At 38.0% G+C, this 60,948-nt stretch overlaps 2 protein-coding genes across 6 annotated transcripts; one reads left to right on the top strand and one right to left on the bottom strand.

The window, feature by feature from the left end:
* Positions 1–637: 637 nt before the first annotated feature.
* ZNF518B (zinc finger protein 518B) lies at positions 638–12,280 on the top strand. 5 transcript variants are annotated; one of them, XM_085545737.1, is made up of 3 exons: positions 638–700; positions 3,963–4,177; positions 7,015–12,280. In XM_085545737.1, exon 3 carries the CDS (start codon positions 7,212–7,214, stop codon positions 10,464–10,466), a length of 3,255 nt encoding a protein of 1,084 aa, XP_085401863.1. In that variant the 5' UTR covers positions 638–700; positions 3,963–4,177; positions 7,015–7,211; the 3' UTR covers positions 10,467–12,280. The 5 variants fall into 5 exon arrangements, with proteins under 5 accessions (XP_085401863.1, XP_015718311.2, XP_015718308.2 ...); XM_015862824.3 differs by lacking the exon at positions 638–700 and adding an exon at positions 1,233–1,328; XM_015862825.3 differs by lacking the exon at positions 3,963–4,177 and having other exon boundaries at positions 638–685.
* Positions 11,080–46,010, bottom strand: CLNK (cytokine dependent hematopoietic cell linker). Its single transcript, XM_085547746.1, has 13 exons — positions 45,955–46,010; positions 40,701–40,794; positions 37,658–37,820; positions 32,107–32,126; positions 30,661–30,818; positions 27,594–27,621; positions 25,543–25,561; positions 24,298–24,367; positions 23,278–23,318; positions 21,416–21,549; positions 20,972–21,049; positions 17,928–18,083; positions 11,080–13,606 (listed from the first exon to the last, which is right to left on the bottom strand). Exons 1-13 carry the CDS (start codon positions 46,008–46,010, stop codon positions 13,460–13,462), a joined length of 1,164 nt encoding a protein of 387 aa, XP_085403872.1. The 3' UTR covers positions 11,080–13,459.
* Positions 46,011–60,948: the final 14,938 nt, after the last annotated feature.

Here is a 60,948-nt window from a genome sequence, read left to right as displayed (position 1 = left end):
GAGAACTATGACTCACTGAAATAAGGTATGCTGTCTCCAGCCCTCAGCCTAGTTCAGCTACTAGAGAGAATTGTTGCCTTTATCACCTCCTTTCTCTCCTTTCCTTTGCCATCTACCAGTCTTCCTTGATGATGCCTGAATTCCTACTCCTGCAAAGTCCTTCCTTCTCTGTTTGTCCTTTGATTCCCTGACTCTCCACATAGCAGCAGTGTTATTCACTTGTGGACAGCCACATAGAAGACCCAAAAGCAAGAGGCATTTATTAGTAATTGCAAGTGTACCTTATTTGCTTTTGCTACAGGCAATTGCCTTTCCAACCTCAGAGCAAACCACATATATCTAAGGAAGAAAGCTGAAAGGACTCTGGATCCCGTGTTTAAGCACAGTAAATAGATACTGTTGTGGTTTTAGAAGGACCCTACTGAGCCCAACACCGCCCTTGGGCTGCTTTGCTATCAATCACACCTCGCAGTGCCGCTATCTCCCCACGGGGGTCCCCACCACGCCGGACCGGGGCGCACAACGCGCCTGCGCCACCGCCACCTCTCGTAGATGGCAGCTGTAGAGCTCTACACGGCGGGAGCAGCAGCGCAGCGCTGACCAATGGGCGCCCGGCCGGCGCTGAGGTCAGTTCCGCCGCCTGGTGCTGAGCACCGCCGAGGTTGCGGCAGAGACGGGGGCGTGGGTGAGTCCTTGCGGGGTAAGTAGCGCAGGGATGTGCGGCCAAGAGTAGGGGGAGAGGGAGGTGAGAGTGCGGCTGGAGACAAGGGGTGCGTGGCCGGCAGGCAGGTCGGCAGGGTCTTCCCGGCGTCACTTTGTGGGACAGCGCTTGTCTCGTTCTCCGAGCCAGGTAACGCTCCCCCAGCCCACCGAGCGAACCGAGCCGCCGTCCCGCCTGCCGGCAGCGGGACTAACCGGGGCTCCCCGCGGCGAGCGTGGGCCGTGGCGTTGCTCAGCGCTGCCCCCTGCTGGCCGCAGCCGGCACTGCGCCGGAACGCGGGCGGAGCCGCCTCCCCGCCGGGCGAACGTCTGCGCGGAGTGCGGAGGGATCCGCCGAGCTGCGCGCCGCCCCGATGGGCAACTGTTTAACATCTCTTCGTGGAGATACACGCTGAGCTGGGCCGGCCCCGCGTCCTTTAAGGGTCGGAAGCGCTGCCGCGTGGGTGGGCGAACTGCCCCAAAAAAATGGGATTATTTTTTTTGGCGTTGTGTGGCGGATGCTGCCGGCTCGCGGGCGCCATGAGGCTGCGGTGGAGGCGGCTGGAGTGCAAGGCTGTTGTGTAGGATTGGAGTCCTGGCTGCTCGTCCTGGAGAAGAACAGCTTTCGGGTTAGTGTTACTGAGCAGAACGGCTTTCTGTGCTGTGGGTGTGTACGTTTAATGCTTTATACTATTCGGATGGAAGATTCTCTTGGTTTAAATCCCGTGTTTAGTTTTGTTGCTGGAGAATCTTAGCATAAAAACGTACGGCATTGGTCACTTAGGGCAATTTTTGTGTATAAAAGGACTTAAATTCTTTTTAAAAAATAAATCTGTGTTAGCATGGAGGTAGTCTAAGTGCCTTGATGCACGCTTTTAATACAAATAAGTCTGGTTTTTCTTAAGAAGACTAGTGGTATTCCATAGGGATTGCTAGTGTTCTATTCTGCATTGTTACTACAATGCAAGGCTGTGGTCAAGGCCCTTTTTCCTGCAGATCCTTATGTAAGTGGCCAATTTGATCAGGAATTAAACACGGAGATGATTTTTCCTATCTCCATTAGTGTTTGGAAGACTGGGCATGGAGGAATATGTGCTTTCATGGAGCTCTTTAGCCCTTCCTCTGTTATTATCTGTGGTGCCATGTTTCCTTGCTTTGTTGCTTACAGGCCTTAAAGCTTGGAGCGAGGCAATGCAAATGCAACTCAATCCTTGGGATATACAGAAAGATTTTTAAAGAAATGGCTGTGAATTCTTTGAAACGGGGGAATGTGCAGCATAAATTTATAGGTTGATTGTATATTACATCTGATACTCCTGATATAGTGATTATACATCAGGGTGCTTTGCTTGCTGTACTGCAGTAAGACCATCAAGCAATTGGATTATATGCCGGGGTCTTTTATATGTCAGATACAGTTAGGCCCCTCTGGCCCAGAGCCTTAGAAAAGCAGACCTCGGTTTCAGTAGAGTACTGCATAATGCATTTAATATGCACTTGCCTTCTACAGATGCTTGCAATGTTAATTAGACTTTTTTTTTTTTTTGCCTGCGCATTAGGTAAAGAGTTATTTTTAATCAATATTGTGCATAACTTCGTGCTGTAAGTATATTAAAAGTTCTGAATGTAATTATTTTTTATGAACAGTGAAATAACTGTATCTTTTGTAATAAACGTGAGCTCTAAAAACCTGGTACATGGTGTTTGCTCTTCTCCACTCCCTACATTGACACGCCTTATTCATTTTGATGGAAAAGCTTCATGTGAGTTTCAGATACAAAAGGCGCCGTGTGTGATTAGCTGTCATTTTGAAACAAAATGCGTGTTTTTTTCTTAAGAAGGATTACAGTTAAATATACTTGGTGTATTTAACTGTATTTTAATACAAACTCAGTTATTTTGGTTAGTGTAATGTGTAATACATGAGTCAAGCACTTTGGAGTTTACCTAGCCATTAGGCCTAAGGCTGTGACTGATTATGACATGGTTGGGTCAGCAGGACAGTTAACTGCGTAACAGACAGCCAACCGATGCTGAATGGGCTGCATATGGCATAGTATACAACTGCGCAATGCAGATGAGATAGGCTTTGATGGCGATTTTAGTTCTTCCATAGAGATTCACATTTTACACACACTGTCTTCTTGATACAGTGTTGCACAGTGCCTTCCAATTCTTTATAAATCTTTCTATAAAAAAAAAATAATAATAAAATGACTTGCATGGCTTTTCAGTACCAAGGCAGGCCTTGATCGTTGAGTGCAGGCTTAGGATATGAGAAGTTTATGCTTTGCTGATGAAATTTGATCACATATGATAAAAGCACGTTGCTTGTCGCATCCATTTTGTTGATAGCAGTGTATGCTTTGAGCAACTGCTTGGTGGGAGTGAATAAGAAAGTTTGATTTATCTTCTTTCTATTGTCTTCCCCCCCAATAAAAAAATAAAATTAAGGTATTTTGAGGCATTTTCATACAGTCATTTTTCCAAATCCATTGTTGTAGAGGCAGTGATTGGAATTTTTGACACTTCTAGTATCATTTGCTTTGTTCTTCATCTGTCCCATTCCTGCAGTAGCAATTCAGAATCCTTGTGGACTTTCAAATCTTATTTCACTGCTATCTTTGGTTTGGTGTGCGTGCCCTGGATTTGGTTGTAACTTGAAGAATACAGTACGTATCATTTCATTAAATCTTCTGGAGCGTGTCTGTGCTAATACTTTTAATTACCTCACACATTCTTCAGGGTAGTCCTCAGGCCTCTCCCCCTCAACCATTCTTGCTGATATGAAGTGGCTGGATGTTGGATTATTACAATACCTTTCTGTGTGTATGTTGTTGGTTTTGTTTCTCTGAAGTAACCAGAAAAAGCAAATAAATTTCAGTCTAGTAAAAAAAAAAAAAAAGAAAAAAAAGGCAAATTTATTTCAGTGTAGTAAAAGACATTTTACAATATACTTCGGTTTAGCCAAAACAACAGTGAAACTGAATGCTTTGCCTCCAGGCTCTCCCGAGTACTGAATAGTTAATAAGAAAAGATAGGTTGGGCAAAACTGGGGAGACAACAGTGGATGTCATTTCAGCAGCAGCTGGTTATTCTGTTCTTCTTTACCTTGTGCTGGGTCTGGTTGAGATGAAGTTAAAGTTTTTCAGAGCAGTGTGTTTGAAGTTGTGACTAAAACAACACTGATAATATACCACTGTTTTGGCAGTTGTTGAACAGCGTTTGCATAACATTAAGGCTTGCCCTTTTTCTCCTTGCAGCCCTCCCCCACCTCACAGTAAGTTAGGAGTGAGCGAAGGACTGGGAAGGCACAGTACTGAGACAGCTGGCTCAGATCGGTCAGAGGGGCGGTCCATACTATACAACGTCATGCTCTGCAGGAACAACTAGAAATAAAGGATAGAGGAGAGGAGAGGGGATTTGGCTTCCAAGGTGGTTGTAGACTGGCTGGGCATCGATCTGCCTGTGGGAGATTGTGAGTGATTTTCGTTACATCACTGCCTTCCCAACCCCCAGCCTCTTTCCTTTATTGAATGTCTTTGTCTTGACCCATGAGTTTTCTTGCTTTTGTCCACAAGTTCGCCCTCCTTCCTGCGCAGGGAGGGGTGGGAAGTGAGCAAGCAGCTGTTTGGATACTGGTTGGGTTTAACCCACCGCACATCTGAAATGCATTTACAGTACTCAGCATTGAAAACCTGCTTTCTAACAACTGCATTAGAACAGTATTACAATATACCATTTTTCATGGATCTAAATGAAAGCTTAAGTTTAGTGTAACGCTCATTTGCTTTTGTCCCTAAATGTCGAGGTATTTGGGTTAGGAAAGGTTTGAAAGATTACAAGCTTGTTCTTTGAATTACCTCTGTTCAATTCTTTTAGTCCTCTCATAGGCTGGGCAATCCAGATCTGCACAGTCAGTTGAAGCATTTGTCAAGTGTTTGATAATTTCTGTTACTTTCTTGTTTTTAAATGGTAATGGATCTTTTCTCATGTCGTCTTGCAAGGTGAAATTTACAGTGTTAATTAAAAAAAAAAAACAACACTTTTTTTTTGTTACGTCTGTAGCAAAAAGTGATCTATGCTTATCTATTGGTCAGTTGATGTAGGTAGTAGTTTCAATATGAGTAAGAAGAGCAAAAAAAACCCAAAGACAATCTAATTTCACTGATCCTTCCCCAAAACAATTTTAATTACTTTTTAAAGCTGTAGAAATCCTTGAAGTGTTCTTGGTCTGGACACAACACTAAAGCTTACCAAGAGCTCATAGCATCTTGCTCTTGAACTAAAGCAATAGATCTCCTGAACATAGACCTGCCATCAGTCTTTTATACGAGCAAGATTCATCTGAAGTTTTAAAAGTGGTATTTGCAGGTGAGGGGAGCAGTCCTTCCAAGATTATCAGAATTATTTATTTTACTCTTCATGCAGTCCCAGGAGCTACTGATGAGTTTTACAGCTTTGCAGCCATTCGTATGCTAGAGACTGAAAATAGAATTGTCTTGTCTTTAACCAGTTTTCCAACTTCTTACTGTTGTTTGAGATTACTTCAATATACTTGCTTCTTGTAGAGTCCCATCTCTAGGGCACCATTCTCATAGCAGTTAGGAATATTAGCAGATAGGGCACAGATAGATGTAAGAAAAACTTATAGGATCAGATGCTTACCTATTTTTCGGCACTTAGAATATGTTCTACAGTATAATGTTCTCATTCTGTTAGTATTACGGTAATGGGATGCTACTATGTGATCTCAGCTTTGTGAGAGGTCTTTGGAAACCAAATCAAGTCTGTCCCCAAATAGATGTGGAGAGTGAGGAGTTAGATTCCAGGAGCAGAAATGCCCATCTTTTGTAAGGGGTATTAATATGCAACAAATTTGTGTAACGGTATGTCAGTAAGTCTGAAGGTTTGAATAAGAAAGGTATTGAACTGAGTAGTTTTTGTTGTTAGCTTTGGATTTTATCTTATTTATGTCTCAAAAGCATATTTCATTTTTCTGTTCTCCAAGTGTCAGTGGGCTTATAGTTCTGGCAAAGGCTTTTGAAGCAGAGATCTGGTTCATGTTAAGTATAGAAAAGAGACAGTAAGTTCTAGAAGCTTTGGGGCCAAACATGCTTGGAAGTTAACAGTGGCTTTACACTGATATTACTGTTTTACCTCTGCCTTCTGTTTCTTTGCTTGTTTTATTTGATGGACACATTTTTTATTATCAGGTTGGAGTGAATTATTTATATGCTTGTTGCCGTATGTAGAAGTGATTGTACTGTGTTATTAATAGTGAAAGTAATTACTTTTTGCAGCCGCTGATTGTTTTAACTTAATCATGTTGTTGTAACTTATTATATTGAGAATATGTGAAGTAGAAAATGCATATGATTATGTATTAGCAAGACTGGAGCTGAAACATTGTTATTGTTCTTTTCTAAAGTATTTCTACCCATACTTGAAGAATTTTTATGTTAACTTAAAAATCCTTCATTTTAAAAACAATGTTATAGTTGTCTGTTTCTAGTAACCCTTGTGGTCACTTTAGTCTTGCCTCCTGGGATTCACAAATGGGTGGTACCTGTAATGTTTTATAATGCCTTTTCTATATTGCCAGTATATTTTTGGATCAGATGCTTACTCATTTTCGAGCATTGTAAAGGTGTTTTTTAGTTTGAAGTTCTTAGTCTGGTATTGCTGTAGTACTTAGATGCTGCTGTGTGATCTCATATGAGAACTGTCTTTGACTGTATATAGAACTGAAAGCAAATTCCATTGCTGAGTTCTGTTGTCAAGTGTCCTTGCTAGGCTTAAATACATTTTCTTAAATGTCAAGTTCTTACGACATGGAAGAAATAGCATATGCTCTGCAGGTTTTGATAAATATCAGATCATCTTGTAATAGTAATAGTCTCGTGCGGGTTGGAAGGGACCTTAGAGATCATCGAGTCCAACCCCCGGGATTCGAGCCTTTGTGCTGCAGAGCGGCACTTCTACCACTTGCGCCACAGGGGGAGTTGAACACCCGGGCTCCGGTGTTGCAACGCGGCATTCCTACCACTGCGCCACCGGGGCAGTAAATTTATGAATGCTGAATTTATGAATGCTGAATATGAGTAAATTTATGAATGCTGAATATGAGCAAATACTAAAGTATTATTTAACTGATTATGTTTTGCTTAGGGTTAATGATTCTTTGTGCACAGTAGAACCAACTTAATATATTAACAGATTTGCATGCTGTAATTTGGCTGTAGTTTGCTAGTAGTTGACTAGTTCAATGATTAGTAAACCATAACTGACTTTCTTCTGTTCTCTATTCTTTAGTGCAGCAAGTTGATTGAATAAAGCGCGGAGTATAATATGGATGCGAGTGCTTGATCACCATTTCTTCCAAAAAGGATATTTTGTGGATTGGTGGACTAAATGAGTAACTGAGAAGCCACACATACACCAGACTAACTTCAAGAAAACATTCTGTTGCTGCTGTTTGATGAAGCTGGTGCAGGTTTGCATCTTCTGAAATGCAGCTGAAAAAAATGAGGGAAATTCTACCAAGATTGTACCCTGGCCAAGTCAATGATAAAAATAATTCCTTAACTACATCCCCAAAGCAATCGTTTGAAGATAAAACAAATCCATCGAATGGTGATGATGATCAGAACTACTGTTACCAAGGGACAGAGGCTGAGAATAATAAGCTGTCACTGATAAGCTGTATGAAATGCAGAAATATTCAGAAAGTTTCAAAGCAAGATTTAGAAAAGCATAAGAAACTTGGGTGGACTGAAGACAAAAACTTCATCTGCAAGATGTGCAGTCATATCACACCGCCTGTTTTCCATTTTGTCCCTGAAGGTGCCAATGCTGTAGACTGTGAAAAACATGAGAAAACTTATCCAAGAAAAAAACAGAAAGCATTTAAAGTTAAAAACTTTTTGCCCGGTAAATACTACTGTGATAAATGTAGATTTTCAACAAAGGATCCTTTGCAGTATAAAAAGCATGTACGTCAACATGAAGAAATTAAATTTATTTGTTCCTATTGTAATAATATATCCTACACCAAAGGTGGATTCCAGAGACATTTGGTGAAGCACACTGGAATTTTTCCGTATCAGTGTGAATACTGTGAATATGGTGCTGTTAGGAATGACTATATAGTGAAACATACAAGAAGAGTGCATGAAGCGCCCAAAAAACAGCTGTCAAATACTGGCCTAAAACGTCAGCAAAAGAAGTCTGGCTTGCCAAGTCAAAGCACTTTATTTGAAAAGCAGAAATATGAAGAAATTGCTTTTCAGAATGAACTTTCAAATTCATCTTCGAGTATCACTTGTGAGATTCTAGACAAAGCAACTAAAATAGTCTCTTCACCTCACGATATAGAACGTAGCATCAATGCAGCATTAATCCAGAATGAAACAGTATTGGAGCCATCTGAAATAAGCATGTGTGAGAATCAGAGTGTGGAAGTTGAGGTTTATTCTCCAAAAATGGAGCCTTTACAACCTGGAATGCCTTTAACTGTAATTGCACCATCTGAACTTGTAGTTCCTTCTAACTGTTTAGCTCAGATAGTAGAAATTAAAATAGTGAACGGAGCTCAACAGCTGGTTCTTAAACTAATTCCTATGAAAGAAGCAGCTTGCAGGCCTGTGAACCGTGCTGAATTGGGACTTGAGAATCAAGGTACAGAGCGAACTGCAGAAGGAAAAAAAACATCTTTATCTTCAAATGAGTTACTAACCATGGAAGTGAATGTAGACAAGTTATCCAGTATTAGTAACCAGCTTATTTTAGATAGTAATTATGACAAGAATTCTGAATGCCTTTATTCATCTGATTCTCAGTACTCAGACTGCAACTCTGCATCAGTACAGAAAGAAGACTCGTCAAAATTATGCCTTCATTTGGTGAAAGGTATTGATGTTCATTCAGGTGTTATAGAACTTTGTTCTCAGTCTTTGGTGACTCATAGTACTGAAAAAAAATGTGATCTTAAATCACCCAAGAGGGGAGTGGATGTAAAAAATAAGTTACGTTATGGTTTGTATTGTTATGAAGAAGGTGTAGATACATCTTGTCCAAAGTATGCCACTGTTTCTGAAGATAAAAGTTCCAGGAACAATTCAGTAAAGGCTACTCGGGAGAGCAAAAATTTCTACTCTTCTGCTGTCCTTAAACAAAAAGATATGTTTCCGCTAAAGAGGGATGACAAAGAATGTAGGAGTCCGATAGTCAACTCTGCAGAAACACATTTAGCTGCTAAGGGTTTTGATAGAAAATCTGTTGCGTGTTCTGAAGCAGAAAAAAACTTTCATGTTACTAAATCCTCACCTTGGGAGGACATGACTTTTAGCTTTAGCAAAGTAAAGAAAGCTGAGACTGTAAGTCAACAAAATAATCTTCTTCTGGAATCACTAGAACTACAGAAAATGGAGAATAAAAACAAGCCTTTTGAGGGACCTGTTATTTCATCTGTATTTTCTCTTAGCTCTGGGGCTGAAAATGTTCCAGAGGGCATCAAATGGGATGATACAGCTCGCAATAAAAAGTCAACAACACTGCTGTGTAGAAAAATTGCTCAGCTCATGTCTGCCGCTGAATCTAACATGAAATCTATGCCTTTGAGATGCCAAGCTTCTAGTAAAAAAATGCATTTCTCTCAGGAAAATTCGGCAAGCTGTGTGAGAGCTGCTTCTGCCTCTGAATTGGAGCAAGCTATGTCTTTCCCTCAAGTGCATGGTGGAAATAATGTAATGGGTAGTGAGGAACAAAGTAATGAGCAGCTACTTACATTTGCAAGAACATCTAAAAGCAGGCTGTCTAAAAATTCCAATGTTGCTTCTCCAGTGTTTATCCCCAAAGGGACAGTGCTGAGAGTGCTCAATGCTGCTAGCAGTCAGAACTCTAGAGGAATGGAAAAGATGAGTGAAGCGTCAGCTCCTTCTGTGTACTGCAATGAGATGCTTCTGCCTCGTCCAGTTCCTGTCAGTGTTTCTGAGAAACTTAGCAGTAATTTGCCATGTTTGCCTAATCAGAGTGATCCAAATACTCAGTCCCGAAATATATCACTCAGGCAAAGACCAAAGCGAGAGATGAATGCTAAGACTAGTAGCAAGCAAACTGTTGTACCATATCAGAAAAATGGTTACATTAGCAAGCAAAGCAAACCCTATTCAAAAAGTCAACAAGGACCCAAAAATAAGATAAAACAAGCAGGTTTCAGGGAACTTCCAAAAAGAAAAACAAGAACACAGTCAGAAACCAGTTCAGGTTCTGACATGTCATATCTGTTGACAGCAAGACGTCTTCGGCTTGTCCCTCTGAGAATGAATCAGTTGATTAAGTGCCCTCGTCGTAACCAGCCAGTTGTGGTACTAAACCATCCTGATGTCGACACGCCTGAGATAATCAATGTAATGAAGACTATCAACAAGTATAAAGGTCATGTCCTGAAAGTGGTTCTGTCAGAAAGGACAAGTAGTTGTCTTGGTGTCAAACGTTACCGAAAGCGTCTTACTCTTCAGAATGCTGAGACAGGAAGCCAAGGAAAAAAGCAGAGTATGCTAAAAATGAAACTGAAAAAAACGCATAAAAACAACTACCAGGTGGTGGAAGCCTCACCAGCTGAAGCACTAAAGTGTATGTTTAAGTGCTGGTTTTGTGGAAGAGTATATGCAGACCAAGAAGAATGGATAAGTCATGGACAGAGGCACTTGATAGAGGCAACCAAGGGTTGGGATGTTCTTTCACTCCCAGTAACAAAGCATTAATTGAGAGACTAGTTTTGTCTGTTTGTTTTCAATCTTAATTTTAATGAGTGCCATTAATTTCCTTGGAAAGCAAGTTAGGAAAAACTGCTTTACTTTGCAAAGGAATCTCTATTGTTAGCAAAGCAGAAAGGAGAGCAGAGTTATTAAGATACTGAGAAACTTATACTGAGAACTAAGCACTACTTTGCACTCCCGTGTTTGAAATTTTTATTGGAGGTCAGCTTCATCTCTTCTGTAAGACAAATTTGAAGAGAATTTGCTATGCAAACATTTTTCTTGTTGCCATTATCTGTTCTAGGATGCTGTGCTGTACCTGGTTTCTGCTGGGTCTGTACAAATAAAATCCTAGACTATGATATCTGTCTAACATGGTTTAATTTGTTTTATTAAAACATAATGTTTCAGAGATTAGGCATACATGTAGTAAACAGCACCTTCAAATCCTCTATAGGCTGCAAGTGTACATCACCGTTTTTAGTGGCAATTCAGGCACAAGCTATAGGAAGTAAAACTTAAATTCAAACACCGACTTTAGAGGAATACAAGGGTGTAAGTAAGAAATCTGTGAGATGAGAGTTAATCCCACTAGGTCAAATAGCACTAAAATACTTAATTTTTTTCTAGTATTTAGTTTTTATTTAGCTTGTATTGCATAGATAATTAGAAAAAGAGCACAACCATGCCAGCCCTTTGTACTGCTTTTGCTGAGCAAGCAGGGTTGGTTGGAGGACGTGTTAAACTTGGACTGAGAGGGGAGAGAAACTTTTTTGTGTGGTCTGAGACTTCAGAACTCTAATGCTGGATGTGTATTGCAAGTTTGAACCGGAACTACTGTTTTGAAACACTGGTAGTTCCTAGCTCTTCATTTTCACTGTTGGTGCATTTTTGTAAACAGTTTAACTAAGCTGGGAATATTTTTCTATATACTCTGGCGGATAATTCATTGTTTTGATAAAGTATGTATGGTATCTGTATTGAAATGTAAATATTTTAAGACTTCAAAGTACAACAAAGCTAAACAGTTAAAAGGTTGCTTTCCAATAATTTTGCAATACTCTTAAAGTTGTTCAGAGACTTGGTGCTTTAAGTGAGACCTTCTTCATCAAACATTGGAAAAGTTTTGTATCATTTGTACCATAGACTAACGTATTCCACAGAACAAACTTCCTTTTCTCTGTTTTGTCAGTAATAATGAAAGGACAGTTCTCATTTTTGTATTCAAATGGAATTATATTTTTTTAGATGGGTACACTAGAGGGTTTTTTCACTTCATGTACTTTTATGCCAAACCTGACAGTACTATTTACATTTTTTTTATTCTGAAAATAGATTCCATTTTAAAACTCTGGCATATCACATACAATAAATACTAGAACTGTTAACACAACAAAAATATGGTTAAAATCCCTCCTTTGTTAAGCTCTTTCAGTCCAGGTTACTGTCCGTATTAATTTTGTTTCTGTAGAAGCTACAAAATAAATGGCTTTGAATTTGCTTCTCAAGAGTTGTTGCTGGCAAAATAAGAACATTCTTTATGAAAGATGTACTCTGTGTGTGTGTGTGGAAAAATGTTGCTGTTCGGCATTATAAAGTAGGTGGTTTAAGTATACTAATAATGCGTGTCTTTAGTAAGCAAGTTTTCTGTTTTGGCGAGCATCTATAAATCTTTGTGTGTCTCTGACATTGTCTGCTGTCTAAATTGTTAAACTGTTCTTTTTTATTGTGGGTTTAAATTAGAAAAAAGAATACTTCTAATGTAAAATCCTTTCGTAAGTTAAATTGTGTGGTGACTATAAAAGTCTGAAAGTAGATTATGTCATGCCTCTTTTCCTTTTTGAGTTCTGCCAAACTTAGCAGAATCCCAGTGATTAGGTGGTGTTGTGTCAAAATAGTTTCCTTTGAGTTTAATAGTCTCAGCAGTTTGAGAGAAGTAAATACAATGAATGAACTTTTGTGTTACTGTCTGGTGTAGGGAAATGAAAAGGTTGTAGGGAAGTCAATAACCAACTGCTCAAATTCGTTCAGTCAGTTTGTGCCATTGCACAGCACTGCATCATAACCTGGGTTGGAATTTCATGGTCTGGGCTTTAATGTTTTGATTCTTCCAGTTACCCACTCAAAGTGAGAAAAGATTCTCACTGTTGCTTATAGACAGTGCTAAAGCTTTCCTTTCACATTCATTACAAAACTTCCCAAAACTTAAATTGTATGAATAAATACTGCATTTTTTGCTGGAAAAATACTTCGCCATTTCATCTGCTTTGATACACGCTGGAACATTTTTAGGTGAGTTTGAAACTTTTCTACTGTTTATGCTGATGGTTTTTATCTGTATCCTTGGACGTGGTAAGACATGTGTGTGCTTGAACGTTCAAAAGTGAGGTATGAGTGCTTGCTGCTTAAGCTAGAGGTTATGCGTTAGTTAAACAATAGTCCTTTTATCATTAAAGGTGATTTGCTCCAATACTTACGAGCATTGACTGATGCCCACTGATTTCAGTGGCTACTGAGCAGGGAATTTTATTGTGCAGATACACACACAGAATTAAAGTGTTAAACAGTGAATACTCAGATAGTGTTTTATGTGTATTTTTAAAGGAAAAAATAAAATTTTTTGATACAGAATCTTTTATTAGGTTTTGCTACTGAATGAGCTTCAGTGACATTCAAGTAAGCAAGGCTGAATTTGGTTTTCATCTTGTGTTGTGTACAATGCAAGATAAGCAAATTGCTCAACCACTGTCAGAGTATCGGGAGTCAGTCTCTTAATGCTTTTCTGTGAGTTAATACAGTGACATGTACTTTACCTATATCCTCAATTTTGTTACATCTACCAGATACAAATAGATTGCAAGAATCCAAGTTGGAGAGAAGATTTTAGTGGAACATACAGAATTCTTCATAATACAGGGAGCTGATCACTCAAAGGTTGACCTGACTTTTCACACATTTAAATAATAGAACTATCTATATTTATTCAAAAGTTGGTGATGTTAAGGTAGGATACGTCTTTTGTGCAGCTTTAATGGATGTGTAAGGTAGCATTGTACTCTCTGGATTCCCGTTTTATCCTTTCCATCGATGAGTGTGATGGGAACGTATTTGTAGAAGTCAATTATATCTTTCACGGAATTGAACTTCTGAGGGGAAAAAAGGAAAAAAAAAATCTAAAAAAATAAAATTAGTGGTTGAAAAAATTAAGTGATAAATATCTTTATCTATAAAATCAAAATAATTGCAAATTAATGTGTTGGAAATAGGCAGTATTTTGAATAAAGTTAAAATGAGACAATCTATCGTAAGACAAAAAGCAGCAGAATTTAACTCTCATTTATTGCTGGAATTTTGTGTGATTAAAGACCAGAAGGCTGCTTGGAGCAAAAAGGGAGAATGTCTAACCCTGGGAATGCAATGTCACTTGTGAAAGGTTGTAGTGGCAGGTGCAATGACAATTTCTTGGTATTTTCGTTAAGATTTTACCTTGTCAGAAATAACAGTAGCACATGAAACATTGCTAGTTTCTCTGTCCTTTGATTTTTATTCATTTATTTATTTATTTTCCCAATGCTCAGTTTACTAGGTCAGTATAAAATCCCTTTAAAGCACAGTTTTAGTTGTATTCATTTCTACTGGAAACAATGACATCCTTTAATTCTGTTCTTAAAATGAAGGCTTTGTTCAAGGTCCTTAAACTGACTGAAACTGGAACTGAAATCTGCCCTCACCTGTCCTACTGGAGAGAGTCCATCCTTGATTCTGCCATTCTGATGGTTAGCGATCCTCTACTTCTCTACTTTTCAGTCAGTGTTGTAGTCATCACCCTGTGTCTCAGATTAACTAGTACACCTCCCTGTGTATACCTTCTAAGCTTTTGCAGGTGAAACAGATTTGACTTCTAATTTTAAATTTCTAGGTAAGTGATTGATTTTTTTTTCCTTTCACCATTACAAAATTCATCTTGAATCTATGGATTCGTTGTTATCAGATTGCTACAACTGTACACAGAAATGTAAGTATACTGTTACTTTAGAACTTTGGAAGAAATGCATGGCTTGTTATATCAAATTTACTCAATGTGCAGTCATATTGTATGTGTGATGATGTCTCATGGAAATCACTGTCAGTTCCACCTCATCCGCCCAGTTTAGAACAAGAGGATTGGGTGTAATCTGTCATTTGGTGTAACTACTCTTGTAGTATTTCCTGATGGAAGTTATTCTATTTCAACGAAAATTAGCTAATTTAAAATTTTTTTCATGATTTTTTTTAGTTTTTTTTTCATCTTTGCTAAAAATCATGTGTTTTCTTTCTGGTAGGTTGTTTTGCAGAGTAATTGTCTTTGGTCATGAAGAGTCTTTAACATGAGCAAAGGTTTGAGTTGTTTAGGTCTTTCATAGGAACTGTGTACATGAAGAGCAGTAGTGTTACAGCTATTTGCGGATCTTTAATAGAGAAAAACAAAAACTGGCTGGAGTGGGGAAATACGAGTAAATGGTGTTTAGAACAATTTTGAATGTAAATTCTTAAATTTCATATTAAATGTCCCATTTGTTGATCTGATCTTCGCAGCTTTTTGTGATTTGATCTGAAGCCAGTTTAGTACAATGTAAGAAATCTGGCTAAATTGCTAGTAAAAGATGCTAACAGAATGAAAATTGGTTTTTGTCTTTGCTTGTATTCATTCTAGCTTGATATTATTTTATCTGCAAGGAACTTCAGTAAATTGTTTCTGATAACCATTAAATTAGCACAGAAGTAAAAACTTTCTAAGATAAAAATCTGATAATCAGATATTTTCTACCTTATAGGTCCCTTATAAAGGGCTATAAGAACAGAAGGGCATAAGAGCTAGTGATGCTCTTCTGGAAGGTGAATTCAGTGTGTTTTAAAAAACAATATATATATATATATATATATATTCATGCTACAAAGCATAACCTGTATGCAAAGAATCAAGAGTTAGGGAAAAACTTGAATATTTATATTCAATATCTACAAAATTTCAGTGAGTAGAAGTAGATTAAACATGCTGCAGAATAGCAGTAAGACTGAACCTTCTTCACTATAAGAGCACTGAGGCACTGGCACAGGTTGCCTTGAGAAGCTATGGGTGCTCCATCCCTGGAGGTGTTCGTGGCCATGTTGGATGGGGCCCTGAGGAGCCTCATTTAGTGGCTGGCAACCCTGCCCACAGCAGAGGGTTGGAACCGAATGTCCCTTCCAACCCCTTCCAGCCATTCTATGATTAACTGTATACTTCAAATCCTTGTTTTCGAATTGCAGCTTTCCAATTTTAGTTTCAGTTCAGACCCACTGTTCAAGATGCACTTTCTGTGTATAAGATGAAACAACAGAGTCATTTGTTATGGTATTTCCTGAGATGGTAAGATTGTGCTCTGCTTCCTTTTAGCATAGTAAAAATCCCTTCCCCCTGGTTGGTTTTCATGTTCATGTAATTTTGAAGTTCCCTTAATTGTCAAGTCTGCTCAAATGACAGATTGTGTTTTTATCTTTATTCTGTAGTATTTCAATTTCATTCAGGTTCTTAAATCTCTTGTTTCTAATCTGAGCCTTTTTCATCTGGTCAGTTACAGGAAGACTGAACAGCATAAGAATCACAGAAAGCTAAACTCTTCGTCTCTTTAGTTTATAATAAAACCCAAGAAAATTATCTTGGAGGTTCAGTTCAGAAACGCAGGCAGTATTTTACAGAAGACTGCACTACAGTAGTGCCACAGTAATGGTACCAGCAGTACGATTTATTCTAACCTATTGCTTCCCAAGCCGTTTGTGTGCAGTGAATATTTTGGTTTACTATTAATTATTAAACCAAAAAGTTTATTTAATAAACCTGCTAGTTAACTTGTGTCTCATATGCCTGAAAGCTTGTGATTCCTCCCGTGATTAACATGAAGAGTTGAACTGTAAGTCTCTGACCTGTTAAATTAATCAGATTAGTTTGTGTAGGTTTTGATTTCAGATTTTTGTTAGCTTTTGACTTGTCTGGACATGCCCAGTGAGGATGGAGTTAATTTCTTTCGTAGCAGAGTAGTGCAGTGTTTTTGGATAACACAAGGATGTTTTAACTGCTGCTGGCCAGTAGATAGCGTCGAGGCTTTGTGTTTCTCACTCCACCCCTCCGACCCCCCCCACACAATGAATAGATCAGTGGGTGAGCAAGGCGCTGATGGAGGACGCAACCTGGCACATGACCTGGGCTAACCAAAGGGGATATTCTGCGCTGTGTTGAATATTGCATATTCAGCAATAAAAAGGGAGAGGATGGGGTTTAAGGAGCTGAGCCATCTTTTCCTCAGCTCGCCCATGGGAGGTGATGATTGCTTTTGCATCACTTCCTTTGTTGATTTTTTTTTTTTTTTCCCCTCTTCCGCTTCTTTGTTTATTAAAGGACTTTTATCTTGACACTCGGCTTGTCTTGCTTTTACTCTTCCTTTCCTTTTCCCCCCATGCCACTTGGGGATGTGTGGTGGTTGGTTGTAGGACGAGTTTTATAAGTACTAACACGTATACAAATGGTGTAACTGAAGATTCAGCTGCATGGGCTTTGCCACTTCACCTTATTGGGTTATCTGTCTGTTTACATATCTACATAACTTTTGTAGCAGTTCCTTGTTCTGCTTTGCTTGCTGTGCAGCTGAATTTAATGCTCAGCTGACTAATCTATTAACTTTATCATGTCTTTATAAAATGACTGGTTAGTTTTTTTTTCTTGTGTGAGACATGCAGGTAGAGCATTTGTTACTTAACCATATATACAAGAATTAGTGTCATATAATTGAATACAATTGAGTTTAACTATGTGAAAGAACACTACTAATGTAAAGGAATTGTTGACTGAAAGTTTAGCATCCCTGAAAGACTGAATGGAGGGGAAAATAGCGCTCCTACATTTTTTCATGGTTTCTGAATATCCATGACTACTTTTGTCCTATTTCTTCATTTCTTTTTAAATTATATTCATTTAACAGTTTGTTATATGAGTGACAGATGATTAGAGAATCTGATTATGCACAAACAACAGCAGCTGGCCATGCTGTCAGATATATGGAGTTGTATATCTTTTAATATTTCTGCTTATATTAAATATACCAGACTACAAAATGAGCTACGGTGATAGGTAAAATGGTAAATACTTGGAAAGGATTCTTCCCCATTACTTTGCAGATATTAGTTAGAGTAGGTAGAAAAATCATACTTAGGAAATTTTCGCATTGATTTAAATCAGAATTAGAGCATGTTATGTAAAATTAGATTTTAAATTATTATCTTGAGGTTTCTTGAAGCATTCAGATGCGATCAGATGCCGGTATTGTAAAACAAACTTAAATGAAATATAGCAAGGATGTTATGTGAGAAGTTTATAACTGTCTTTGATGTTAAGGACTTGTATTGTGTGGCGCAGAAGCAGTAGACTAAAGCATAGGAAGGGATTTTACTTACATCGTCTCCTCTGAGCCCTGTACCCAGTGCATACTGTTGACTGTCTTCCAGAAAACGTACTTTGATGTTGTATACTCTTCTTCCATAGTAGACAACCAAAACGTATGGTTCGGTGTTTGATTTCTTTGAACAGTCTCTAACCAAGAAAGTCTCATCCTGTGTAGCACAAATTATTGTAGCAGTTATACTGTACATTCTGGTAAGAAGTATCACATTTGCCTGTAACTGCTGTTTGGATTAAAATCTGGCAGAATTAGTTAATTGTAACAGTGTGATACTGTATAGTTGACAGAAAAGCTATTTTTAAGTGAAATTTGTTGGTAAGCAATCTAGCAAAGTGTTTTCTTCATATGTAATAGAGCTCTGTGTTAATAATTTCCATAAGTCATATATAATTAGCCAGGAGTTTGACTGATAATAGTGAAGAATCATGACTTGATCAGTGCTACTGTATTGTACAATGCTAAGCTGAAATCTTTATCATATACTAACTAGTAAATGATCTTAAAATGAAAATGGGATATTAAAAGTCAAGTTGCTTAAAAGAGAGGAGTTTAATTGAGTGACTAGAAAGAGTTTAAAGGCATTATAATTCATTGGTTTTGTTTGCTTTCAAAGGCAGTGAATGATTTTTATGTGCTTAATTTTCTTTGGATGGAACTGCTGTTTATGATACAAGGATATGGACTCTTAATGCTTGTTATGACCTTAGAGTTCTAAGTCGTAGTGAGTCTTACTCTGATCTGATATGTATTTACACTGTTGGGCTAATCTTGAAGCATAATACAACTTTGACACAATTGTTACAACAATTTCAATTATAAAGAGTTTCTTTAAGGACATGGCATAATAAAATTATACCCATGAAATGTAACTGTGAGAACAGAAATAATATTGAAAGATGGCTTTGTCCATTTACTTATGTGTTGGGAATTGACACCCCTGCAGATTCAGCCAGCAGGCTGTTCATAGTCATAAAGTTCAATATGTAAGTAAACATTTGCATGACTGGTTTTAGCAATTTCGCTCAGCATGGTGAAGCCTCTCATATGCCTGAGGAGCTCATGAAACTAAATGTTTTCCAGAGAATGTTTCAAATTCTGTGATCTGTCTAATTCTTTTGTGGAAGGGCCAGAGAAGAATGTTAACAGTGATGGAATGAAGATATTCCCACATTATTTCATGCAGGTGACTCTGTTATGCCAACATAATATTTCTCATTTATGCAGTAGAAGAGCAGAGGAAGGGAAAATAAAATGTGCCAGCTTTTCAAAATCACTATTTCTTTTACTTATTGCGCTGAATGGGTACTCATATATATGGTTCTGCATTTTAAACTGTAAGAATCTTGAGTAAAAGAAAATGTAAATCAACCAAGCTTAGAACTTCAGAGAAACCCAAGCATTACCCAAGTTTAGATTTTATGTGAATAATAACAAATTAATGTCACTGTAGTAGGAGCTGCAGGAGTTGCTGACCAGAGCTGCCAAATGCACCAGCAGTACTGAACTTAACGCTATTTTAAGAATATGCAGTGAACAAAAAAACCAGGAGAATAATATTAATCAAGGAATGCTGTTAATAAACTTAGTGTATCTGATTCTGTGCTTGCTGAAATCAGTAGTAAAGCTCACATGTTATGGAATGTAAGACTAGAAGCTTTTTTTTTTTTTTTTTCCTGGCCTGAATACAGATACAAAAACTACAAATGTGAAGGAAAAATGTATTTATGCGTTTCAATGAGACTGTTCTAATATTGAAAAAACAAACCTGCTAGAATATATTTCTACTAGAATATGTTAAAATAATTCTTAAATGCATGCTTTTAGAGTTGTCACAGGTAGCTGAGGGTAGGAGATTGCAAAATATGTTTTACTTTTGAATAGAATCAGAATCATGGAATAGCCTGGGTTGGAAAGGACCATAACAATCATCTAGTTTCAATGCCCATGCTGTGTGCAGGGTCGCTAGTCACTAGACCAGAATATATGAAAATCATTGTATTATTCCCAGCAGATTGGAGGAGTCCAAAAAGCTGAAGTCCAAAAAATTTCCACTTCTTGTTGTTCCTTGTGTTCCTAAGGAAAAGCTTGTTGAGAAACTGTCTTCCCTCTCCTGTTTCACATGAGCTCTGACATTATATTTTAAATTATTATGCACAGAAGTATTCTAAAAAAAAACCAAAACAACAAAAACACCAAATGTATTGTCAAACCCTTTCTCAACATATTGGACTAGAAACCCAGTGTGAAAAGTTATATGACCACAGGAAGATTTGCAATATTGGAATAATGTGGTGCTATTGTTGCTTGGCCTGGCTGTCCTCAGCATTGCTCTGCGGCTGGTTCTAATGTGGGTCTGACAGAAAACCAGAGTAGGCACCAGGGTGTGTGAGACTCCGTGATGTCTTGTGGGGCTCCTTTCCTTCAAAAGCCCCTGCTGCCCATTAACTCCCATTGATCCTCCTGCTCCTTGGGTGAGCACACCTAACCTAAGACTGAAGCTGAGAGGTTTGGTGTTAAAGGAGCCCTAAACAACAGCTGATGCTGCATTTGCCTCTCTTAAAAATAAGGGCATAAATCGGTTATCATAGTTTGGATCACTGGAAGCTCATGAGCTGAAGTGGATCTCCTGTGCTTTAGCCCTGTAGTGTGATTTCAGTACCTGAAGTGGTTAGGAGACTGAGGGATTTCATACCTTCTGTTGACCATATTGTATATCTTTTAAAATTGATAAGCTCCAATGGAATTACTTTTATCACACCCATGTTTCCCACAATGAGGCAGTGAGGAAATCCCTCCTGCAGTGGCCAAACACTCTGCCCTTTGCCTTATGCCTGCAGGAGCATTCTGCTCACCCTGCTCCCTCCAGGCTGTGCCTTTCAAAGCTGGAAATTAATAACGACTGCAAAACAGCAAGATGGGTAGATCCTTTTATGACAAGCAGTTAATTAAAAAGTAAAATATTAATATTTGCTCCTGTCCTTAACCTTGTCAGTAATGTCTGGTGTGTTAACCATGAGTTTCAAGATAAATTGTACTCACGGTATTCTCTTCCAGCAGTGCTGCCTCTGCTTCATGGCGATCGTATTCTCCAACGTACCATTCATATTTGTGTAAGTCCTTAATTTTAAGACGTAATAATCAGAGAATAGAAATGAACCACAGCTGGCAGAAGCAAATGTCAGTAAAAACATATTATATCTAATCTGCATTTAAAGCAACTTTATGGCAGTTTATTAAGATAATTATAATGCATCCATATCATTAAATCATTTTGGAAAATGGGTTTCAAAATAAACATCTGAATTGTTATCAGCTCATGCTGGATTGTTTTTAGGGGTGTTGAAAGCATACAGATTTCAGGCTATTTTAGTTCTTAGAGAAATGTTTTCAGTAGGCAGTGTTTCTTAGATGTGTGCATGATTTAACAGCGATAATCCTTTTATATGAAGATCCTCTCTCTCCATTAATTAAAGTAGTCTTTACCTGTTCAGTGGGTTGGGCAATATATTCCACTTTCTCTTTTAAAAGTGAATGTTTCGGTTTATTTTCACATGTTGTATAGTGTATGGGAGACGGTGACCTCTTGACTGACACACTCTCTGCATGTACCATGGACCCTGTGAAAGTAAATTCAGAAGGAAAAGAATTGTATTGCTTTTAATTTGAGCTTAATTTTACAGTACGGATTTTATACAATAGAATAGCATTTGCAGTTTGGTAACCTTTGAAATTTTGAACTTTTTTTTTTTTTTTTTTTTTTTTTTTCATTTTTTCTTTTTCTTTTTTTTTTTTTTTTCTGATGGCTTTTAGGCCAATGCAGCAGCAATGATATCAGAGTAGTGCCTCAAGAAATGTAACATGTTTTCTGATTTACTTTAATTGATAGCAGGTTCTAATACACGTAAGTTTAGTATTGTACACATTTAGCGTAGTACAGTTAGGTTGTGGTTGGACTTGATCTTTAAGGTCTTTTCCAAACTAAGCAATTCTGCAAGCGTAACAAAATATTTTAATATAAATTATTAATAAAATATCAAATATTGTATAACATCATTAATGGGAGATATACATGTTCATATGTAATTTTGCTTTGCTTTTACCCATCTGAGGATGTTCAGACAGATGAAAAATGTTTTCCTAAAGCAAGTGATCTGTAGTTTGTATATTTAATGCTGCCTTTAGCAAAGCATCACCTGGAAGCTGGGGCAGTGTGCAAGGCTGAGTGGGAGCACCAAGCGTGGGGGGATTTGGGAAGGCTTGGAATGACTGAGGCAGGTGAGGTTGCAGAGGAAACAACCTTAGAAAAGTTTCCAGGTGTATGGTTAGGGTGCATTTTGCAGATGCATATTATGAGAAAAAGGTGAATTGTAGGGTAAAAGCCGTTATATCCTGCCATACGACAGAACGCCAAAGGAGCTGAATAAAAAGAAGCTTTTAGTATGAGATGAGATAGAGAGGTTGGCACACAACGGATCCAATATGATACAACAGCAAAAAGCTAACACTGCTTTTGAGGGTTCAAGGATAAAAAGGAAGAGTGGTGAAACCACTCCTGGGCATGTCCACTCTGGGAATTGCAGACAGCATGAGGACAATGACGGGAGTGACATTGCCGTGGTTACTGGACACGCCACTGCTGGGGCTGGGCACAGACATCACTGCTGGCTCCCAGCCCACTTGTTCCTTCACAGAGTGCTATGCAGCTCAGTGAGTCATCTATTTTCAGCCCTAATACAGTGACCCATAATGCTACCTGCAAGTCCCTCCCTCTGGAAATTTGTGGTATGCCTAAAGCTGTTTTCACAAATAAAAGATCAATGCGTTCACTTACACAAAGTTATTAAAACAATAGCAGCTGCCTTATAATGTCCTTAACATTAAAGGCCTGGGGCATCTTCCATATGAAGAAAGGCTGAGATAAATATCTAAGGTGCAGGAAATCAAGGAAATTTGGGCGGATCCTAATTGGTGGCAAGCAAAAATAGAGCAATGGGCAGAAACTGGAACATGAGAAGTTTCATGCTAACCCAAGGAGTAAGTTTACTGACGAGTGATGGAGCACCGGAGTAGGCTGCCCACAGAGACTATGGAGGTTTATCCTCTGGAGACCCACCTGGATGCTTTACTGTGAACACTGCTGTAGGGAACTGCTTTAGTAGGGGGTTGGACTCAATGACCTGCAGAAGTCCCTTCCAGCTACCATGATTCTGTGACTGCATGCACTGAAAACACCAAGTGCAGAGAGATACCCTCACCCATAGAGCTGGTGCTTAATGTGCCACTATAACTATGATTAGCATTTGTCCATTCCTGGTTTAGTTTTCAAAGTGATCTCTGGTTCTTACCTGAACTGCATATGTTTTTGGAGCTCTGCATATATTGAAAGCTAGGAGAAAGCAATGAAAGGAATGTCAGAAAAATATCCTAGTGGCAAATGTTTAAGATCACAGAGCAATATATGACTGTGCTACCCCAGAGTACCCTTTAATCCTTCAACACATCGATGTTTTAGACACTCCTGGTTTCAGGTGGTGATTTTGTATTTAACAGTATTTGACTGATTTATCTTCCATTAATTTCTCCATCCGCTTCTTGAAGCTACATCTCTTTTTTGACCCCCACAAGTCTTTGCAAGAGTTTCATGTTATATTATGATGTTCTGTGGCAGTATTAATTAGAACTTGGAATTACAGTGGTCAGATAACTACTCATAACAGAGCCACTGGTACAATACTAGGGGTCCTATGTACTGCCACATTTACTACAGGCAATTATTTTATCTTGGAGAAGTACCGTTGTCAGCAAGAAGGACAGATGAGTGGTTCTGTTTAATCATTCAACTGTATTTGTCTACTTAAGAAGGGCGTTAAATCATAGGCACATTTCCTATACTTTTATATTTTATTGAGTGCTTTAGGAGTGGTGTAGTGGATTTAGACTGAATAACATATTTAGAAAGGATTTACGTAAATTAGAAAAGTAGGAAAATTGTGGCAGATTTCTATGGAATAGTAATTGGCCTTAAGAAGACCACACATATTCTTGATATATAAAAACAGAAAATAGAATGTAGTGAAAATGCTGAGGCTAGAGATGGCAGGGCGATTTCATATGGTAAGTTTAATACTCTTTCGTGAAAACTTAGGGAAAAATATAATACAGTAGCATGTTAATAAAGAAAAAAATTCAAGCATAGCCTGAAAGCAGTTTCCAAGGATGGTTACTCTTTTGCTTCAGGTAAAAACAACGTGTCACTCCATGGCATCAAGAAGCGATACAATCCTGCTTTTATTACATAGTGAAGTATAATTTTCTGGGTGCAGAAATTTTAGGTCTTGAAGCTTCTAGTACAATGAAATTCTTACCTGGCTTCAGGAAGATGCTTTGCTTTATACTTTTGTTCTTGTAAAACGAATTCAAGTTTATTCCCTGTACCTGTGTCAATTAATAAAATGAGTAAGCATTTATTATTTCCTCTCATGTGTAACTTTCAACTACTGTGAAAAAGAATTGAGTTAGCCAAATTCCTATATAAAGGGAAGCAGTTCAGTAGAGAAATAGACTACAATTAGTTTAATTTAAATCACTCATTATTTCAGTGGGAAACCTTACTGTAGTACTGAATATTACATGGTGATGCTGAACATCCCAGGCTTTGCCGGTACCACTTATAATTAACATAATGGTAAAGAACAGAATACTGTACTACAGATGTACAGAGAGTTTATAAATCCCTTTTGTAGAGTGGGATAGATAATGAACGTATCAAATGCAATCAGTACTATTTCTACCTGAAAATCAGCTAACTGCGCCTTAATTCATGAAATGAACTACCAGAGATGAACTCAACGACAGGGAGAGATAAACAGCATAACAATTAGTTAGGCTATGTCTGTCTCTGAGGTATTCTCTATAAATACATATATATATACATCTGTGTGTGTTTATATGTATATATATATATATATATATTTTTTTTTTTTTTTCCTGAACCATCATGTGTACATACAGACTGAGTGACATAAGGTGTTCTTTTAAAAGCTTTATGTACATCTAAAGGATTGACATATTTTTAAAACACTATTTTATAACAAAACCAAACCACCACCCATTGGTTTATTTGTAGCCTCTAAAAATCTTTCTTACAAAATTCTCAGTCTCACATTATAGGAGAGAGTCAAGACTGGAGAGGAAGGAGATGTATTGGCAGATTAGATTTGTGCCCGGTTGTTTTGTTGTTCAACTTTTCAGGTTATCCTTCTCTCATATTTTTAAGTTTCTAGTATTATTTTTTTTCCCTTGGGACCTTAAGAATTTGATTTGCCTGCAACAAGTACATTACTCTGCTTGTCCAGATAGTTGTAGCAAATGTTGAGTTAAATACCTTTTTCTGCTCAACTTCCACAAGTGTACATGTTAGTCTAAATATCTTGGCAGATGTGTACCAATGGGATATCTAATACTAGTTTGAATATAGAGCCAGACTGTATATTCTATCTATGTCACTTTCCTTTACTGATTACCTCACATGGAGTTTTAATGATAGAATGCTTTGATCTTATAATGCAAAAGAAAGACAATGAATTAATGTTATATGATTAAATACTAACCTTTATCTCTTCCAGATACCTATATAAAATGATAACACAGTAAATATTTTTTCTTTTAATTGCCAACTTGAAGTTACCACAACAAACCCAAATATCTTTTCATAGACATTCATAGACAAACATTTCATAAACATTCAATTATGAACACCTGATCACTTTGTCAAAAAATCAGGCTAAATTCTCATCTTAGTCCACTGGCAACAATGAGTAATGAATGTTCAGAAGGCATAAATGAACACAAGGTTTATTGCAGTGATCATCATTCCATGATCTCTGTTGCACATCAGTTTAACTGAGGATATGGATCTTCATCAATTTTTGTATGAAATCAAGAGTTTGATTTTGATTGACTGGAGACACACTATCCTTCACACAATCATTCATTTCTTTTCAGAGTCCTCAATTGATAGTGTAATTACTTTTGCTGTCGTGGCAGATACTTCATTCAAAATTACTGTGTGGAGAGTCCAAATACGGTGTATTACACTACAAAGAAATGAATGACAGATAGGTATCTAGAGACCAGAGTTTGGTGCATTTTCTCTGTATTTCTGTAGCATTTTGATTCACATGGAAATAGTAACTATTTTGATTTTTACTTTCATACAAGAATATAATTCATTATTATTATTTCCTCTGTGTAGATGTTTCTTCATCAGTTTTCCCAAAAATGTATCTTCCCATTTATGTTTTTCATTACTTAGAAATTAGTTGTGCCATTCAGGTTGGAATGGACCTGGGCAAGTCTCTAGACCAAACTTCTGCTCAAAGCACAAAATGGTTGATGAGGTCAGGCTCTGAGCTTTGCCCAGCTCTGTCTTGCAGACATAGTTTTCATTGACTCTCTAGGTCACCTGTTCCAGCACCCTCATAATTACCCTCTTAATTTATTTATTTTTTTCCTTTCTTCTAGTTTTCCTCTCTCAACCACACTGACCTGCAGTTTGGTGTCCAAACTTGGCAAGGGCACATCTCATCACTTCATCTGGATCATGCTGAAACTATTCATATCTTAGGAGCAATATGAATGGGAGATGATCCATTCAAATCCAATTTTATTATCTTTTCTGTGTTATGAGATATACAGTATTTATTCTTAAGATGTAGCCAAACTATGTGCTTATTAGGAGCTGCAATATTTGCACAGCTGTTTAGTGCCCAGCCAGAAATATTAATTGCAGATGTAAGATGTTTATTGTTCTTGGGAGTGTTTTTTTTAATTTGGTTTCTGTAATGAATCATTATCCAGTACATGACAAAGCTTTTGTGTTAAGATATTATCTTTCTTGGTAATATTGTTTGGCATTAAATGTGAATTACAATATTGCAATCAAAGCATGTTTTCAATAACTTCTCAAAGTGTAGGAGTTTCAAACTATGGGAGGAGTGAGGTTCTGGGATAACCCTCTGGTTGGGGCTGTGAAGAATTAAAATTCAAATCATTTTGAAGTTAGACTAGCTTGTAGGTTTGCGATACAGCATCTGTGCTAGGAAATGGCTGTATTTAGCTGGTGTAGAGATTCCTTTATTTCCTGTTCTCCCTTGTAATGAGACAAAAAGGATGTTATAGAAGTGTATTATGCCTTTAAGTGAGTTCATGGCATTGCCTCTCAGTTTCTGCCCTCTGTCCATAGGCTGCTTAGAGGTGTGGGCTGCCTTCACAGCCTCTGCTGGAAATGAGAGCCAGCATTACTGACCTTGAGAGCACAAAAGCGCCTCTCCATTCTGCACAGCTTTCATAGACATCTGCAGCATTTGGCAGTGATGAGATGCACTTTTATTTGACTACTTGGGAAGGTAGCTTAACACTGTGTGTGCTTTTATTTCCGTAAGGAACTTCAGTATCTTAACTGTCATTCACAGCATAGCAGTTTTGAAAGTACTATATATATAAAGAATAAATATATTTATGACCAAAAATAAGTTGGTTATTATAGTGTTTTTACCTACCAGGCTAAGTCATGACTGAAATACTGCTACTTCAGAAGATGTGCAGCCCTGAAAAATGTATGGTTTTGGCAGTAATAATATATATGAAGATGATTACTTACTTCATTCAGGTCTCTAAAAGATAGATGCCTGGAAAAGAAAGAATTATGTACAAAAATTGCATTATCCTAAAATAAAAATGACTGAGGACTTAAATACTTTAGTTACATCATTCCTGAAAATTAACAGCCCTTGGCATTTTATTACTGCTATAGAAATTCAGAGGCTGGTTATTTTTTGATATAAATTATTTGCAGGAAAAGGTTATGGACTTCCATAAAAAAGAACAGCAGCCACAGTATTAATTATGGCAAATGAGAAAAGCCCCATTTAGGATGTATTTGGAGAGGAGAAGAGAGATGAGCAGTTATAAGCTTTATTCTGTACCCTTCATCTTAATCTAAAAGTATTACTACAAACTTTAAAGTCAGGTAGAAGCAGAGTTTTTTGAAGACTGAAGATTTTCAAAAATGAAATACTGACAGCGGCAGAATGAAAAGCATAGATAAAAGGAGATGCAAACCAGGAACTCAAGATGCAAGCTGGTAAAGCACAGTGGGGAATGTTCCTTCTGGTTCCAAGTCAAGTTGGTAGTTAGGTATTTTTATGCTGTCTTCTGATAATTTTAGTCAACAATGGTACCTTTCCCTCCAGATGGGGGATCACCAGAAGATATTCTGCCCCTCAGAGGGGACAGTGTACCAAGTCTGACCTATTTTATTGGATGTCCTAGGTTTGATGAACACACATAGCATATATTTCATAATAAAAGAGATTGAGGTATAGATTTTTAAAGTATTTTAGGATCATAAGGCATGGATAAGCACCTGGTAATTTCCTAAAGGCTCCAAATTCCTCTTTAGCTTATCTCTGAGAAAAATCAACAATTTACTAAATCATTCAAAGAGAATGCAGAAGGAAGAAAGTATATAAAATAAAACCCTGGGAGCTATGTTTCAAGTTTTACCTGTGCTGAAAACATGAACATGGAGGGTTAAAAAAAGCAAGAAATTTGGGATCTATTGGAGTAACATTTCAACAAGGGTAGGAGAAAGGAGAAGACATATCAGGTTTGGATAGATGCTTTTGTGTTAACGTGATTTTTTAGCTTAGTCTCTGAGGTCATTATATGGCAAGCAGAAGACTGTGCTTAGAATGTTGGGTGCCTAGTACAGTTAAGAGATAAGGAAGGTTTTCTTGCAGGGCAGAACTTCTTCCTTGAGGGGACACACCGCTTCTATGGCCCATCTACCCTAGGCATGTAAAAGTTTAATTCTTGCCAAACCTTCCTAATACAATTCAGCATCCTGCACATGCCCGTATTTTTATGAAGATGTTTGTAAGAGTATATAAATAACGGTGTGTATGATTTTATAATTCTTCCAAATCTTGTTGGGGAATAGAATGTGCACTCCTCAATCATGCCTGCAGTTTGATAGCTTTGCTTACAGTCTGTCAGTTACTGGTGCAGTGCCACACCCCCCAACACTGCAGACCATATGTATGTTTTCTCCCTGCTGAGCTGTGACTGGATTGGTGATGGGTGGCAAGTATTTTGAGTGAAGTGTCTGTGTGGGAAATATGTGAAGTGCCTTCCCAGATCATGCGTGGTCTTAGTCTGTGCTATGCCTCTCCTAATTCTGTGATTGAAAAATCTGTTACAATTAACATATAACACATTAGAAAATACTTGGTATTTATAACTGGAATGTGAAATCTTGTGGTTATGGGTTTTTTTATGCCTCCTTTCACTTATAGAATAAGAAATTACTTGTATTTGTATTAAAGAATTTGGCTTTGTAGTAGGACCTTTCGAGTCCAAGTGCTTTGCATACTGATGACTGCTGGCAAGCGCAGCCTGTAATAGTTCTCACAGTGTTCAATTTATGTGCTGCCCTACCAAGGGGAGGGATCAGCCATGGGATTTGGAACTTCTCAGCTATAGGTCAGGTCATGCATCTGAATATGAAGCTACTTCATATTAATAAAATGTCTTAACATCCAACAGCTTTAACCTAATCCATAAAAGAATTTAAGTGCCATTCAGGAAAAATAAAGCATACTCAGAGCTAGCTCTTTAAGCATATACTTGAAGTATATTTCTTCATTGATTTGTAAGCTGCTTTTTTTTTTTTGTTGTTTTGTTTTTCTTGTGGGATTTGTACTATAGGATTTGGACTGGTCACCTTTGTAAAAATGAAGCAAAATTCCACCTCAGTGAACTGAAATTGGGGGTATTTGCAGAAGGTTGGGTAGAGCTGACACAGCTCAGTTGTACCCAAATTTCTGGCTACAATAGGTTTTTAGAGAGGCTGTGTGCATTATACCCAGCTGCCCTGGATGTATATCAGTTCTGTTCTCAGTATGTCCACCACCTGCCTTATTTATGCACGCATAATTTGGTCACATGAGAGTGCACATATATCTGGCTACAGGGCAGTGAGCAGCACACATTCATGTTCACGTAGCTCAATATATTATATGAAAATAGGAGCCAGTCTCAAAACTTAACATACATATGTTCTGTCATACAGCTGAATGCAACTGCTGGACTCAGCCTCTATCCATGCTCTCAAAATGCTGTATAAGCATGTGTCTTGTATGACATAGGAGAAGCTGGGGGGGTTCTGGTGTAACGGATCAATGTGATGGCTGGAGCAAGATTTCTGGCTACAGATTCACAACCTCTTCTGCTGAATATAATACCCTTCGCATGTGGAGGTGTTTCTGTATCTCTCTGGTACAGTCAGGGTGTTTCCCCATACTTGGCTTTCTGTCACCAGCTGTGCTGAGCAAATGCAATTACTTTTATTTAGAAGGGGGTTGCCAAACCTCTAAATATCACTGGAAAAAAAAAAAAAAAGTAGGGTTTTAAACAAAGTGTTCACGAGAGTTCAACCTACTTTTCTGCTCCTTTTCCTCTTTACCGTTATTTTGGGAGTTTTTTCTTTAAAAACTGCCGGTATCAGATTATGCTAAATACCACTTCTCTTGATTATTCACAGCTGTCTAAAGAATCGACAACTATTTTCTTAAGTATAAGCAGGAGTGTGATGGAGAAGTCTGGTGGTTTTGCCAGGGAGTGTGTTTTGATTCTCAGGAAATCAGCATGAAGAAATGTAGCAGTACCTTGTGGGCTTTGATGATATTGGAAACGTATGAGGCTGACTGGGTGTTTCCCTGGTGTGGAGGACATGGCTGCTTATCTTCGGCTCTGGAGGAAGTGGATGATACTGTTTTGGCAGTGTCTTCAGAGGCCTGAAAGAGCCAAAGGAGAATTGGAAGAACTTTTAGGTGCAAAGACTGTGTTGTAAGTGCAAGCTCAAAAGGGAAAACACTAGAATTTTCCAAGAGTATTTCAATGTATTTGTGCTGAGCTTAGCTCAGGTCCAGGATTCAATAGCAATAGTAATTTTGGATAATATTCTGCATTTGCAAGAATGTGCTGTACTGTGTTCCGTGCTGCTTAGCACTGCTTTCATGCTTTTCTCCAGTATATGCCAGCTTTACAGTGCTGAGATCTCTGGGTAGGAAATGCTCAGCTGGGGAATGTTCTCCAGCTTACTTAAGTAATAATATAGAATCATAGAAAGATTTGGGCTGGAAGGGACCTTTAAGATCATATAGTTCCAACCCTCTTTTATAGGCAGGGACACCTACCTCTAGACAAGGTTGCTCACAGCTCCATCCAGCCTGGCCTTTAATGTGTCCAGGGTGGAAGGATCCACAACCTCTCTGGACAAACTCTTCCAGTGCTTCACCACCCTCATAGTAAATAATTCCTTTCTGATATCGAGACTAAATCTACCCTCTACCAGTTTAAAGGCATTTTCTCTTGTCCTGTCACTATATGCCCTTATAAAGAGTCCCTCCCCTGCTTTTCTGTAGTACTGAAAGGCTGCTATAAGTTCTCTCTAAAGCCTTTTCCTCTCCAGGCTGAAGAACTGCAACTCTCTCAGCCTGTCCTCATATGAGAGGTGCTTCAGTCCTCTGGTCATCTTTGTGGACCTGCTCCAACACCTCAATGTTGTTCTTGTGTCATAGACCCCATAACTGGAATGTTCTATAGTTCTGATTGTATTTTAAAACTGCTTACATCTCTTAATGTATTCAATATAGGCACTGAGGAATAAACTTGGCAGTTTGGGATTACCTTTAAAAATTGCTTTATTTGTAGCAGCTGTAATTTTTTGAGAATGAAAAAAAAAAGAAAAAAAAGCCATAAAAAATATTTAATCGTTTTCTTTTTTGTTGTTGTTGTTGTTGTTGGCATATGATAGAAAAATGTATTCATACATATTCATGGAATAGAGGTTGGTCCATCTACTGTGGGAGTAAGTGACTGTAGTTGATTTCTATCAATGTCATTTAAACTTATAAAAAAAGAGAAGCAGAAGGATTTAAAAGATATTGGAGATGATATCGTATTGTGAACAGGACCTAAAGAAATCATATAAATGAAGAGTTCCTCTGCCCCCACCCCCCAACAATTTGTTGCTGGATTGAGCCTGATTCCACATTTCTAGACTTCCTATGTTGGGAAAAGCATGAAAGCTATTTCTGAACTAATCTTACCGTGGGGGAGGCAAGGGTTTCTAGAAGAGAAAGAAAACAAAGATGTTTGAGCTTTTCTCCCTTGTTTTAGCAGCAGAAATATAAGTAGTTGAGATTAGGCAGGCATATCTGTGTCAACAGGCAGTTTTATGTACTCCACAACACATAACATCTAAATAGATCTAAATATGCCTCTGTAAAATCATTGAAGAGTAAAAGATGCCATCATAAACCATGAATACAAATTAGTGAGGTAAATGTAGGCCTGCAGATTTCTCATCCTTTAGTTAGTGCTAGTAAAATTGGAGTGTGCTTTTTACAAATATATTCAAATCCTGTGCAAATATAATTGATGAGAGACTGCTTACCTGGAGTCCATATGTTTTCACTCTTTCTCCTAAGACAATTATTAATAATGGTTAGTTGAGTACTGTCCATATAAACTACAAGAAAAGGTATAGCTTTATTCCGGTATTATTGTTGTTGGCAGTCCACCCCCACCCACGAGCTCACTGCCAACACGTTCATCCTGTTAACACATCCACATCACCATATTTCCTGCTTCCTAATGGTTAGCATTAATTAATGTCAATCTGTTTGCAGGGGCTGGAAGCTTCAGTGCTTCATTGAGAGATTGTTGTCTGTGGGAGTGAAGGCTGAGGCTGCTGGAAATGGGAGTGAGTGCATGTTTTGTGTTGGCCAGACTGGGCTCTGGGTGAAATCTAACATAAGCAGGGTGAGTTTTGTTCTGTATTTGATTTCATCAGTTCTAAGGTTGGGTTCACAGGTAGATTGAAATGCAATTTAAAATTCCTTCTAACAGTTTGTACCTCTCTCCAATTAAATACTAGACTTTGTATACTGAGATAATTGTGGCAATCCTGGAAATATTGAGGATCTTCTTGTACTGCGGCCAGGCGAATCTTTCTAAAATACAGACGTTCATTCAGAAATTCAGAAATTACCTGAAGTTAAAGCATGAGAAAACTAGTATGTTTGATTACCTCAATTTAAAATATAAACTAGAGCAAATAAAATAATCTTTACATGACTTGATAGAACTGCTTGAAGTTCAGTTTTGTCCCCGGCTTTAATGTGACATATTTGATGCTGATATTTATTCAGATGTTTTGTAAAGTTAAGTATTGTTCTGAGAGTTTATATTTGTGCGGATTAAGTTGTTCGTTGGGTTTTTTTTTTTGTTTGTTTGTTTTTTGTTTGTTTTTTTGCCTGTTTTGACAAAAATTAAATCTTTGTTTTCTGTTATTGTTGTTCTTTCCAAGTTTACCATCATTTGACTGATTTTTAAATGCATGAGACACCCTACTATTGAAAAAACAAACAACTGTGTAGATAATGCTTTTACTTTATTTGCAGTGGAGTTTGTTTTGCTAAATATTTTCAGAAGTTTGGTGTGCAGACATCATAAGTAATGTGAAAAATGGTGAAGTGGAGCCTGGGTTCTCCCTCAGGTAAGCCATAGCAAATTGCTCTGAACTAAAATAATGGCACCTTAAATATTTAGCAATTTGAAAAAAAATAGCTGTTGGGAAAAAAAAAAAAAAAAAGATCTAGTGTTATTTATGCCATCTGGCGGTGAAGCCACTTAACAGCACTTTGTATGAGAATAAATGTTATGGTATTTAATAACAGGGCAGTTATTTAAAAATAATAGATTTCCCCATAGATGTTGTTGGCTCAGGAAGTACTCAAATATGTATAGGTTCCATCCTCAAACTGCAGAGTTTAAGCTACTTGCCTGCATGGTCCTTACTTATCTCTCTTGATGTCAGCACATACCTTGTGCAGGCAGACACATGAAGCCAATTCCAATTCATCGTGGAATTTGAGGCTTTATCAATGCTGTCCAGCTGTCAGAGGGACCTATATCATTCATTTCTGCAGATTTTGAAGCTGGCCTGCTTGATGTTTCTCTTTTTTCAGCTTTTGTACAGACTATATCAGTATTTGCTCACAAGATTTGGTTTTTCTTGTTGTGAACTTTATACTGCTTAATTTCTCCTTATTATCTGTGGGAATTATTTGGCTCAACCCTTTGAGTTACAGTGTGGAATTAAAGGAAAAAAAATAAACCTTATATTACATGGGATTCTTTGCATTACTTTTCTGGCTTATCAGACATCTGAATATTTACAACGAACATGCTGATCATATTTTCCTGGGTTGATAACTGCATTCCTTCTGGCCATGCTTTGGATTTGGTTCAAAGATTTGAAATGATAAGTGAAAAACCCTAATTCCCCTTCAAGGGAATATGAATATCTAATCCTTCAGTTGTTGACATTGTGATATATTGCTGTATCTTAAGTATACAAAAAAAAAAAAAGTAGAAGAATGTATAGAAATGAAGTGTTTAGAAATACACTTTCAATAGAAACTTATTCTTGATCAAAATTGTAAAGGATTTAGTAGTTGAAGGCCTCATTAAATTCCTAAGAATCAGACAGCAGCCTGTATGCAATTCAAGCACAAGAAATGAAACAGAACAAAGAAAAGTGAAAAGTATATTTACAATTCAAAAATATAGGAATTTGAAGCTAATTTAAAGTTAATGGCAAAGCAGTGGAGAAGCAAATATATACCAGGTATATACAGATCTAATGTATTCTGTATAGAAGAATATTAACAGATAGCTTTTATAAATATGTTGATTGCTTTGAAGGTAATGCCTCTTATTTATTTACATGGAAACAACATTAGATACAAAGAGCTCAGCACTATTTGGTAGAGCAAATTCTCAGCTACAAAATACTATTTTGTAACATGCTACTATTAGTTATGCATTTTTGCTACAATTGAACATGGAGGTGACCCACTGCTACTGTTGCCACTGTTGAAATGCACCACCTGCTTGCCTCACTGTGCTCATGTCCACTGTTTGCTCTCCATAATCATTCACAAAGCATTGAGGAATGTCAATGAGTGTCATTTTTTTCTGCATGAAGGAGTTCAGTGACACACCTTTGTTTCATACACACTTCCACATCAGATGCCATTTTGTCAGACTTCCTCTCTGCTACCATCTGTCATATGGCAACAAAATGTAGTGGAATATTGGCAGGAAGGCCCAGCCTATACTGCCATTCCACCAACATCTCCCTCTGATGCTGTGGGCTATTACAATAAAACAGGAGGAGGCATTATTTTTGGAGCAACCCTCATACATTTCTACTGAGAAATAAAAGTTATGAATTAAAATATATCTTTTTTTTTTTTTTTTTTTTTTTTTTTTTTAACAATTACGTTTGTATTAGGTTGTTGAAATAGTACTTGAAATTTAGCAGCAGGATTATTTGGGAAAGTGGCTGCTATTCTGAAAACAAAGTCTCTGTCATCTGCAATGTCTGCTTATGTATCAAAGCTAAATACAAAAACACTGTTTTCTGATTGCAGAACCAGATAGATTTTTTAATTATACCTTCAGTGTTTGGCATGTTCCTCGCCTCTAGTGCAGACGTATGTTTCTGTTAATAAAATCAAATAAAGATGTGATGTTAGGCATCATACTTGAAAATGTAGCTAGCAAAAACAGTGCTATTCTTGACTGAAATGCTTCAAATAGCTTGTAGATCCATTCTTGACCGCAGGCATCAACAAAGGAAGGTGAGCCGAGGAGACATTGTTGCATAGCAAAATAGGATCTGACGTGACCTTGCAAAAATCAAATTGTTCATGGCTAAGATTTCAACTGGAAAGCATGTAGCTTTATGTAATATTACAAAATAGAGGAAGTGTGTTTGCAGACAGAGCTTAAGGTTTTTACTTACAGGCAAGTACTGAGGGGGGTGAGGTGGGAGCTGACTACTTGTGTGTGTGGTACCTGAAGGCTTCAGACAATGTTTATCTATAAGAGATGAAGAAAAAGGTAATCTTGAGTAATTCAGTCTTTTCAAAGTTGCTGCCTTTCAAGATGATGAAATGTTAGTGTTTAGAACATGGTTTTGATGTCAGGCATTGCCATTTTTATAGCATTTTCATTTTGCCTTTCCTGATCTTCCATGTTACTTTAGTAGTGGTATTGATCACCTGCCTCACAGTGGTTAAAAAAGAAAAATAAACCTTTGTTAGGTGGTACACAGTTAAGGAGCAGTTAAGCTGCAGGTGACTCCATGAATTTGCTCATTAGCTTGAATGAGTTGCTGGGGTTTAATGAGAGGTGGGAGGGGTTTCCTCTTTAGAGAACTTCTAAATTTACTTTAGCTTCTAATAAACACTACACTTGTGGTCCACCAGAAGAAACATATGAAGTGTGAACTGGCATGTGTCCTTGAGTTACAAATTTAACCACTTTAGAACATTGTTATTTTTCTAGGAAAGATGGCAAAATGGGATGGTATGCGGTTTTGCCTTTTCGAAGTACATGTCAAAACCTTTCCTCACCCTTGTATTACATCATAGTTACTGAGCATAACATGCAGGTAAAAAGCAGCAGTATGTTTAATTTGGTTTCTTTTTTATTTTCAGGACAGTCTTGCAAAAGCAATAGAATGTGCTCTTTGTGGACTGTCTTTTCTACTAATGAAGATAAAAAGAGAGTAAGTTACTTTAGATTTCCAATTAAGATACCTAAAAGATTCTTTGTACATTAGAGTATTTGGTCCATCAGAATGCTAGTTATCAAGTCAGACATCATACTTGCTTGACAGGGGAGACACCATGATGTGAGGTTCTTCTCCTGCACTCCAGGTGTGTTTACTCCTGTGATTTCTCCAAATGCAGGAGATTTGACTAATCTGTGGTAGTGGGGAACTGTTTTATACATACTTTCACATGTATATATTGATCCTGTATGTGCAGACATTTCTGTCTATTGATTTTCATTCTTCCTCATCTAAAATAAGAGAAATTTTAGAATAATTTGAGATCTTTGTAATTTGTGAATTCTTTATGTAGGTATCTGGGATGATATTTCACTTCTGTAGGCTGGATATTAATTGGTTATTTATGTTCAGGCCTTAAATTTGACTTCAGATTGCTTTTGTAACCCAAAATGTGACTAATACAACTATCTTGTAAGGTTAAGTATACCTGAGAAATACATTCAAAGTTTTCTTATTAGTGATGTTACAAGTGTCAGAAAATGCATTTGAAAAGCCTTCTATATTTGTTCATTTGCAAATTATAATCTACAGGAAACATTAAAAAAGGTTTCTAGTGTGTTTCCCATGTCAAAGTTTTCTAGGCTTAAATAACACTGAGCTTTCCTGTAATGGTTGTGGATTTGTCCAGTCAGATTTTGTAGGTACAATGTGAAATGAGATCATAGAGTGAGATCATGAAGGCAATACCATAAAAAAAAAAAAATCGGCAATCATTAATTTAACATAATCTAATGGAAAAGAAGGGTAACTTTTGAGTATGAAGTTGAAGACAAAGTTATTCTCTTGTCCCTGCCCACTAGTCTTTTATTTTTCAATTAAACTATATAATTAAAAAAGGGGGGGGAGGGGTTGGGGAGTGGGGTGTGGGGCGGGGGAGAAATGAAACAATATGTGTATTATTCCTATATGTGTCTATGCTTGGCTCACTTCCAGCAGACAGAAAACATTACCTGCGTATATGGAGTCTTGTTGAGGTTTGAGAGGAAGGATTCTCAAATTTTGGACAGCCTCCAGAGTGGAAGAACTTACTGTCTCATAAAAATCTTCATTCGCATCAGATAGTTTGGAGGATGATTTTAATTCATCCCAGCTCCTCTTTGTGAAATGTCTGTCCTACAAAGAACAGCAGGATATATGAAGATAATACAAGTTTAAGTTCAAGATTTAGGAGGAGGTTTTTCACACATAGGGTGGAGATGCACTTGAACAGGTTGCAAAGAGGTTGTGGATGCCCCATCCCTGGAGGCATTCAAGGCCAGGCTGGATGTGGCTCTGGGCAGCCTGGTCTGATGGTTGACAACTAGATGATGGTTGTAACTAGATGATCGTTGTGGTCCTTTTCAACCCGGGCCATTCTATGATTCTATGAAAATTAATTTAATATTTGGACATACTTGAGGGCTGGAACCTGGCATTTTGGTATATGGTACATATTCTGGTAGAAACTAATAGGTTGGAAAATAATTGAGCAAGTGTTTTGAGGATCTGAACTTTAAATATGATTAATGAAATAGCCATTCTGATATGTGGAAGAATATCAACTTGTCCATCACACATTTTATGCCTTAAAATAAAAACGTAAGCTGTTTCTGAGAATTCATACTAGAAAATTAGCAATCCAAGATGCTCAGAATGTCTCTGGATGTGATTATCCTCTTGTTCCAGGTTGGCTCAAAATTTCTTTCTGGTGTTCTGCTCTGCTGTTTGTGCTCACCATTTACATGCTGGGTTCTTTCAGGGGAAATGCACAGGCAGCACAGAGTTGAGATTACTGCTGCATCAACTCAATTGGAGGTACCTAGACTTTAGTAAATAATGTTTTACTACCAGAGAGAGTATAGGTGTATCCACCCACTGTGTAATTGCACCTTTCCTGATGTTTGTTTTAATCTGTTCTTAAATTTCTTATTAATGGGGAATCAATATCCTCCTGAGGTGTTGTCTTCTACTAGTTAACTGTCCTTTCCGTTAATGCTTCTTCTTGAGTGCTACAAATTATACCAATTTGTTTCACCCTCCAAGGGCACACAAAAATAATTGATTATTAACCACTTTATTTCAACTTTTATTATACTCAGTGTTTATAATTATATTTTCTTTTAGTCTCCTCACTTCTATAGTAAACAGGAACAATTCCTTAATGCCTTTTCTGAGCTCTCAGCCTGCTCAAGGGATTTTGATCCTCCAGTGTTACTTTTCTGTCAACTTTTCCAAGCTATGTACAGCTTTATGAAAACATCAGTCAGACATCCAAGAATAATGTTTGTCTTTCTATAACTGCAGATGTTAATTAAAAAAATATCACTGCACTCTGTACGCGCCACTATAGGATACATGGGTTTTCAGGGTATTCTTCAGGATAACTACTTCCAGTACAATAGCAGAGCTCTAGGAACTACAGTGAGGGTGGATATAGTTTTTCAAACAACTGAAAATACAAATACAAATATTTACAGATTTCTACAGTTTGCTTGTGAAATTTTCTTCTGGGAAACATCAAAGACCTAACAAAATTTAAGATACATCACATCTACTGCTTTCTTCTTTCCCCGCATGGTTGTATTTCTTTTGAAAAGGGAATTATTTTTGTTCAATGAATCGTTTTCCCTGTTCACATTAGCAGTAATTTTTAAATAATGAGACATCTTATTTCAAAAAATGCTTCCAGACTCTGTTTGACAGCCTCTCCAGGTATTCAATAGACTCTCAGGATCTGCTTACTTGTAAGAAACTGAACTTGCCCCTGTTCCTCCCTGTTGTTTTTGGAACATTTTAGAACGATCCCAAAGATAATCAATTAATGTCTCAGAAATTACTTCAAATTCTTCTTTAGGTGCTTTAGTATAAGTAAATCCTCTCCTAGAATTTCTTCCCCTGCTCTGTTGTGTGGCATTACTGCCATCTAGTTTCTATTAATTCCACATAATATCTGACTGTAATTAATTAACCTTTCTATGAGACCTGAAGCAGCCAAAGTATTGATGATATCAACCTTGTTCAGTCATCCTTTATTTGTTTAGCTTGCTCTTTAAGCAACAGATCTGTGCTTTTTCCTCTTTCTCTAACTTGTATGGTATTTGCAATCTGTTCTTATACATCTAACATCTGAAACTCAAGATCAGCTTTCACACAGAAGTGGGAGGACATTTAAAATATGTTTTCTTTTCAGCTTTTATTTGCATTAACTACTTATTAAACCTCGAGGTTTATGATTTTCATGCTTGTTCATCTTGACTCCTGTTAATTTTGCATGATCTTACGATAAAGGAGTATTTCAGATGCATACCATAAACAGAGAATTAGGTCAATTCTTTGATCTATCACCCAATAATACAAAGTTGTTCTATTTACTTAATTAAAAAAAAAAAATAAAATCCCTTACTTTATTAACATTGAGGACTACGTTTTCTACTACCAGTGTTGTAGCCAGAATACGCATGTAGAAGTGAAAGAAAGACAAAATTTTAGGAGGAACAGATACTTACAGTACAATATGTATTAGCAGGAACATTCCTTCTTTCATTTTCTGTATGAAATGGAGAAAAAATGTCAGCAGATGTTGTTCTGTAGAAAATGATACAATAACTGATAGGAATAAAGGAATAAAAACCTATCATCAGCACAGTATTTTAAAGATAAATGTTTTGAACAGTGGAGCTGGTGCAAATCCACCCATAAGTTTGTTGACCTATGCAGTGCATGAGGAAGCAGCTCTGTGGCACTGGGATTCACAACCACTAGCTGAGCCCACCCACAGAAAACACTCAAGTGGTCATGCTTGAGCTCCTGTCTTCTGAGTTTTGCTGCCTGGTGCAGATCTGCAAGGTTTATTGCTGTTGAGCTTGGGGATCACAGTCTGGAAATCCCTTTTCTGGATAGAAATATATATTTGGCCCTTTGGTGGTACAAGAAAATCTGACCTCCTGCTTTCAAGACGGAACTAGAAAAGAGTTGTTGCTGATGTCCTTGCTGTAATAGCACAGCAGCTCTTACCCAGGAGATGGGAGTCCTGGTTTCAGCTTCTGAAACTCCAAATCCACAGTTCCCAAAATCAAGAGCAACAGCTGCAAACTGCTGCAACTGGTAGCTGTTGGCCAGTGGATATTATTGCATGGAATCATCAAGAAAGCACAAGGGCATGATGAACAAGGGAATGCATTCATTTGAGAAGAGTCCTTAGTTTAGCCCTTAACCTTATATACATGTTAAATTTTGGGACTGGTGAATGCAAACAGCCATGGTACTTACGTACCCAGCAAGTGCCCTTGTTCTGGTCTGTAGAATAAATTATTGCACAGTCTGTTTTTAGTCCCACAGATCCTACATCTGTGACTTAGAAATAATCTGGTTTCAAAATCTGAGCATGAAAGTTCTATGAAGAGTAACTTACAATTTAGCTCAGTGCTGAAAGCAGGATGTCAGATTATCTTGTGCTGCCCTAGTAACCTGTCTTCCAGTGATGTTCTCAGAGAAGCCAGTCTTTAAATACGTAGCCTCTTTACATTTATTGATATTCTCTTTATTTATTTATTTATTTATTTATTTATTTATTTATTTATTTATTATGGTTTAAATAATGCATGAGCCTGTTATTGCAGAGTGTTGTACGCCCCAGCAGATGGCATTCAGTGTTCATTTATGCAACACAGTGTTTTGATCTCTTTCTCTGAGGGTTATGAACAAGAGGCAGTTATTCATGTGAATTATTTGTCTTATTTTCTGTTTAGTTATGCTGGTGTGGATCAGATATAAGCCCAGTTAAATCAATGGGACTGAGGAAAATTGATGTAGATGAGAGGATAATTAGACAGTGCCAATGCAACAATGAAAAGACAGACACAGTCTTTAAATTGTTGTCTTTTAACTTCTGTTAATAAAAAATGTGATTCTGTCTTCCACAGTGAACAACAGAATTGAAAAATAGTGGTAAACATCAGAGCTATTAAGCCGCAGGTTTCATGATTTAACTCTAAAAGGGGGCAGACATGAGCCTTCAGGATGATCTATTGATATTTAACATCAGTTTACAAACTGATGTCCAGGTTAGCCTATAATCTATTCTGTTACCCAGCAATCACCACAGTTTGGAGAAACAGCTGCCCTCCCTCTTCTTTTGAGAATATGTACTTTGCACAATGCCAATGAAGGAAGTAGAGTTGCTGATATCCTGTGGATGTTCCTTATACATGAGATGAATTCCCAAATAGTTGCTTTGAGTTAGCTACAGAGTGCACACCCAATAGAAATTACTCCTCCTGTAATTTAAGAATGTTATTTTGGGAGTAAGGATGAATATTACATTTTGTCACCTATGCTAGAAATATTGGGCCATAGACATGCTGTAATGAAAAATGCTGTCTGGGTGGTGAAACACTATCAAAGAGACTCACCACTTAGTAAATAACAGGAACCATCTTTTCCTATATATACCTTCTAAGTGGATGTGACCCTGGGCAGTCTGAGGGGATTGGGTGCACCCTCAGTAAGTTTGTAGACAACACCAAGCTGGGAGGGAGTGTTGATCTGCCAGAGGGAAGAAGAACACTACAGAGGGAGCTGGATAGTCTGTATCAATGGGCTAAGACTAATGGCATGAGTTTCAATAGGGCCAAGTGTCGGGTCCTGTATTTTGGTCATAACAACCCCAGGCTTGGGGAGGAGTGTCTGGAAAGCTGCCTGATGGAAAGGAACCTTGGTGTGCTGATGGACAGTTGGTTGAATATGAGCCAGAAGTGTGCCCAGATGGCCAAGAAGGCCAATGGCATCCTGGCTTGTATCAGGAATGGTGTAGTGAGCAGGACTAGGGAAGACATCCTGCCCCTGTACTCGGCATTGGTGAGGCCTCACCTTGAGTGCTGTGTTCAGTTTTGGGCACCTCAGTACAAAAAGGACATGGAGGTATTGGAGCAGGTCCAGAGAAGGGCAATGAGGCTTGTGAAGGGCTTGGAAAATCAACCCTATTAGGAGAGGCTGAGGGAGCTAGGGATGTTTAGTCAGGGGAAAAGGAGGCTGAGGGGAGACCTTATTGCTATCTTCCAGTATCTGAAAGGTGCTTACAGTGAGAGTGGGGCAAATCTATTCTCACTAGTGACAAGTGACAGGATGAGGGGAAGTAGCCTCAAGCTGTGCCAAGTTAAGTTTAGTTTGGATGTTAGGAAATGCTTCTTTACAGAAAGGGTAGTTAAACACTGGAATAGGCTCCCGAGGGAGGTGGTTGGGTCACCATCCCTGGATGTGTTTAAGAGCCATTTGGATGTGATGCTCAGAGATATGATTTAGCAGAGTGTTGTTAGAGTTACTGTACTGTGGCTAGGCTGCAATTGGACTTGATGATCTTTGAGGTCTTTTCCAACCTGAGTGATTCTATGATTCTATGATCTAGTACTTGATCTAGTGGCTGGCAACCCTGCCTGTGGCAGGGGAGTTGGAACCTGATGATTCTTGAGGTCCCTTCCAACCCATGCCATTCTATGATTTTATCATTTTATCATTCTAGAACATCAAATCCCCTGACTTTCTATTGCATAGGTATGAAAGAGGACATAGTCACTGAATCATGGAATGGTTTGTGGAGGAAGGGACCTTAAAGATCATCTAGTCAGATGCTACATACTATACACTCTTCCAAATAGACCATCTTGCCCAAGGCCACATCCAAACTGACTTTGAATACCTCCAGGCATGGAGGATCCTTAGCATCACTTGACAATTTGTTCCAGAGGCTCACCACCCTAATCATGAAGAATTTCTTCCTCATTTCCAATCTAAATCTACATGCTTTCAGTTCAAAGCTGCTGCCCCCTGTTCTGTCACTACAGGGTCATGTAAGAAGAGTCTCCTCACTTTTCTTAAGGCTCCTTAGGTTATTGAAAGGCCACTGGAAACTCTCCCTGAAGCCTTCTTTTCTCCATGTTAAACAGTCCCAACTCTTTTAGCAGTTTTTATCTTTTTTTTTACCAGATAGTTTGCAATCAAGGGGATGTTCTGCCATCAGTATTTTTTCAGTTAAAGCTGATAACTTACTACTGGCAGGAGTTTTCTCAAGCTATAGAGACTGAACACCTCCTGCTCTGTATTGAAATTTCTTATGCCACAGCTTCTGTAAAACTAATAGATGGAGTATGTCAGTTGTAACAATAGTAAGGAATTATATTTCTGTGGCATATGTGTGGGCGGGTTTCTGCCAGCTGACAGAATGTCTGATGCCAAAGGACAAAAGAGAAGAAATGATTTTTTAATTAACTTGCAACGAAATAGAATTACATGCATTTTGTGGCAACCTTACTTACTTCTCATAAGTGACCTAAAGAAGTCTGTTCAAAAGGGTGACAGATTAACAATTTGTGCTTGAAAACCCAATGTCAGACTTGCATCCCTTATTTAAATGAGAAAGCAGAAGGTAAATTTGTTTCCATAGTCTTCAGCGAGTCTATGAGTGCGCTGTGTTTTTTTTTTAAGTCATTTTGGTGGTGTTTCAGCAAGTGACAGAAAGTGATAAAATGTTGTGTGCTATATTTCAGTGAATCTTGTGATACTTACAGAGTGTCTCTTAACCCCTTCAGTAGAAAAAAAGAATAAATAGCTGAAATATAGCAAGGAAGAATCTGCATAGGAGTTTTCAGTGTCATTATTTTCTGGTCCAATAGTACAGTGTAAAAGTGTCAGCATTTTCCTCTGGCCTCTAGAGAGGTTAGGTAAGACAAGCAAAACCTTCATAAATCACATAGTTATAATTTCAGGACCAAGGAAGAGACTAGGCAGTCTTCAGATGCTGTGAAAAGCATTTGTGAAAAATGCCACTTTTGTGAGCTTTTGTGGTATGGCTAGTTATCTATAGAACATAAAAGGTATCCCACTAGATTGTTGAATTTTATTTTTCCAGAAATTGCATTCTAGAAGTCATCAGGTTTTTGGTTTCCAGCAAGAAGATGACTCATATTCAGCTTGTTTCAATGTGTAACATCACGAAGCCAACATTTTTGGAGCGGTCTGGAACTAATCATCTTCTTATTTCTTTATTAGCATCTATCCAATAACTTAGCTTTATTTCCCTTCTTTTCTTTCAACTAATTTTTGCCTTTTTTTGTGTGTTTATTTGTTTGTTTTATGATGTTAGAGTGTTTTGGCCCTTCTTAAATAGGAGCTATTACTGACTGAGTAATCAGTATGGAAAAAAGATGTGCTGTACTACTTCTTTTTTCAGTAGTAAAGGAATTTTACCTTTTGGATGTGTTTCCAGATTCATTTCTGCAAATAAACTTGGGCAGGAACTAAGGACATTAAAAAAAAAAAAAAAGAAAAAAAAAAAGAATAAAAATCCAATTAAATTTTAGAAATTACCATTGCTCTATGAAACTTTACAAAAAGTCTAACTTAGAACAAGTGGAATTGCAAGTGCAATAACTTAAACTTGAAAAACAATTTGTTAGATACAGAAATTGAACATTTTTGGCCATCTCTCCAGCCTCAAATTTGGACAAGTAGAACTCTGCTGATACTACAAAAATTAATTTTAGACCTAAGTATTGCAACAATTAATGCTTTTACATTTGCAGGACATAATTTGAGGAATGATTTTGCTTAGGGAAATAGGATCTAAATCTCTTTTAACCATGTAGCTGTGCAACTGCACATGGCTTCTTTCCCCTTTTTCCAGCTCCCATAGGTATCACAGTTTTCCCCAAAAACTGTCATGATACTACTCCATCTTGCTTTAGGATGGAACTCAGCTAGTAGGAATATGTGGGATACACTGAGTTCAGAAGAAACACACTGACAGATCTTGATTTAAGCCTGTTGTCAAGGATGATAGTTCTCTCACTATCAACCTCTTTAGCTGCTGGTCCTCAGCCCTGTGCCAGTCTGACCAGCAGCATAAACAGATAATTGCAGTAGTATCACTCAATATTCAGAAACAACTATTTTTCAATGAATATGCAGTCAGGGTTTACATAAGGACAGTATTAATACACTCTTGTATTACCTACTTTCTGAACACCCTTGGAATTACCCAAAGTTTGTGAAACAACTGAGCTTCAAGTGCCCCACTCTTCTAATTACAACATAATTTATGTTAGCAGCAGCTTTTGAACACAATGAAGCTGAGTGGTTTCCTGTTCACTGAACAGTCTGTAAACCACAATAGATTCATCTGGTCTTTGCTGTTTGCTGCTTAGAGCATGGCCACATTAATAATAAAACTTCTATCGAAGTTACTTATTGGTTCTTTAAACAACAATTTACTTACCTATTTTTTGGCATAGTTTTCTTCTTCCCATTTGAGTCTGTCAGGCGCTGTATCATAGTTTTCCTGTTAGTTCTGACACAATTGAACAAAGCTTACTGTCAGCAAGAAGTAGTAAGTGGAAAAGAAATGTGAATTTAAAGTGAAATTTTCAAATCTGGGAAAAACATGTAAATGATTCCCATTTCTAACCCAAACATGATTTTCTTTCTTGTTTGCTTTTGTTTTTTACTATTTGGAAAACAAAAATATTTTACTGCTGAGAGAAGGAAAGCCTGGAAACAAAATTCCTGCATCCAGTGTTTTAATTTCTTTATGATAAGGTATTTATTAAACTCTTCTACAGATGAATAGAAATTGAGATTCAGGGCATGTATCCAGCATCTCTAGTAATAGTAAATCACTTGATAAACACTAGTGATGTAGATATCAAAGTAACAGAGACCTGCTCCTTTGGCCCCCTGCTTCTGATTGCTCTTGAGCATAAATTAGAAATCTAGTTCACCCCTTTAAAATAATATTGATCTGAAACACAGAGGATTTCAGCTTTTACGCCTTAACTTCTGGAAACCTTAGTGTTAGCAGCCAAAGAAGATTATCTTGCCAAACAGTTCCTATAGATTGTCAAGACAGTCATGTTATCTTGAATTTTTGGGCTTAGTCCTGCCCAAATTAATTTCAATTCATAGATTCTATAAGCAGTATTCCCAAATAAAGATTTTTTTCCCTTACATATAGATATATGCTCAAAAATCCTTAAAAAAAAATTCTTAATATGTGATCGCACACACATTTTCTAATTCTCAGCATAAAAATACTAATGGCAACAAATGCAAAGACAGAAATGTTAGAGGGTTCTATTTGGTATAAGAAACATTTTTGAACATTGGCTATAATTGAATTTTGAACTTTGTATATTTCTTAGTTTGCCAGATGTGACCTTTAGAAACTTTGTCCATAGCCACCAGAAATATAAACGGTCACATTTTTGTGCTGAGTTATCTCTGTAGAACATCAGAAATACAATCACTTAACTGGTTTCTATAAGCTCTATCCTCTTCACAGTTCATGTATGATCTTTCTTTTTCCTTTAAGAGTACTATTTCATTCTTGGCAACATTCTTCTGAATTCCTCTTAATGAAGTGTGTATTACAAACGCAAAACTCTACTGCATGTAAGCATTATGAGTACAATGAACACAGTTTTTGGGCATTTGAATTCACAGCATTCTTCCCCAACTCTTCTGTGTGGTTAATCTCCCATTGCACCCGGAAAATGACCTTCTGCAAGTTCTGCCTTGCCTACAGTGAGGAACTATTTAAATCTGCTTTGTTTGGCTTTGCCTGCATGTGGGATGCAGCACGGAGACTGAAAGCCTCCTTTGATAGCTACATCTGTAGTCCTTCAGAACTGCAAACATGTTAAAGATAACTAATAGCATAAAGTACAGGATTTGTCAGAAGCTCACTATGGGTTCAGAAAGTGGGGACATTCTGTAATTTTTGGGTGACTTATGTTAGTAAATTCTCTCTTTTGCCTAAAAAGATTTCAAAAATTCCTCCACTGCTTATTTCTTTAAAGTACTGCTATACAGTTTCTTAAAGTTTCTATGTCTACAGTACAAAAGCATTTTACCTTCATAGGATTTTCTTCCTTCTCTTGTCAACACTGTTGTTGACAGTGTCGCTGGAGTGATGTTGCTCCCTCCCTCCTACTGCAAAAGGCAGTGTAAAAGATCTTCACTTCATGTAACTTAAGAGTCTGTATTTTAGAACATTTTCTACCTTCTAAACATTTCAGATGGACCAGATGCAAAAAACTAAATTGCATTGTCTGTGACAGTGCAGTTTTGTGGCACAGAGAGCAGTGAATCCTATTTAGCTCAAGGTTCAATTTTCATCATCTATGGCAAGAAGGTTTACTGAGAAGGAAATGTAGGCTGGGCTTCCCATTAAGTGGTGATTCACTAATATTTAATGGCAGACAAACTGTTATGGAGCACGTAAAGAAATCCAAATAACATTTACATTAATGGAAATTGAATTCCTCTCAGTGGATTCTGTTGCAATAATCTATGATTAATGCATGATGAATTGGATGTATAAATGTTTGTATTTCCAAATTTCAAAATTTCCCAGAGTCATGAAATGCGTAGCTATATTATGCCATCTGGAAGTTTATGTACTTCAGTGCATTTAAGGAGATTATTACTAGGGTACATTTTATTTGCCAGGAGTTAAAAATGGCTGAATCAGTAATGAATGGTAAAAAGAGGAGGGGAAAAAAAAAAAAAGAAAAAAGAAAAAAGAGTGAAGTCCTTTCCTTCCTGCCTTTATTCTCTCTTCTGTTTTAATAGCAAAATAACAACAAAGGTAGCTATCATATTCAGAGGCTCCCCTCTGCCTGCAGTACTCTACATGAAGCAGCCCAATATTGCATGATATTTTGTTCCATAAAATACGGTGTTCCAAACTTTCTGCCATACTTCTGTGTTAAACCCTTTTTCATGAGAGATTGTAAGTGTCATCATTCGGCCCAGAGTATTCAGAAGCAATTCCCTATTGGATAAACATTATTGCTGTTATCCGTTTTTGTAGTTACATATTTTTGAACCTATTTGCATATTTATTTGGTTTGGCAGAAATGTTTGAGAGTACTTCTCATAAAATGGATCCTCATTGTGCTGGATGATTCACACTCATAAAGTCAAAGAATGCATAAAATGAGAAAAGAGTTGAATACCGCCTACAAGTGGAGAGCAAAATAAGCTGAAGGTGGAAAAAGTTGGGCTTAAAAGGAAAGGAATAGAATATGGAGTAAAGAGGTTTTAAATTAATGGAGAAGAGGTTTAGGTTAGTAGTCAGGGGGAAGTTTTTAACTGAGGAGGTGGTAAAACACTGGCATAGGCTACTCAAAGAGGTTGTGGATGCCCTGTCCCTGGAGGAGTTCAAGACCAAGTTGGATGGGTCCCCGTACAGCCTAATCTAGTGCCTGATCGAGTGGGTGGCAGCCCTACCCACAGTAGGGTTTGGAACTGGATAATCTTAGAAGTCCCTTCCAACCCAAGTCATTCAATGATACAGTGATTCTATGGAGTCTGCAAAACTGTGCTGATTGCAGACATCTGAAGGAGGTCAGTTTGAAAATCTACGTACCTGTCAAGCTTTGTATCATAACTACTATAAAATAATCATTATTGTCTTCATTATTAAAACATATAGTTCCTAGTATTTATCATTCTGATTATCCCAACTGATGGCTTGTTTTGCACCTTTTTCTACAGGCATAATTACCTAGCAGTAGGATTTGGAGTGGGAGGAGGCTTAGTCAATATTTTTTTGGCCCTAATTAAGCAAAACTAAAGTCAGTAAGGCAGAAATAAATTTTAACTCTAGCAGCAGAGAGCAATGTCAAATTCCCTCACCCCGAGTTTTAGAAGTGATACAGGCTAGTAAGAGAGATCGTATGTCTGGCTTGATTGGACTAGCTCAGTATAGAAGAGGGTTTTGAAATTGCTTCAGTACTGGGATTCATTGCCACCTCAGGCAACAAATGCTCCCTACCTGGCCTCCTGTGATAGCTCAAGAAGGATCTCCTAAGAATGTGAACCTAAATTTTCTTTTTTCTGAAGCTCATAACTATATGTAGGAAGGCAGTGGGAGGGCTTCCCTGCACCATACTTCCTAGGGCAGCAATGGTCATTTGGGGACTGGTGCTACTGGTGAGTGGGAAGTACACATGGGTATTGCCCTCTAAGCAGGGCTGTTCTGGACCTTAACAGGCTGACATGGATCCTCTGCATCCCAAATTACCTCTGATTCTAAATACTTTTGAATTAGTTGGAGACTAGCGCAGATTTGCCCTTCTATGTATTTGATATAATTTGCTGAGCTTCATACATGCTGGTATGGAGTTAATCATCGTAGCAGCCCATATGGGGCTGCATTTTGAATTAGTGGCTAAAACAGTGTTGATAACACATCACTGTTTTGGCTGTTGCTGAGCAGTGATTGCACAGCATTAAGCCTTGATTTTCTTCCCAGTCTGTTCCTCATTGAGAAGTCTGAGAGTGAGAAGGAGTTTGGATGGGGTCAGCCAGGACAGTTGATCCCAACAGACCAAAAGGTTATTATATGCCATGTAACATTGTCTTCAGCAATAAAAAATGAGGGAGGGAGGTTTGTTTTTGGAAGATGGACACTGCTTGGAGTACAGCGAGGCACCTCATGGGAGGTGGTGAGTGAGAGCCTTTGCATCACTTGTTTTTCAGGATGACAATTTTTAACACAGCCACATAAATATAAGCATCATCCAGGTCTGACGCAAAGGCCCAACCACTTTTCTGATTTTTTTCCCAGTCAGTGCCCGGAAAAGAAACTGTTCTTTTCCTTTTAATTTGTAAAGGTCAGCTTTTATGAATCAGTAGTAAGATCATCCATGAAAGTATTGTATGCGGTGTTGTTACAACAGAAAATAAAAAGCATAAATGGATGTTGATACGATTCATGTGTTGAAGCTGCTTCAGCTCTGGCTCTAAAAGCGTGTTAAGTAGGAGGAGACTGTAGCTATGGTGCATGTTAGGAGCATAATAGTAAATATTAAAGGTTACATTCTCTTAGCACAATTATACATCTCATCATTTGAAAAACTATTTAATTACAACTGGCATTGTTCATCTGAATTATCCTCTTCTTCAAAAAAAGGTGCTGTAGGTTTCCTCGAAAACCTTTAAAATGATATACATAGAAACACCCCAACCAAGCTTCATAATATCAAATAACCACATAGATAAAGTGAAAATTATTTAATTACCCGCTTGGTTAAATATGGATTTGGAAGTTCTGAATAGAAATATTTACTTGGTGCCAAACTGCATTAGCAGTCAGCAAAATAACAACTTATTGGAACTTCACTTATAGTATACTGGAAGATATTAAAGCTGTCTTTATCAGGAAACAGATCCTTGGTGAAGGTGTCACGACTCCTATCTCTGTACTATGGGATAAGACAGGTATTCATGGCACCAATGAAGATACACAGAACACACTTGTATTTCTGTTACAGATTTGTATTCATCTGGTTTGGAGTTGCTGCAGTGAATCATAGCCCAGTGACTTTGCACTGGTTGAAAGAGGTCCAAAAGAGGAAAAAATTAGAACCCACTGTGTCTCAGGAAAGGGATGGCGTATCACTAAAGCGTCTTTCAAGTCAGGTGGTGATGATCTTGCAAGGAAAAGAAAGATTGCACTCAGCCCTATTTGCAAACATAAGCGGCCCTTTATAGTGGCAAAGTGGAGATCTATGTTTTGTTGTGTGTAATACCATGCTGTGAGAGAAATGCCTGAAAAAGGTTCGGTGTTTGGCACAGATTCCTCCTCAGAACTCCTCTATCAAATCAAGCAAAACATATTCAAATAGCAACAGGGTGTTTTGTAACACTTGAAGCCAAATGCTGCAATATAATATAAACCACATTGCAAAGCTTTTGCGAGGGGGTGTGGCATGAATATTTTGTTCTTGAATAAAAGGCTGTACCTTCTGTATAGATATATATATTCATACATTGCAGATGTATATATATACACATAAATACCAAGTAGTACATATAGACTCTCTCCTTATATGTCCTATAAATTAGAATGTATATATCTATTTGTATATATTACTTTATGCTGTATTATATTAATCACACAGTATCACAGCACAGTAATTTATGATATGAACTTAAGAACAGCAACCAGTTCTGTAATCTCAGTGCAGACACGTGGCAACATTATGCACTTAGTTGTGTGTGTGTAGCTTCAGCCCCTGTAAAGCAGGCTGAGCATGCATTGTCAGGAGAGTGGGGACCCTGGGTATCTGAAAGGTTTTCATATTTTTTAGTTCAAATAGCTAAATATTAATTTGAGTGTGACTAAAGGAAATTCTTAATGCATGTAAAATGGTTTATAGGAACATAATAATAATGAAAATATACTTTTGAAACACTTTTTTTTTTTTTTTTTTTTTTTTTTTTTTTACCATAGAAATCAGAGTTAATTCAATTACAACTCCTCATCTGAATTTGGTCCTGGGATGGTAGTAACACTTTGCAGTGGTGTAGGATTGCATCACTGCAGTTATTTTCATGTTCATGTTTCTTAACTTCTCTGCAGGCCGTTGGGATTTTTGGCATCTAAACGGTAGAGTTTCTTCTGAAATGAACAAACATCCAAATGGGAAACAAATTTGTTTTATTTTTCATGAAAGTCTTGGTAACAGACACTCTCTGAGGACTTGCTAAATTTGAAGCATTCCCTCTGCCTGCAATACATGTCTTTCAGAAGATTTGTCTATAGATTTTAACCTGTTTTCACTTCTATCTCTTATAAACAGTGTATTTTCCAGATGTGTTTTGTGTAGCTACCTACAATGATATTTGTACTGGCTTTCTAAGTCCATGCATTAGGATACTCTGTTTATCTCTGCCCTTGCATCTTGCAATGATGAGTGCAAATCCCTGTTCACCTGGGGAAGGCTGAGGAAAAATATTTAACTTAATTATCTCCCCAGTGCTTGGGGACTGCCTGGTGTGAGAAGGGAAGCCAAAGCCTTCTTTCCACTTAAAGAACAGTGAGTTATTCCATTCTAAGCAGTCAGAAGAGCTGATGGTTTATCATCTTCCTCCTCCTCCACAGATGAACAATATCCTGGGAGCAGGCAAGAAGCAGGCAGATTATATCTTATCTTAGAGCATGCAGTGTTAGCTGGGGCTTCCTGCCAGAATGTGGGGAGGCACTGCAACCCAGAGCTGCCCAGGGTGCTGTCATTATGTTACCCCTTTCTAGCAGACAGGGGAGTCTGGCAATCATCCCATAGCTCCAGGCAAACCTGCTGCTTCTGGAGACATTTGACTCTGAGTTAAGTGATGGAAATGAAACTCCCTCTTTAATGCTGAAATACTGATGGCCTGCTGCTGCTCTACAACAGCAACTCATAAAATAAGCTGAGCAGACGTAATGCACGTGACAATCAAGTAACTACAGTGAACTAAAAGAATGCACTGCATTGCCATTCCTCCATGTCCATCTGCTGTCAGGAAGGATCTGGTAGGTAAGCAGATTTCAATTTAATTTCACTCTGAGTCAGGGTGGAGTAACCTTCATAGAAATATAAAAATAGATCCTTCCACCCTGGTCATAGAGTGTAACCTCAACTATGGCTCTTATTATCCAGAAGAATATTTATCCTGCTCAAAGCAGAAAGGGAATGTATATCTGGAGAAAAAGACTCCAGTTTACTGCTGTTGCAGTGTAAACCTATATCCATGTCCTCAGTATCTGTGAACCAGAAGTATAACACTGCAGTTATAAGTTGCCTGTGAAATCCTGTTTAGAGGTGGATGAAAATGTCTGCTCTGTGTATTCTCACAAGAGTGGTTTCCATGGTGAATTGGAGGTATGTACAGCAGTCATGCTTCTAAGTTAAAAGGAAGGCAAGAAAGTGTTGCCAGCAGGAGCAGGAAGGTGATCATCCCTCTGTACTCAGCTCTGGTGAGGCTGCATCTCAAGCAGTGTGTTTGGTTTTGGGACCCTCTCTACAGGAAAGACATTGAGGCCCTGGACTGTGTTCAGAGATGGGTAACAAAGATGGTGAGAGGTCTGGAGCTCAAATTTTGTGAGGAGCAGATGAGTTAACTGCGATTTTTCAGTCTGGAGAAGAGGACACTCATTGGAAGCTTTATAGCTCTCTACAAGTACATGAAAGGAGATTGTGGTGAGGTGGGAATCATCCCTTGAAACTAGCAATAGGACTGGGAGAATGGCCTCAGCCTCAAGTTTTGTCAGGGGAGATTCAGGTGGAATTTAAGGAAAAAATTATTTTCCAAGAGTGGTCAGATGCTGTAATGGGCTGCCCAGGGTGGTGATCAATAAATGTTTAGGTGTTGTACTAAGGGACATGGTTCAGTGGCGAAATATCGATGGTAGGTGGACAGTTGGACTGGATGATCTTGGAGGTCTTTTCCAACCTTGATGATTCTATGATTGTCTGTACATCTTTTGAAAGTATCTTTCATTTATATGCCTACCATTCTAGTTTTTGAATCATGAGCAAATGGCAAACAAATATGTATATATTTATTTATGTGACAGCTTTCAATATCTCCTAAACACAAAGTTGTACATGGAAGATAGCAGATAGTAAAATAAGGGAAAGGGTTGTGCTAAACAAGTTATATTTGCTGATTTAAATGTTCATATCACTCAGATTGTGATCCTTAAATATAAATTAGGTGTTTTAATTAACTCTGTTGATTCACTGTGGGCAGTCATTTCTGAAAAGACTTCTCTGCAAGCTGTAGCCAAGTGCCTCTAAAAATTTTAAAAAAACACTTAAGACAGAGTTCATGTTTTTCTGTTCAAGAACTCATGTCCTTCACTAGACCTCTGAGCTTGTCTGTTTCTCTGCCTAATTAACCCTAGATTAATTAATCCTCTTCTTGCGCTTTACCACTCTTGTGCAGTTGTAGCCCACTCCAATATCTGGGTACTTGCTTAGTCTTGTGGCTTCCTGGCATTTAAGGTTGTGTTGCCTGACAGCTATAGACCTGAAATGGTGAGATGGCTGCATAAAAAGCTTATGATGGAGAGGGACTGGAATAGGCTATGCTGTTTCTAAAGCCTTTCTAGTCAATGCCTGATTCCGGCATCTGACAAAGATGTAAGCCAGACACATTTCATAACTGCACCACATTCCTTTTTGAAAAGATTTCTGAAGTCATCACTTTTAATTACAGCCTAGTGCATAGTCCTTATCCAGGTTCTCTTCTTCTTGAACATGGTTTGACAGAAGCAGAAACAGAGTCCAGGAACCACAAAGAAATGTACTATTCTGTCAGTAACTGTGCAACAATGCTTTTAGGTCCAGTTTTTCTGTAATGCATGAAGACTTGAAGGTGATAAAATTTAGACAGTCCCTTAGAAGTTGTACATCCTTTGTGCTATGAAGTGGCTTTGGAAACAGAACAGGTGTGGGCCTCAGATCCACGCAGGGCTAGTTAACTTCCTACTAGGGTAAATGGTTTATTTTCATTTCTGTACTTATTTATTTTATGTAGCAACTTTAGTTGCTGTCAGATATTGCTTAGAGGAACAGAGATAGAATCTCAGGTATCTTTGTACCTGGGGAGTGCACAACAGTTAAGGTACTTGGTAAAAATCAGTGCTGCTAACTTAACGGCATAACCTGCTAAAAACACTTCACCTCTGCTACATCTGCAGTTTGTGGCAGAATAATTAATATTACACTACTTAATCATCAAGTTCATTCATATTCTAATGAATGACCTAGGGCCAAATAAAATTGTGAGAAAATTTCCATAGTCTAACCATACCACTGCTGTTAGCCTATATCTGGATTCTGCTGGGTTTACAGGATCCAACTTAAATTTAGCACTTCAATCTAGATCTCAAATTCTATTTCTAAACCTCAAAGGCAGCTCAGGGACACTTCCAAACTGCTCATCATCACCTGAATGCACTAATAGACCTTAATGGCCTTGACAAGTCTCACCTGGTGCTTTCCCACACCCTTGCCAATGAGTAAAGACCCCCCATTCAGCTGTCAGACCCTACCGAGCAAGTGATGCCACTGAAGCGTGAGCTTCCAGCTCAGTGACATCCATGTCTGGCTATAGACTTTTAGGACCCAAGCCACAACCTACAGAAGGACTTCCTAGCCTGACCTTGAACCTACCTCATCATGTTGGAACTGCTCAGTAGCTATGGGGCTGTATTTGGTTTACTTCACCAGATATGAGTGTAATTCTGGCCAGCAAATGACTTCCTGGCTTGACCCTTACCCTGCCTTCTTGCCACCAACTTGCTTCACCATCTGGATCATTGGAGCCTAGATGCTATCCCTAGGTGTGCTCTGATCATCTGGCTGGGATAGTGGATGGACCCTAGACAGACCTGTTATGCTCCTCAGATCCTGTCCCTTGGGTCAGCCCTTATTCTAACTCTGATCAAGTTCACTCAGCATACTAAGTTCAGTTCCAGTAACAAGTATTTACTTGTAAGGACTGTGGTCCTGGCCCCATAGGTCTTGCCAGCATTTAGCTGTACAATGTCCTTTCCAGTTTTTACAGTCTGAGAACATTATACTACCTAATTGTGCATGCCATTTAACTCCAAATGACTTATGGTCCTGCAGTAAGCAAACTCTAGTTTCTTTAGTCTCAAACTTCAGTACTATGCCTGATTATGCTCCAGATTTAAAAAATACTCCAATATTCTGTATCCACACTACTCCCATTATCAACTGACCTCACACTTCTACTGACTGCTTTAATCTCAGCCCCCAATTCTTTAAGTGGCTTCACAGAGACTTTGTGGGTACTTAGCTGGATACTTGAGGTTTTTTGATTGTAGTAGTATAAAGGAAAATGCTGAGGACCATCTAGCACAGTTCATTTCTTTGATTCTTTTGAATGATTAGTTCCCTGTTGTGACCAATTTCATGTTATGCCTTCCATTCCTAGAAATAGAATTAGAACAATGATGTATGTAATAAGGGAAGTAGCAAAAATCAAGAATGTCCAATTCTGTGTTAAGAACATAAGGGCTGACATCTCCTAAAGCTTTACTCTTGCAGTTCCAGTTCCAGTCATGCTGTATGGGAACCATTTGGTCACAGCCCAAACCAGTGATTGAGCTCCTGGTGAAGGGGTGTGGGAACACAAGTGCAGGCAGTTCACCTATTCAATGGGAAAAGGTGGATTCAGGTTCCACCCCTCCCTAGCCTCATTTATGAGAGGGCAACTGAAAGTGAAGTATCTCTTCTTGGTGGTTGTGTCCTTCGGAAGTTTCCTGTTAGCTCTGATTCTCTGAAAGGGTGAAATATATATATATGTTTTTTTTCTATGTCACTGAATTGTAACTACTGCCTTTCTTGGCTGATCTGAAACTGATTAAAGGTGACTCTATGAACTGTTTCTGATCCCTACACAAGCTTTCTCATGGGCTCTAGATGATATAAAGCACATTAAAAATCAAAACCTTTCTTTAAGTACCATCATATGAGTTGGTAAGCTGAATTTTATGTATGCAAGTGTAAGTATTTAGTATGTGAGGGAAAGCAGATAGGAAGAAAATTGTTAATGCATTCAGATCAAAACCATAGGAGCGTTATCTACTCTACCAGTTCCGGGGATGTTGACCTTAATGTATCTACAACTTTTGCAAGCTGGGCTCTGTACTGCAGATCAGGGAGAAACATAATGGCTTTAAACACTGTTTTCCACTCTACTTATGTTAGATGTACATTAGTTGCTTAGAAGGAAGAATTAGAATGGAAATGAATATATCATTTGGGAAAAAAAAAAAAGGGTAATCAGCATCACAAGCATGTCTCTGCTGTGATGCAGTTGAATAAAAGTGATGTTTAGTATCAGAGAGTTATCATTTTTGCCTACTTGCCTATTCATATACCATCTTGAAAAGCATTTTTCAGTGTGTCATAGCAGTACCTCACTTTAAAACTTTCAGTATTAGAAAGAAAATCCAACGTCTTTTAAAAATAACAGATGGCTATGTAGTGAATACAGAGCTGTATTTCACCCTGGGGCTTTGTGGCAATTCAGAAGCCAGTTGAGTTACATGCTTGTGGTTAATAAGATCGCTAGAGCCACTCCAGTTAATTACAGCATTTTATTTATTCCATAGTTCATTATCTTATTGCAGGTTCCAGTAAGAAATAGTAGGGAAGATATAATTCCTCCACTACCCAACAAAAAAAAAAAAAAAAAAAAAAAAAGAAACTTCACAGCTGTAGACAAAATGTAAGCTCCATTATGGAATAAAAGATGCACTTTTATGTCTCTTTCACAGAGCAGCTTAATTGACAGTAATTCCAGACTGGCCAGATAACAAACTTTGTATTGCTTCTCATGGAGGGCTAGTAAAATAGAGTATTGCCTTCCTCCCAGAGGAGGAAAGGACGAAATAGGAGCTGTAATGAGTATGAAGAAAGGACTAGTAAGGAACATGGAGCTGTATCCAGTTTCATTTAGTTTTTCATCCTGATTTCGCTCCATCCTTTTCTGAAGAAAATATGTATAGCCAAATAGACTAGAATGCTTTCTTGATCAAATAATTGAGGCAATGTAAAATACTTCTACCAAGAAAATCTGGAGAAGTTAAAAAGCCGTTTTTGTAAGGAAGATTATGAATTATTGACGTAGTATTTTCATTGAAAAGAAAAAAGGCAGTCTCTTGTATGTATGGCTTCATTTCAGAAGAAATAAAAGCAATAACTAAAAATGGAATGATCACATCCCCCCTCAAAAGTGTGTCCTTAGCATGTTTTCCACTCTTGTTGGCTATGTGCCCCCTACAGATAGTGGATCAGTAGGAGTTTTCCTTTTGGTTTCACTTGTTCAGGCCTGGGCAATGGTGCTCTCCTTAGACTCCAAATTATAAGGCAGAGATGAATGGGAAGCCTATATACCCATGGATAGGAGAGGTATGTGGATTGAATCTAGGATACGACGTTTAGAAATACATCACAAGGACTGTTTTATTTATTTTTTCTTTTAACATGGTGTCTCTAGTGGGGAGCTCCTTCCCTTGCTCTTAGCTCTCCTTCCAGGTAACCAAGTGGTGTGCATGAAGCATTTGGGCTATTTCTGAGCAAAATTTGTGCAAGGAAGTTATCCTTCTGCATAGTAGTACTGGTCTTTATACAGCAAACTTGGCTAAGTTGTGAAATAATTCTTTGGTATGGTGTATGAATATTTCAGAAGCCTTGACTGATCACAGGAACCATTCTACCTGACACACTAATAAAGGCAAATCTCACTTCCAGCACCTTACAAAACTACAGGAGGCATATTTGTGATTCTTTGAAAAGGAAAGCCTGTGACAAATGTAAATAATTCACAGATGCTAAAACATCTACTTCATCTAAATAATATTTTAAAGTGTGGCTGTATTTCCCACTAAAGCTTGTTTTAAAATTGTAAATTAATGTTATAGATGACTTCTAATTCATTAAAATCTGTAGAGTTCTATAACTGGTGCTGCAAATCTTTATATAGTAAAACCTACTGTTTGTTGGAGCTGGCATCTTCCAGCCACAGTCACAGCTGTGGCATTGATGCCTTTGAAGTGCTCACAGCTGGGGCTGGAGCTCCTCCCTGCAGACAGAGAAAAAACCTGCTAGCTTAAAACATAGGCTTTAAATTTGCTGCAGCTTAGTTGGAACTTGACTTAAAGATTTGCTTTCCAGTGCAGAAAGCCGTTTTTATATCTGCTTCAAAGGCAGGTGATACCACAACATCTCCAGTCTCAGGTGGAGTTAAAAATCTACTCCTACAGCAAAGGTAAGCCACCAGCTTTAAAACATAGGTTTAAATTCATTTTATTGCTGAGTGTCTGCTACATGTAAAGACCTTAGCTTAAGTTTGAGCCTCTTTCCCATGCAAAGTGTCATTTAATCAATGGCAGCGTTTCTAATGTACCCATCACCCTTCTCTTTGAATACCTCTGCCTGCTGCTCTGCAGGGGTTTTTTCCAGAACAAGCAGAAAGTGAGCTCTCTGGGTTCAGGCTCCTTGGTGCAAACCAGCAGGGCTTTCTGCTGAGCTGCCCCTACCTGAGAGCACTTCAAAGGAGAGCCACAGCAGGAGCTGAAGCTGAAACTGAAAGTGTCGTGTTTTATCTAGCATGGGGGATTTGAGGAGTCCTCAGCCTCGAGGGCAACTTGTTCATTTAAAAAATGTGTTTTTAAAGTGATGTATTATATGGTTGTAGTAAGACCTTGATGAAGGCAGTTCTAACTACATATAATTTTCAGTGTGCTTCTTACCTTCTAGTCAGCTTTATGACAAAACAAAACAGAAAAAGGAAGTAGGAATGAGTCTGCTCTTGCAGGAATAATGTTGCTTCTATTTCAGTGCTGCACCCACAGAACAAGAGAATATGGAAAAGTGAACTGCAAGGGTTGCTTGCTCTTTTCAGTGTTCTTTTATTCTAGGTTATGTTCACACATACTTGCAAGTTCAACTCACTCCCCTCGTGCATAAAAACCTAGTTGTGTGTCTTTGCATCTGGAGTGATTTCAGCCCAGGTGAATCTAATAATGCTAATTTTAGCTCCAGATCCTGCAGGGCTCAGGTGAGTAGTCTTGAACACTCAGCTGCTTTGGGTGCATTACTACCAGTTGTCAGCTATGAGTAGTTTCAGCTAATTTCTTTAGTAAATCTAGATAGAGTGTTTCTGCATTTTTGGTGTCTGGAGTGCTTGAAGACCAAAAGAAACCTCAAAAAGTCAACTCCCTGAATTTTAGTGTTCCGACTCTCCAGTGGAAATCAGTTTTATGAAAGAAAACATTATGAAATTTGCTGCTGGGGAGTTCAGAGGGCTTTTGAACTGTAGCCTGTGCTTGATCCAGTTCAATGAACTGTGGGGATCCGTTGGCCTTTGTGGAAATCTTGAGGTGATCCTGGATGGTGGAACCCAGCCTGAACAAAGGAGAAGCAGCCGACCCCTCAGAAAGCCTCTTGCTGCTGCTGAATAGTAAGTCCTCTTGTTACTAGTGAAAAATCCCTGGCTTCAGGTTATTTTAAATGTCCTTGTAGACTGGTCCATTAACATGTAATTCTGGAACTGCTCTGAGAAAAGCCTTATCTTCAAATATCCCTGATTAAAAAGAGACATAGAAAGTAGTGTTTCCAGTGAAGGGCATCACAATGCATTTGATTGGCTTCAGAACCAAGCCTAGACTTTCCCTATCCACAGTTACAGCCAGATTTTCCTATGAGCTGATTAAAGGATTCTACGTTTCCAAAGTTTAGGATGATCTTTCAGCTGATCTGTCTCTTGATCTGTGGAAACTGTGTATGTGTAATTCGTGCTGTCTTCACTAGTCCCCTGCATCCCATCAGCACTGGCACTGCACTGCATGACCAGTGGGAGGCTGATGGCTCTACAGCCACCTAAAAAATAGAATCCAGGA

Source organism: Coturnix japonica, chromosome 4 (assembly GCF_054131305.1).
Source record: "Coturnix japonica strain WE chromosome 4, WE-NBRP24, whole genome shotgun sequence".
NCBI lineage: Eukaryota > Metazoa > Chordata > Aves > Galliformes > Phasianidae > Coturnix > Coturnix japonica.
The sequence above is the reverse complement of the archived record's forward strand: the minus strand, read 5'-3'. Positions and strand labels throughout refer to the sequence as shown.

Bases quoted from the DNA above. Each gene is read 5' to 3' on its own strand.
- ZNF518B (XM_015862825.3), top strand. From the start codon at position 7,212: ATGCAGCTGAAAAAAATGAGGGAAATTCTACCAAGATTGTACCCTGGC.
- CLNK (XM_085547746.1), bottom strand. From the start codon at position 46,010: ATGATACAGCGCCTGACAGACTCAAATGGGAAGAAGAAAACTATGCCA. The intron at 27,622-30,660 runs GTACTGCTACAT...TTTCTTTTCCAG, and splicing joins ATATCATCAAAGCCCACAAG to GCATCTATCTTTTAGAGACC. The intron at 21,050-21,415 runs GTAAAGACTACT...CTTAAAATTAAG, and splicing joins TTGCCCAACCCACTGAACAG to GACTTACACAAATATGAATG.